This window comes from Lathyrus oleraceus, chromosome 5, assembly GCF_024323335.1.
Source record: "Lathyrus oleraceus cultivar Zhongwan6 chromosome 5, CAAS_Psat_ZW6_1.0, whole genome shotgun sequence".
Classification (NCBI taxonomy): Eukaryota; Viridiplantae; Streptophyta; class Magnoliopsida; order Fabales; family Fabaceae; genus Lathyrus; species Lathyrus oleraceus.
In genome coordinates this window covers 487,153,806-487,225,894 of record NC_066583.1, presented here as the reverse complement: position 1 = coordinate 487,225,894, position 72,089 = coordinate 487,153,806, and the positions used below count along the sequence as shown (strand labels likewise).

The 72,089-nt window shown below is 36.4% G+C and overlaps 3 protein-coding genes across 4 annotated transcripts; all 3 read right to left on the bottom strand.

The window, feature by feature from the left end:
- Positions 1–33,503: 33,503 nt before the first annotated feature.
- On the bottom strand, positions 33,504–38,840 carry LOC127085618 (putative disease resistance RPP13-like protein 1). Its single transcript, XM_051026127.1, has 2 exons — positions 38,036–38,840; positions 33,504–37,906 (listed from the first exon to the last, which is right to left on the bottom strand). Exon 2 carries the CDS (start codon positions 37,481–37,483, stop codon positions 33,665–33,667), a length of 3,819 nt encoding a protein of 1,272 aa, XP_050882084.1. The 5' UTR covers positions 37,484–37,906; positions 38,036–38,840; the 3' UTR covers positions 33,504–33,664.
- Positions 38,841–39,276: 436 nt separating this feature from the next.
- Positions 39,277–41,709, bottom strand: LOC127085621 (uncharacterized). Its single transcript, XM_051026130.1, has 5 exons — positions 41,320–41,709; positions 40,361–40,438; positions 39,942–40,041; positions 39,650–39,792; positions 39,277–39,551 (listed from the first exon to the last, which is right to left on the bottom strand). Exons 1-5 carry the CDS (start codon positions 41,617–41,619, stop codon positions 39,342–39,344), a joined length of 831 nt encoding a protein of 276 aa, XP_050882087.1. The 5' UTR covers positions 41,620–41,709; the 3' UTR covers positions 39,277–39,341.
- A 455-nt stretch (positions 41,710–42,164) lies between these two features.
- LOC127085619 (alpha-N-acetylglucosaminidase) lies at positions 42,165–51,104 on the bottom strand. 2 transcript variants are annotated; one of them, XM_051026129.1, is made up of 20 exons: positions 50,843–51,104; positions 49,997–50,070; positions 49,367–49,578; positions 48,848–48,969; positions 48,441–48,526; positions 47,065–47,159; positions 46,825–46,906; positions 46,466–46,572; positions 46,055–46,085; positions 45,668–45,785; positions 45,322–45,372; positions 44,396–44,505; positions 44,198–44,300; positions 43,896–43,994; positions 43,615–43,725; positions 43,422–43,485; positions 43,241–43,346; positions 42,851–43,088; positions 42,643–42,721; positions 42,165–42,555 (listed from the first exon to the last, which is right to left on the bottom strand). In XM_051026129.1, the coding sequence occupies exons 1-20, from the start codon at positions 51,059–51,061 to the stop codon at positions 42,320–42,322; spliced, it is 2,343 nt and encodes a 780-aa protein (XP_050882086.1). In that variant the 5' UTR covers positions 51,062–51,104; the 3' UTR covers positions 42,165–42,319. The 2 variants fall into 2 exon arrangements, with proteins under 2 accessions (XP_050882086.1, XP_050882085.1); XM_051026128.1 differs by having other exon boundaries at positions 43,241–43,485; positions 50,843–51,103.
- Between the last annotated feature and the right edge of the window lie 20,985 nt (positions 51,105–72,089).

Genomic DNA, 72,089 nt, shown 5'->3' with positions numbered 1-72,089 from the left:
TCGACGAGTCGATGGGTGTTGTACCAACTTTTCTCATTTCCCCAGCTAATTCCCCGAGTGGAGCGGGTTTCAATGAAATATATCTCCAGCAGTGCATCCTACCAGTGGATTGGATGAGTTTCCGTAGCAAACGGGTATCTGCATCCCCAGCTGAGTGTATCCTACGTGTGGATTGGATGGGTCGTCCCCAGCGGAGTAGTATTCGTTTCCCTAGCAGGGTCAGGATGGTTATCCCCAGCAGGTTTTAGGTCGATGCTTCCCCAGTCGTTAGTCCTGGAGGTTGTTGTTCCCCAACGAAGCTATCTGTGAGCATTTCCCTAGTGAAGTCGACAGGTATCTGCGAAGGTTCCCCGAGCAGAGTTGGGATGTATATCCTTAGCAAGTCAGAAATAGTGGTATCCCCACAGAGTATTGGTGGTTCTTATTCCCCAGCATTTCCTCGAGAGGATTGGGTGCAAAGGAGGTTTTCCCCAGCAAAGGTTGCCTTTCCCAGCAGCAGTGATATTCCCCAGCAGGGTGGAGCTGGAGTAATGTCGAGTTCCTCAGCAGAGTGTCTCGTGCTCCCCAGAAGGGTCCCTTGAGGGGGATATTTTTTATACATTCATCATGAAAGAATAGCATGGCATATTGCATAAAAAAAAAATAATCGCGTAGCATTTCCATGTTTATGGAGCATTACGCAGAAAAAACAATCATGCATCATATTGTAGACATAAGCTAGTCTCAAGCCGTGGTTACTGTTTGAGAGTTGGTTTTGCCAGAACATGAAGGTGTTACTCCGAGGGGTTTAGCCTCATGGTTTAATCAAGGGTATTCCCCAGTAGTGCGATGCTGGAGGAGCTTTTTCCGTCGGACAGAGATGGAAACGTTACGCGATCAGCGTGACTCAAGCCGTGGTTACCGCTTGGGATTTGGTTTCACCGGATGGTGAAGATGTTACTCTGAGGAGTCTAGCATCATGACGTCAGATCAGCAATGTTCCCCAGTAGTGCGATACCGGAGGAAATGTTTCCGTCAAACAGAGATGGAAATGAAATCAAAGGACGTTACGCGATCAGCGCAATTGCGGGGTTCAAACGGAGAAAAGGAAATGTGGATACATTTTCTGGAGATCGGGGTTCAATCGGAGAAAAGAAGTGCTGAGGCATTTTCTGGGGTTCAAATGGAGATTGGAGTTGAAGATTATATCCGGGATGGGGTCCTCAGGATTATCTTCTGTTCATGTGTCACCTTAGACTCGGGCTGAGGCCAATGGAGGTCGTTATAGGTGTCTTCTGAGGAAGAGATACACATGCTACCTTCCTTTTGTGAAGGTATACCCTCTGACGTGTCGCCCTCAGAGTGGCATTTTCTGGAGAACGGGGTTCACAATGGCGATCGTGAGTTATCGTCAGGCGACTGGGGTTCATACTGGAGAATGGGGTTCATTGTTTGGCAAACAGGAGAATGGGGTTCAAATGCAGTGATCTGAGGATCATTTGCGCAGAGAAGAAAATTTCGAGGTTCAAGAAAAGCATAAAAAAGGAAGGAATAATAATCCCGAGCGGATGTGGTATTCAGGCCACGGGTTATCCCTGCGTTTCCATTTATTTTGGTATCCAGGTTGACGTTTTTCGGTATTCAGGCCGACTTTCTCCATTTCAGACGGATTTTTGTTTCAAAGTTTGTTTCTTCGCCGATTCTGACAGGCGTTGTTAATTATTTCCCATCAGAGTGCAAATTGTTCGTCTGTTCTTGGTATTCAATCACTCTTCATCCTGGTCATCTGAAAGCCGAGGCTGTTCATATCGACAGGTTCACAGTGGATTGAATAGGGGTAGCTGTAACACCTCAAAATTTGCCCTCCTCTCTTGGGACTAGCTTAACATATTTGCATATCATTTTTAGGTCATTAGGCATTGCATATTGCATATCATGTGGTTACATTGTGCAAGTCATCTTCCTAAGTCTTGATCAGAAGATGAAGAAGTCAAAGTGCAAGCCTAGGGTTTCATTGGACTGGTCATCAATCATTTGAGGATGTGGAAGTTCAAATTAGGGTTTTATGATTCTAAAAGGATATTGGTCTTCATCTTGTTTGAAGTGATACATCATCATCATCATGGTTTGATTTCATCAAGTGTTGGATCAGGATACCTTGAGATTAGGGTTTTGACCACTGGTCAACCCTAATCAGTTGCATTGGGCCAACCAGGGCATAGTCAGGAGATGTGGTCTACAATGGATATGGGGATCATCATGTGATCATATGGAGCTTATTGAGGCTAGGGTTTCATCCTTGAGCCATTTCATCAGGAGATTGGAGCTCAGATTGATCAATGCATTGCCAAATTCATCTATCAGTTGAAAAAGTCAATTGTGGTCAACTGTGCATGACTTAGTGGATTTGGAGGTGGAAATGAGTTGGATACACTTCATTCATGTTGAAACAAGTGTTATTTGACATCTCAAAGCTTAAGAATGAAGAAAATCAAGTCAGGACAAAAATTGCCAAAAATAGAAAGTGACTTGTAATGGAAGTTTCCAAAAATGGAAAGTTTTTGACCTCAAAATTACATGTCCAAGGAAGCTTCAAATGAAAATTTGTTCAACATGAAAGTTGTAGATCTTGTTCTCACCTTTCCAAAATGTCCAAGAACTTGAAAATCCCATGTATGGTTGGCAAGTTATGGTCCATTCAATTTCAAAAATGACCCATAATCAAAGTGGCATAACTTCCACATGGAGTGTCCAAATGGGATGATCTTTTTATGTGCAAACTCCATTTGACATGTACTTTCATGGTGCATAATTGGAATTCATCAAAAATGGTCAATGCAAAAAGTCAATTTTCAAGTGCACAGTTAAAGATCCAGGGGCAAAATGGTCCAACTTGAGAAATAATGAGAATTTTGGAATGGGGATTTTTGCAACACCTCACAAATGCAATTTGAAAATGGTTTGAATGGTCATGACATGTTGAGGTCCATTATTTGGTTAAGTCACTTGTGAATTGCACTTGAAAAGTATACAAATTGCCATGGCATAGTGAAAATGCAAAATACACAACCAATGACCATGGGACAAGTTGCAACACATCACACATGTCATTTTGAGAGTGTGTGAGATGTCAATGAGCTGTCACAGGGCTTGAGTGAAAAGACCATTTTGCCCTTGCTTAAGAAAATTACACTTTGCTAATCACATTACATTTTGCTAATTCATGATTAAGGATGTGATTAAATGGAAATATAAATGCCTAATCATAACAAACTTCTGATCAGAAACACAATTCACAAGAAATTGTAACAACTTTTCCCTCCAAATTGCAAAAATCTCAAGAACTTCATAGAACTTCTCTTGATCCAAACTCTCTCAATTCTTGATCATTTGGCAAAATTCTTTTTGTTTCTTCTTCCATAGATCATCCTCTCCAACTGTTTCATCAAATTGAAGCAAGAAAGTGTTCAAATCGCAACTGTCATGCTTATGCTCATCAATGGAATTTTCATCATTCTTGCATTTGGATCGTGTTTGAGCTAATTTAACTTCTCCAATCACCTTCCTGAGGCTTCATCTTCAACTGTTTTTGGCAATTGGATCAAGAAACTTCAAGAACAACTTCTGCCATCACAACAAGGTTAGGATTCGAAATTCACCATTGCTTTAATTGTGATGTGCGTTTGAAAGAGCGTTGCATGTAGATCGTCATGATATAATTAGTTTTTGATTTGATGAATTGTGGATCGAGTTCTGGCGATTTGAAGCTTTGATGACAAAACCTAAAACGTTCGATCCAGGAGATTTAGGAAGAATTAGACAAAATCATGTATATATTTGTGATCCTCTCACTCAGACCTTTCCAACGGTTATACGCATGATGATTTTGGTTAGAAATTGTTCTTCACGTGCTCTTGAGCTTGCTGGGAATTTTCTGGAAAAAATGATGAACAAGGCTATGTTTGATCCGTTTGGCTCATGTGCAATTTCGAATTTCTGTTTCCCTCCAGCTTTAGCCAATCACAGCGTGACACTCCAATTAGTGAAACGCGGAGTTTTGGACCTTGGGCGTGATATTTACCAGATTGCCACTGATTTAATTTAATTAAATAAAACACTTAATAAATATTTAACAAATCATTCAAATCTTAGAAAATTCATAAAAAAATATTTACAAGTCCAAAAATTATGAGAGTTTTTTTGTTGAATCCTATTTTTTCTCTAGTTTTTTATAGGCATGGTTTTAGAAGTTGTGCATGGTGAAATATTGACTTTGCCTAGGGATCTTTGACTTGTGTGTATTTTTTACATGTTTTGCCATTTTCATTGTGAAATGCTCATACATTAAAAGAAATTCCTGAAATTTTTTGAGCTCATTCTAGACATGTTGATGGTGATTTACATATAAAGTTTGTGATTTTTGGATACCTGAGCAGTGAGATATGATTTTTTGAACTTAGGTGTGACAATTTGTGTCACACCTAGCTAGGTCAACTTCATGAAATTATTTGCCTGGCCTATGATTGTTGGAATGGATTGAAATTTTGCATGGATGATTGTTGATATGTTGAAATGTCATGTGAATATTTCTGGATTTTTCTATGGCATTTTCAATTTGATTGATATTTTTCTTCATTGTGTGTTCATTATGCAACCTTGTATGACACATGTTTGTATTATCTTTGTGAAATTCTCATACGGTATTGGATGGATATGAAATTTGGTATGCTTATTGTAGACACATCATAGGACATGATTCTTTTGGTCCCATTCATTTATTAAATGTTCTCACTAATTTATGAATTTTTGAAGTGAATGCATGTGTTGATGTTATGATTTGGCTTGAATAATGTTGTCTGGACTTCTTGATTTTCATTGACCTAGTTCCTTTTGTCCAATTGAGCTGAAATTTGACATGCTATACCTTGAATATGTCATGTTTAGGTGTGAATTATTTGAGGATTTTTGGAATTGTTTTGATATGGATTTGATTGAAGTCATTCTGTTTGGACTTTTGGTGTTGCATTTGACCTAGTTTGACATGTTTTGGTCATGAAATGATTATGGTGAATGATATGAGCATGGGACCAATTGCATTTGCTTTCTATTTGCATTAATGTGATTTTGGTTGAAGATCGCTTGCTGTTTAGAAATTTTTGTCACCTTTGGACCCTAGGCTTGGCCTAGTGGTCTTGTTTCTCACATTTGCTTGACTTTTCAGGATGAAATGCACAATGCTTAAGGAGATTGAACCAAGTTGATTAAATTGGATGTGTTTGATGTTGAGAACTAACATGATTTTGTTTTGTAGGTTGTGGAGCTTGAGCTTGAGCTTATAGCTTGCACTTGTGTGCACTAACCTATGTTATCTGTATTGTCTGACTGATTGACCGTTTGCTGTTTATTGTTTGTCTGTCTGAGTACTGATGATACTTGATTGATTTCAGGTACATTTAGTTGCTTACAGTTCTTTTAAGAACTTGCTTGCTGCTGCTTGGTTTTTAAACAAATTGAGGTAGGACTTCTATTCTCCATGTAGTCTGGAAGACCTGGCCTGTTACTTGGCCAGGCACCTGTCTGAAGTCCTCCTTAAGAGGCAATGTTTGTGATTGTTTACATTTTGTGCCCAAGCAGGTAAAGACCTTGATTAAGGCAATTGGTGGAAGCCAAGGGATATGCAACCTATCCCCCACTATTCTTGTTGAGTCATCCCTCTGCTCATACTACTGTGTTGATGCATTGGGATACAAACCCAAGATCTTGTGCAGTGCACAGTGTGTCAGAGTCTTTGAGTGTAGAAGGGTTCCCACTTTCTGGACCCACACTCCTTTGTCTGAAGCTCTCCCTGACCAGGGATAAGAGCTGTGAGGTCTCATCCTCACTTCATCCTTTCATCTGCTTCACCTTAGCCCCTCAATGGCAAGGTTAAGAGCAAACACAGCCTTATACAGATGACTTGCTGAGGCAGTCAAACCCATTGTTTGAGCCCACTTGATTGGTTATAGTGTGTGCTATGTGGATATCTGTTTGAGATGCTTGTTATGATTGGTGTATGCTTGTATGCTTGTATGCTTGCTTCTTTCCTGGATAGGATTAACTTGCTGTTGTGCAAGTAGGTAGAAACCTGAACATAGGGCAATGATGCATGATAACACTAGGCTCGAGTACAGCTCCCTGGTAGTGTGTCTCCCTTTGTTTCTGGCTAGAATTTCAGTCCCTTGAGGGGGAACTACATCGCCCTGATCCTTGTTCCAGACGAGGTATGTAGGCAGGTGGTCGTGCGAGACCACTCCGGGCAACCTTTTTCTTTTTTGTGTGTGTTGTTTGACTTTTGCTAGGCTCGAGTTCCCGACTCCTTAGCCAGTCGTTGATTGTTTGTGCTTGTTGTGTGCTTGGAAGCTGATGTAAGTCCATTGAGTGGCGTTCGGGTTCCAGTGTGGGTTTGTTGGGTTCGGATGCTGACTTAAGTCCAGTGATTGGCTGTCGGGCTCCACGTTTGCCCGTTTGTGTGTGTTTTGGTTCGGATGCTGACGTAATTCCATTGAGTGGTAGTCGGGCTCCATGTTTGCCACCTTCTTGCGTGTTTGTTTTGTCTTGTTTGGCGTGCGTGAGCCGAACTACGGTAGCTCTGATTCTCGTTCCCGACGAGATACGTAGGCATAGGATGCGATGTCCTATCGAGCCCTCTTCTTCTAACCCCACATGTGTTGTCCGGTAGTGTGTGTGTAATGTTTATAGCAACCTTTTCTTTTCTAGAGCGTGGATCCCGTCGAGTACGACGGACGTGAGGGGTGCTAATACCTTCCCCTTGCGTAACCGACTCCCGTACCCATTCTCTTTGGTCGCGAGACCATGTTCTTTCCAGGTTTCTCTGAGCGTTTCCTTTCCCTATCTTGGGATAAATAACGTCCAGTGGCGGCTCTGTGTTGTTTTTATTTCAGCGCTCGCCGGTTGATTTTCGCGGATGCGACAGGGAGGTAGATTTGACATATGTAGTAAGGCTCTTCCAGTTTCAACTACATGTCTATGTCTCCTTTCAGCTGGAGCATTGAGTTCAGGTGTATGTGGTGATGTGGTGAAATGAGATATGCCATGTGTGTGGAGAAATGATTTTAGTTTGATGAATTCTCCTCCATTATCAGAGTGCAATGAAATGATTTTTTCTTTGAAGTAGTTTTCAGCAAGATTTTTGAATGTGGGAAATACATTAGAGACATCAGATTTATTTCTTAATGGATAGAGCCATACATATTTGGTGAAGTGATCAACAAGAAGTAAATAATAGGAGAAACCATCTAAAGACATGATGTGGGATGGACCCCATACATCAGTATATATAAGTTCTAATGGTTTTTGTGTTTTGATACTGGAAATGGAAAAAGGTAATTTGTGACTCTTAACACTATTACATGATAGACAAGGTTGTTGGTGGCTCTTTATTTTGTGAGATGGTTGGAGATGTCTCAGTATGCGATCAGATGGATGCCCCAATATGTGATGCCATGGTGGAGGAGTGTGTGTGGTTGTGACAAGTGCCTGTGGTAATGATGATGGATGGGGCATGTGGTAGAGTCCATTGCTATGCTGCCCTTTTAGAAGAGGTTCTCTTGTCTTCAAATCCTTTATCAAGAAATGATCAGAAAAAAATTCAATGGAAATTGGATTTGTAACACCCCGATTTATATAAGAGTATTATTTTAATTAAGTAATAATAATATATTTAATAATTTAATTAAATAAATTGAATTATTGGATAATAATTATTATTATTATTTGGAATAATAATTATTTTGGAAAATATATAAGTTGGAATAAGAAAAGGGTTTCATTTTTTGGAACAGAAGAGTTTTCACGTGAGAAACAGAGAAGCTGCAGAGAAGAGGAAAAGGGCAAAGAGCTGTAGAGCAAAGGTTGAAGAGAGAGCTTGGAGCTTAGAGATTTGCCGGATTATTCAGGTAAGGGGGGTTTATCGTCGCTTAATGGGTATTATAGATTAACATGTCATGGGTAGTGAGGAACCGTTGAATTGACCCGAATTGGGATTTTGAATGCTGGAAACTATGTTGGATAAATTGTGTTTAGACTGTAATTGAATCCGTAATTGAGTGTATTGTGATTTTCAGATAGTGTAGCTTTTTACGGAATTAGAATCGGAGGTCCGGAAGTCCTCCAACGGCGGAAAAATGCGGAAACTCTGCATTCTGCCTTGTGTTAGCGCAGGAACTGCTGTTTCGTCTGCGTTAACCGGTTAACCCAGGGCGTTAACCGGTTAACACTGTTATAAATTGTAAATATGTGCTGTTTTGCCTGCGTTAACCGGTTAACCCAGGGTGTTAACCGGTTAACACTGTTGCGTTTTGCCTAAAAATGTATTTTGTCCTGCGTTAACCGGTTAACCCAGGGTGTTAACCGGTTAACACTGTTGCAGTGTGGAAAAATTGTTGATTTTTATGTTGTAAATGTAATTGGTGATTGACCCATGGTAGTTAATTGTGAGGAATGAATTCGTTGGGTTTATGTGGTGAAATGTTGATGCAAGGATGTTGAAAATTTGATTATAAGTTGTTTTGTTGAGGATATTAAGTTGTAGGCTGATGAGCCAAAATTTGATTATAAGTTGTTTTGTTGAGGATATTAAGTTGTAGGCTGATGAGCCAAAGTTGATTATAAGTTGTTTTGTTGAAAATACTGAGTTGTAGGCCGATGAGCCAAAGTTGGTTATAAGTTGTTTTGTTGAAAAAGTTGTTGTGTTGATGTTGTTATTATGTTGTTGACGTTGCAAGTCGTACATGCCATATACATTCATATGCATAGAGTCGGGGCTTTTGCTCACACCACGTTGGCCTGGATTGGCAAAATTATGGGGCTTTTGCTCACACCACGTTGGCCTGGATTGGCAAAATTATGGGGCTTTTGCTCACACCACGTTGGCCTGGATTGGCAAAATTTTAAGTTGAAAGTTGAAGGCTTATGCCTTGATGCCCACTAAACTGGCAATGATTTTAAGTTGGGAGTTTTACTCCAAATGGTACCACATGCATGAAGAGTCGAGTCTCATTGAGTTGCATTCTATGTTGTTATTGAGTTGCATTGTATGTTGTTATTGAGTTGTATTTACGTTGTGATTGAGTTGATTATGCCGTTACTGAATGCATGATATGATTAGGGTGATTAACGTATGAAATTACTTAACATAACATGATAAACTATAATATTTGTTATATCGATTGAGGAACTCACCCTTACACTATTTTTTCAGGTAACGAGCAGTGAGTGAATAGAAGCTAGTGCTTGAAGTCTAGAGTGGTTTTAGTGGGTCATGCTCTGATAGATGTAACATCGGGACGGGATGTTTTATTTGTCGAATAAATGTTAATTTTAATGTATTACAGATGTTGAATAATTTTATCCGCTGCGTATTTTTAAAGAAGTGTTCATGTTGAATTAAATAAAGAGCATGATTGACTTTTATGATGAAATGATGTGTGACACCCTTTTTGTGCATAATGACTCTGATTTATATATTATTATTTGCTATTAAATAATTTGGGGTATTTAGAAGGGTGTTACATTAGTGGTATCAGAGCAGGTTGGTCTGTCCGGCCAGTTGTCGTGTCGTTACTGTCTAACAATTGTGTAATTGTTACTAGTCTAACTTTAAGTTGTGTTGTGATGATAAGTAGAATGGATGGAAGGAATGACGCTGCAATGGCTGCCGCAATGCAAGCAATGGCACAAGCTGTGCAGAACTTGCCAAATGCTGGTGGAGATGCTGGATCACGTAGTTTGGCGACTTTTCAGAGAGAGAATCCGCCGGTGTTTAAAGGGAAGCATGATCCAGATGCAGCCTTGGGATGGTTGAAAGAGATTGAGAGAATCTTCCGTGTTATGGATTGCACTCCAGCTCAGAAGGTTCGGTATGGTACTCATATGCTAGCAGTCGAAGCTGATGACTGGTGGCTAGAGACTCACGAGAGGTTGACCGTGGCAGGTGAAGTTGTTACTTGGGATGTATTCCGTAGGGAATTCATGAGGAAGTATTATCCGGAAGATGTCCGTGGCAAGAAGGAAATTGAGTTCCTTGAGCTGAAACAAGGAAACATGTCTGTCACTGATTATGCTGCGAAATTTGTGGAGCTGTCCAAATTTTATCCTCATTACACTGGTGCGGGTGCTGAATTTTCAAAGTGCATCAAGTTTGAAAATGGACTGCGCTCTGAAATTAAGAAGGTTGTTGGGTATCAGAAGATACGCATTTTTAATGATTTGGTAGATAGCTGCAGGATATTTGAAGAGGACAATAATGCTCATTACAAGATTGTCAGTGACCGCAGAGGCAAGCAACATCAAAACCGTGGCAAGCCGTATGATGCCCCAGTGGGAAAAGGGAAACAAGGAGCTGCTCCGGCTCAGAGGACTAGTAGGGGAGGTGCTCCTGTTGGTATAGTTTGCTTCAAATGTGGTCAGGCTGGTCATAAGAGTAATGTATGCACTGCTGAAGTAAAGAGGTGTTTTCGCTGTGGTAAGATTGGCCATGCAGTGGCTGATTGCAAGCACAAGGAAGTGATTTGTTTTAATTGTGGCGAAGAAGGGCATATTGGAAGTCAGTGTCAGAAGCCGAAGAAATCTCAGACTGGAAAGGTGTTCGCTTTGACCGGAACTCAAACCTCCAGTGAGGACAGACTTATCCGAGGTACGTGTTATATTAATGGCTTTCCTCTTGTAGCTATTATTGACACAGGTGCGACTCATTCCTTTATATCTTTGGATTGTGCTGTGAAACTTAAGTTAGAGATATCTGAGATGTTTGGTAGTATGGTGATTGATACTCCTGCGAAGGGTTCAGTGACTACTACTTTGGTTTGTTTAAACTGTCCTTTGAGTATTTTTGGTAGAGACTTTGGGATGGACCTAGTGTGTCTTCCACTAGTGCAGATTGATGTTATTCTGGGTATGAACTGGTTGGTGTTTAACCGAGTTTCTATCAATTGTTTTGATAAGACTGTGATCTTTCCTGAGATTGAGGAAGGAAAGAGTTTGTTTCTATCGGCAAGGCAAGTGGATGAGGCAGTAGCTGATGGGGCAGAGTTGTTTATGCTGTTAGCGACCTTGGAGGCTAAAGATAAACTAGTGATTGGCGATCTAACCGTGGTGTGTGATTTTCCTGATGTGTTTCCGGAAGAAGTGAATGAATTACCGCCAGAGCGTGAAGTTGAGTTCTCTATTGATTTGGTACCTGGTACTAGGCCGATATCGATGGCTCCGTACCGTATGTCTGCTGTTGAGTTAACTGAACTGAAGAGTCAGTTGGAAGATCTGTTGGATAAGAAATTTATTCGTCCGAGTGTGTCACCGTGGGGTGCACCAGTGCTGTTGGTTAAGAAGAAAGAAGGTACTATGAGGTTGTGTGTGGACTACAGGCAACTGAATAAAGTGACGATCAAGAATCGGTATCCTTTTCCGAGGATTGATGATTTGATGGATCAGTTGGTTGGTGCAAGTGTGTTCAGCAAAATAGATTTGAGATCTGGGTATCATCAGATCCGTGTGAAAACCGAGGATATTCAGAAGACTGCTTTCAGAACAAGGTATGGACATTATGAGTATTCTGTAATGCCTTTTGGTGTGACTAATGCGCCTGGAGTATTTATGGAGTATATGAATAGGATTTTCCATCCGTACCTAGACAAGTTTGTTGTGGTGTTTATTGATGATATTTTGGTGTATTCGAAATCTGAAGAAGAGCATGCGGAGCATTTGAGAGTGGTTTTAGAAGTCCTACGAGAAAAGAAGTTATTTGCTAAATTGTCCAAGTGTGAATTTTGGTTGGAAGAAGTAAGTTTTCTTGGTCATGTGATTTCAAGAGGTGGTGTTGCTGTTGATCCTTCTAAGATAGAAGCGGTATCTAAATGGGAAGCTCCGAAGTCTGTTGCTGAGATTCGAAGTTTCCTTGGTTTGGCTGGTTATTATAGGAAGTTCATTGAGGGATTTTCTAAGTTGGCGTTACCGTTGACGATGTTGACTAGAAAGGGGCAAGCGTTTGTTTGGGACTCAAAATGTGAAGAAGGTTTCCAAGAGTTAAAGAGAAGGTTGACTACTGCTCCTATTCTGATATTACCGAGTTCGTCGGAATCGTTTGAGGTTTATTGCGATGCTTCATTGTTGGGTTTGGGTGGTGTGTTGATGCAGAATAAGCAGGTTATAGCTTATGCTTCGAGACAGCTGAGGGTTCATGAGAGGAACTATCCGACGCACGATTTAGAGTTGGCAGCTGTGGTAGTTGTTCTGAAATTGTGGAGGCATTACTTGTATGGGTCAAGATTCGAAGTTTTCAGTGACCATAAAAGTTTAAAGTATTTGTTTGATCAGAAAGAGCTGAATATGAGACAGAGGAGATGGTTAGAATTTCTGAAAGATTATGACTTTGGTTTGAATTACCATCCGGGTAAAGCAAACGTAGTGGCTGATGCATTAAGTCGGAAATCATTACATATGTCTATGTTAATGGTTAAGGAATTGGATTTAATTGAGCAGTTTAGAGACTTGAGTTTGGTGTGTGAGAGTACTCACAATAGTGTTAAATTGGGAATGTTGAAGTTAACAAGTGGTATTCTGGATGAGATCAGAGAGGGTCAGAAATCTGATGTGCTTTTGGTTGATAAATTGACTTTAGTGAATCAAAGTCAAGGTGGTGAATTCAGAGTTGATGAGAATGGTGTTTTGAGATTTGGTAATCGGGTGTGTATTCCGGATGTTGCCGAGCTTAAGAAGAGTATTCTTGAAGAAGGACATCGTAGTGGGTTGAGTATTCATCTTGGAGCTACGAAGATGTATCATGATTTGAAAAAGTTATTTTGGTGGCCGGGAATGAAAAGAGAAATTGCAAGTTTTGTTTATTCCTGTTTGACTTGTCAGAAGTCAAAGATTGAGCATCAGAAGCCGTCTGGGCTAATGCAACCGTTGGCTATTCCAGAGTGGAAGTGGGACAGTATCAGTATGGATTTTGTTTCTGGTTTACCGAGAACAATTAAGAATTTTGAAGCTATTTGGGTGATTGTGGACAGATTGACAAAGTCGGCTCATTCCATTCCGATCAGAATGGACTATCCGTTAGAGAAATTAGCTGAGTTGTATATTGAGAAGATTGTAAGTTTGCATGGTATTCCGTCGAGTATTGTTTCGGACAGAGATCCTAGATTTACATCGAAATTCTGGGAAGGTTTGCAGAAGGCTTTGGGAACTAAGCTGAGATTGAGTTCTGCATATCATCCGCAGACTGATGGTCAGACTGAGAGGACGATTCAGTCATTAGAGGATCTTTTGAGAGCTTGTGTTTTGGAAAAGGGAGGTGCTTGGGATTGTTATTTACCGTTGATCGAGTTTACCTACAACAATAGTTTTCATTCGAGCATTGGTATGGCGCCGTTTGAAGCTTTGTATGGTAGGAGATGTCGGACACCTTTATGTTGGTATGAGTCCGGTGAGAGTGTTGTGGTTGGACCGGAGATTGTTCAACAGACTACAGAAAAGATTAAGATGATTCAGGAGAAGATGAGAATTGCTCAGAGTCGTCAGAAGAGTTATCATGATAAGAGAAGGAAGTCACTTGAGTTTCAAGAGGGAGACCATGTGTTCCTTCGTGTTACTCCGATAACAGGGGTTGGTCGAGCTTTGAAGTCAAAGAAGTTGACTCCTCGATTTATTGGTCCTTATCAGATTTTGGAGAGGATAGGAGAAGTAGCCTATCGTATCGCTTTACCGCCGTCACTTACGAATTTGCATGAGGTTTTTCATGTGTCTCAGTTGAGGAGGTACATTCATGATCCGTCGCATGTTGTCCAAGTAGATGATGTACAGGTGAGAGATAACCTGACTGTTGAAACATCACCTATGAGGATTGAGGATCGAGAGTTGAAGCAGTTACGGGGTAAAGAGATTGCCTTGGTGAAGGTAGCTTGGGGAGGACCAGCAGGTGGCAATGTGACTTGGGAACTGGAGAGTCAGATGAAGGAGTCTTATCCAGAGTTGTTTGCTTGAGGTATGTTTTCGAGGACGAAAACTCTTTTAGTAGGGGAGAGTTGTAACACCCCGATTTATATAAGAGTATTATTTTAATTAAGTAATAATAATATATTTAATAATTTAATTAAATAAATTGAATTATTGGATAATAATTATTATTATTATTTGGAATAATAATTATTTTGGAAAATATATAAGTTGGAATAAGAAAAGGGTTTCATTTTTTGGAACAGAAGAGTTTTCACGTGAGAAACAGAGAAGCTGCAGAGAAGAGGAAAAGGGCAAAGAGCTGTAGAGCAAAGGTTGAAGAGAGAGCTTGGAGCTTAGAGATTTGCCGGATTATTCAGGTAAGGGGGGTTTATCGTCGCTTAATGGGTATTATAGATTAACATGTCATGGGTAGTGAGGAACCGTTGAATTGACCCGAATTGGGATTTTGAATGCTGGAAACTATGTTGGATAAATTGTGTTTAGACTGTAATTGAATCCGTAATTGAGTGTATTGTGATTTTCTGATAGTGTAGCTTTTTACGGAATTAGAATCGGAGGTTCGGAAGTCCTCCAACGGCGGAAAAATGCGGAAACTCTGCATTCTGCCTTGTGTTAGCGCAGGAACTGCTGTTTCGTCTGCGTTAACCGGTTAACCCAGGGCGTTAACCGGTTAACACTGTTATAAATTGTAAATATGTGCTGTTTTGCCTGCGTTAACCGGTTAACCCAGGGTGTTAACCGGTTAACACTGTTGCGTTTTGCCTAAAAATGTATTTTGTCCTGCGTTAACCGGTTAACCCAGGGTGTTAACCGGTTAACACTGTTGCAGTGTGGAAAAATTGTTGATTTTTATGTTGTAAATGTAATTGGTGATTGACCCATGGTAGTTAATTGTGAGGAATGAATTCGTTGGGTTTATGTGGTGAAATGTTGATGCAAGGATGTTGAAAATTTGATTATAAGTTGTTTTGTTGAGGATATTAAGTTGTAGGCTGATGAGCCAAAATTTGATTATAAGTTGTTTTGTTGAGGATATTAAGTTGTAGGCTGATGAGCCAAAGTTGATTATAAGTTGTTTTGTTGAAAATACTGAGTTGTAGGCCGATGAGCCAAAGTTGGTTATAAGTTGTTTTGTTGAAAAAGTTGTTGTGTTGATGTTGTTATTATGTTGTTGACGTTGCAAGTCGTACATGCCATATACATTCATATGCATAGAGTCGGGGCTTTTGCTCACACCACGTTGGCCTGGATTGGCAAAATTATGGGGCTTTTGCTCACACCACGTTGGCCTGGATTGGCAAAATTATGGGGCTTTTGCTCACACCACGTTGGCCTGGATTGGCAAAATTTTAAGTTGAAAGTTGAAGGCTTATGCCTTGATGCCCACTAAACTGGCAATGATTTTAAGTTGGGAGTTTTACTCCAAATGGTACCACATGCATGAAGAGTCGAGTCTCATTGAGTTGCATTCTATGTTGTTATTGAGTTGCATTGTATGTTGTTATTGAGTTGTATTTACGTTGTGATTGAGTTGATTATGCCGTTACTGAATGCATGATATGATTAGGGTGATTAACGTATGAAATTACTTAACATAACATGATAAACTATAATATTTGTTATATCGATTGAGGAACTCACCCTTACACTATTTTTTCAGGTAACGAGCAGTGAGTGAATAGAAGCTAGTGCTTGAAGTCTAGAGTGGTTTTAGTGGGTCATGCTCTGATAGATGTAACATCGGGACGGGATGTTTTATTTGTCGAATAAATGTTAATTTTAATGTATTACAGATGTTGAATAATTCTATCCGCTGCGTATTTTTAAAGAAGTGTTCATGTTGAATTAAATAAAGAGCATGATTGACTTTTATGATGAAATGATGTGTGACACCCTTTTTGTGCATAATGACTCTGATTTATATATTATTATTTGCTATTAAATAATTTGGGGTATTTAGAAGGGTGTTACATTAGTGGTATCAGAGCAGGTTGGTCTGTCCGGCCAGTTGTCGTGTCGTTACTGTCTAACAATTGTGTAATTGTTACTAGTCTAACTTTAAGTTGTGTTGTGATGATAAGTAGAATGGATGGAAGGAATGACGCTGCAATGGCTGCCGCAATGCAAGCAATGGCACAAGCTGTGCAGAACTTGCCAAATGCTGGTGGAGATGCTGGATCACGTAGTTTGGCGACTTTTCAGAGAGAGAATCCGCCGGTGTTTAAAGGGAAGCATGATCCAGATGCAGCATTGGGATGGTTGAAAGAGATTGAGAGAATCTTCCGTGTTATGGATTGCACTCCAGCTCAGAAGGTTCGGTATGGTACTCATATGCTAGCAGTCGAAGCTGATGACTGGTGGCTAGAGACTCACGAGAGGTTGACCGTGGCAGGTGAAGTTGTTACTTGGGATGTATTCCGTAGGGAATTCATGAGGAAGTATTATCCGGAAGATGTCCGTGGCAAGAAGGAAATTGAGTTCCTTGAGCTGAAACAAGGAAACATGTCTGTCACTGATTATGCTGCGAAATTTGTGGAGCTGTCCAAATTTTATCCTCATTACACTGGTGCGGGTGCTGAATTTTCAAAGTGCATCAAGTTTGAAAATGGACTGCGCTCTGAAATTAAGAAGGTTGTTGGGTATCAGAAGATACGCATTTTTAATGATTTGGTAGATAGCTGCAGGATATTTGAAGAGGACAATAATGCTCATTACAAGATTGTCAGTGACCGCAGAGGCAAGCAACATCAAAACCGTGGCAAGCCGTATGATGCCCCAGTGGGAAAAGGGAAACAAGGAGCTGCTCCGGCTCAGAGGACTAGTAGGGGAGGTGCTCCTGTTGGTATAGTTTGCTTCAAATGTGGTCAGGCTGGTCATAAGAGTAATGTATGCACTGCTGAAGTAAAGAGGTGTTTTCGCTGTGGTAAGATTGGCCATGCAGTGGCTGATTGCAAGCACAAGGAAGTGATTTGTTTTAATTGTGGCGAAGAAGGGCATATTGGAAGTCAGTGTCAGAAGCCGAAGAAATCTCAGACTGGAAAGGTGTTCGCTTTGACCGGAACTCAAACCTCCAGTGAGGACAAACTTATCCGAGGTACGTGTTATATTAATGGCTTTCCTCTTGTAGCTATTATTGACACAGGTGCGACTCATTCCTTTATATCTTTGGATTGTGCTGTGAAACTTAAGTTAGAGATATCTGAGATGTTTGGTAGTATGGTGATTGATACTCCTGCGAAGGGTTCAGTGACTACTACTTTGGTTTGTTTAAACTGTCCTTTGAGTATTTTTGGTAGAGACTTTGGGATGGACCTAGTGTGTCTTCCACTAGTGCAGATTGATGTTATTCTGGGTATGAACTGGTTGGTGTTTAACCGAGTTTCTATCAATTGTTTTGATAAGACTGTGATCTTTCCTGAGATTGAGGAAGGAAAGAGTTTGTTTCTATCGGCAAGGCAAGTGGATGAGGCAGTAGCTGATGGGGCAGAGTTGTTTATGCTGTTAGCGACCTTGGAGGCTAAAGATAAACTAGTGATTGGCGATCTAACCGTGGTGTGTGATTTTCCTGATGTGTTTCCGGAAGAAGTGAATGAATTACCGCCAGAGCGTGAAGTTGAGTTCTCTATTGATTTGGTACCTGGTACTAGGCCGATATCGATGGCTCCGTACCGTATGTCTGCTGTTGAGTTAACTGAACTGAAGAGTCAGTTGGAAGATCTGTTGGATAAGAAATTTATTCGTCCGAGTGTGTCACCGTGGGGTGCACCAGTGCTGTTGGTTAAGAAGAAAGAAGGTACTATGAGGTTGTGTGTGGACTACAGGCAACTGAATAAAGTGACGATCAAGAATCGGTATCCTTTGCCGAGGATTGATGATTTGATGGATCAGTTGGTTGGTGCAAGTGTGTTCAGCAAAATAGATTTGAGATCTGGGTATCATCAGATCCGTGTGAAAACCGAGGATATTCAGAAGACTGCTTTCAGAACAAGGTATGGACATTATGAGTATTCTGTAATGCCTTTTGGTGTGACTAATGCGCCTGGAGTATTTATGGAGTATATGAATAGGATTTTCCATCCGTACCTAGACAAGTTTGTTGTGGTGTTTATTGATGATATTTTGGTGTATTCGAAATCTGAAGAAGAGCATGCGGAGCATTTGAGAGTGGTTTTAGAAGTCCTACGAGAAAAGAAGTTATTTGCTAAATTGTCCAAGTGTGAATTTTGGTTGGAAGAAGTAAGTTTTCTTGGTCATGTGATTTCAAGAGGTGGTGTTGCTGTTGATCCTTCTAAGATAGAAGCGGTATCTAAATGGGAAGCTCCGAAGTCTGTTGCTGAGATTCGAAGTTTCCTTGGTTTGGCTGGTTATTATAGGAAGTTCATTGAGGGATTTTCTAAGTTGGCGTTACCGTTGACGATGTTGACTAGAAAGGGGCAAGCGTTTGTTTGGGACTCAAAATGTGAAGAAGGTTTCCAAGAGTTAAAGAGAAGGTTGACTACTGCTCCTATTCTGATATTACCGAGTTCGTCGGAATCGTTTGAGGTTTATTGCGATGCTTCATTGTTGGGTTTGGGTGGTGTGTTGATGCAGAATAAGCAGGTTATAGCTTATGCTTCGAGACAGCTGAGGGTTCATGAGAGGAACTATCCGACGCACGATTTAGAGTTGGCAGCTGTGGTAGTTGTTCTGAAATTGTGGAGGCATTACTTGTATGGGTCAAGATTCGAAGTTTTCAGTGACCATAAAAGTTTAAAGTATTTGTTTGATCAGAAAGAGCTGAATATGAGACAGAGGAGATGGTTAGAATTTCTGAAAGATTATGACTTTGGTTTGAATTACCATCCGGGTAAAGCAAACGTAGTGGCTGATGCATTAAGTCGGAAATCATTACATATGTCTATGTTAATGGTTAAGGAATTGGATTTAATTGAGCAGTTTAGAGACTTGAGTTTGGTGTGTGAGAGTACTCACAATAGTGTTAAATTGGGAATGTTGAAGTTAACAAGTGGTATTCTGGATGAGATCAGAGAGGGTCAGAAATCTGATGTGCTTTTGGTTGATAAATTGACTTTAGTGAATCAAAGTCAAGGTGGTGAATTCAGAGTTGATGAGAATGGTGTTTTGAGATTTGGTAATCGGGTGTGTATTCCGGATGTTGCCGAGCTTAAGAAGAGTATTCTTGAAGAAGGACATCGTAGTGGGTTGAGTATTCATCTTGGAGCTACAAAGATGTATCATGATTTGAAAAAGTTATTTTGGTGGCCGGGAATGAAAAGAGAAATTGCAAGTTTTGTTTATTCCTGTTTGACTTGTCAGAAGTCAAAGATTGAGCATCAGAAGCCGTCTGGGCTAATGCAACCGTTGGCTATTCCAGAGTGGAAGTGGGACAGTATCAGTATGGATTTTGTTTCTGGTTTACCGAGAACAATTAAGAATTTTGAAGCTATTTGGGTGATTGTGGACAGATTGACAAAGTCGGCTCATTCCATTCCGATCAGAATGGACTATCCGTTAGAGAAATTAGCTGAGTTGTATATTGAGAAGATTGTAAGTTTGCATGGTATTCCGTCGAGTATTGTTTCGGACAGAGATCCTAGATTTACATCGAAATTCTGGGAAGGTTTGCAGAAGGCTTTGGGAACTAAGCTGAGATTGAGTTTTGCATATCATCCGCAGACTGATGGTCAGACTGAGAGGACGATTCAGTCATTAGAGGATCTTTTGAGAGCTTGTGTTTTGGAAAAGGGAGGTGCTTGGGATTGTTATTTACCGTTGATCGAGTTTACCTACAACAATAGTTTTCATTCGAGCATTGGTATGGCGCCGTTTGAAGCTTTGTATGGTAGGAGATGTCGGACACCTTTATGTTGGTATGAGTCCGGTGAGAGTGCTGTGGTTGGACCGGAGATTGTTCAACAGACTACAGAAAAGATTAAGATGATTCAGGAGAAGATGAGAATTGCTCAGAGTCGTCAGAAGAGTTATCATGATAAGAGAAGGAAGTCACTTGAGTTTCAAGAGGGAGACCATGTGTTCCTTCGTGTTACTCCGATAACAGGGGTTGGTCGAGCTTTGAAGTCAAAGAAGTTGACTCCTCGATTTATTGGTCCTTATCAGATTTTGGAGAGGATAGGAGAAGTAGCCTATCGTATCGCTTTACCGCCGTCACTTACGAATTTGCATGAGGTTTTTCATGTGTCTCAGTTGAGGAGGTACATTCATGATCCGTCGCATGTTGTCCAAGTAGATGATGTACAGGTGAGAGATAACCTGACTGTTGAAACATCACCTATGAGGATTGAGGATCGAGAGTTGAAGCAGTTACGGGGTAAAGAGATTGCCTTGGTGAAGGTAGCTTGGGGAGGACCAGCAGGTGGCAATGTGACTTGGGAACTAGAGAGTCAGATGAAGGAGTCTTATCCAGAGTTGTTTGCTTGAGGTATGTTTTCGAGGACGAAAACTCTTTTAGTAGGGGAGAGTTGTAACACCCCGATTTATATAAGAGTATTATTTTAATTAAGTAATAATAATATATTTAATAATTTAATTAAATAAATTGAATTATTGGATAATAATTATTATTATTATTTGGAATAATAATTATTTTGGAAAATATATAAGTTGGAATAAGAAAAGGGTTTCATTTTTTGGAACAGAAGAGTTTTCACGTGAGAAACAGAGAAGCTGCAGAGAAGAGGAAAAGGGCAAAGAGCTGTAGAGCAAAGGTTGAAGAGAGAGCTTGGATCTTAGAGATTTGCCGGATTATTCAGGTAAGGGGGGTTTATCGTCGCTTAATGGGTATTATAGATTAACATGTCATGGGTAGTGAGGAACCGTTGAATTGACCCGAATTGGGATTTTGAATGCTGGAAACTATGTTGGATAAATTGTGTTTAGACTGTAATTGAATCCGTAATTGAGTGTATTGTGATTTTCTGATAGTGTAGCTTTTTACGGAATTAGAATCGGAGGTTCGGAAGTCCTCCAACGGCGGAAAAATGCGGAAACTCTGCATTCTGCCTTGTGTTAGCGCAGGAACTGCTGTTTCGTCTGCGTTAACCGGTTAACCCAGGGCGTTAACCGGTTAACACTGTTATAAATTGTAAATATGTGCTGTTTTGCCTGCGTTAACCGGTTAACCCAGGGTGTTAACCGGTTAACACTGTTGCGTTTTGCCTAAAAATGTATTTTGTCCTGCGTTAACCGGTTAACCCAGGGTGTTAACCGGTTAACACTGTTGCAGTGTGGAAAAATTGTTGATTTTTATGTTGTAAATTTAATTGGTGATTGACCCATGGTAGTTAATTGTGAGGAATGAATTCGTTGGGTTTATGTGGTGAAATGTTGATGCAAGGATGTTGAAAATTTGATTATAAGTTGTTTTGTTGAGGATATTAAGTTGTAGGCTGATGAGCCAAAATTTGATTATAAGTTGTTTTGTTGAGGATATTAAGTTGTAGGCTGATGAGCCAAAGTTGATTATAAGTTGTTTTGTTGAAAATACTGAGTTGTAGGCCGATGAGCCAAAGTTGGTTATAAGTTGTTTTGTTGAAAAAGCTGTTGTGTTGATGTTGTTATTATGTTGTTGACGTTGCAAGTCGTACATGCCATATACATTCATATGCATAGAGTCGGGGCTTTTGCTCACACCACGTTGGCTTGGATTGGCAAAATTATGGGGCTTTTGCTCACACCACGTTGGCCTGGATTGGCAAAATTATGGGGCTTTTGCTCACACCACGTTGGCCTGGATTGGCAAAATTTTAAGTTGAAAGTTGAAGGCTTATGCCTTGATGCCCACTAAACTGGCAATGATTTTAAGTTGGGAGTTTTACTCCAAATGGTACCACATGCATGAAGAGTCGAGTCTCATTGAGTTGCATTCTATGTTGTTATTGAGTTGCATTGTATGTTGTTATTGAGTTGTATTTACGTTGTGATTGAGTTGATTATGCCGTTACTGAATGCATGATATGATTAGGGTGATTAACGTATGAAATTACTTAACATAACATGATAAACTATAATATTTGTTATATCGATTGAGGAACTCACCCTTACACTATTTTTTCAGGTAACGAGCAGTGAGTGAATAGAAGCTAGTGCTTGAAGTCTAGAGTGGTTTTAGTGGGTCATGCTCTGATAGATGTAACATCGGGACGGGATGTTTTATTTGTCGAATAAATGTTAATTTTAATGTATTACAGATGTTGAATAATTCTATCCGCTGCGTATTTTTAAAGAAGTGTTCATGTTGAATTAAATAAAGAGCATGATTGACTTTTATGATGAAATGATGTGTGACACCCTTTTTGTGCATAATGACTCTGATTTATATATTATTATTTGCTATTAAATAATTTGGGGTATTTAGAAGGGTGTTACAGGATTAGTGTGACATAGAGATGAAACAGACAATAGTTTTTGAGTAATTTTAGGCACATGTAAAACATTGGAAAGATGAAATGATTTAGAAGGAGTTTGTAAAATAATTTTACCAATGTTAGAGATGGTGTGTCCAGATCCATCACCAACCAGAAGCTAATATGAACCTGTGTAAGGTTGAGACAAGTGCAGGTTATCCAACTCATTTGTTATATGATGAGAAGCCCCTGAGTCTAGGATCCAATCTGCTGCACCAGAAGGCATGGCCCTAGTATGAAGAGCAGTAGGTGGTTGATGCTTTGGAGGGTAGCCATGCAATTTGTAGCAGACCTTGGAAGTATGGCCTGGTTTGTCACAAAATTGACACACTACACGCCTTGAGAAGCCCGGTGATGTTGATCTGGACATTGTGTTATTGTGGTACTGTTTTGGTGTTTTGTTGTAGAATTGTTTTCCTTTGTGTGCAGTGTTTGCAGTGGCAATGAGAGGAGTTTCTTGCACAGGTGTATCCCTCTTTAAATAACTTTCAAAATCAGAAAGGAGATCGTGAAGATCATCAAATCCGATAGGATTTTCTCTAGTTCTTAGAGAAGCTATTACTTCACGATATTCAGCTCCAAGACCATTCAAAGTGTGGATGACAAGGTCGACATCGTCCACCGGAGAGTTGATGATGGCTAATTCATCAGATAAGGCCTTGATGCCATGAAGGTATTCAGAAATAGATTGTGATCCTTTTGAGAATCGAGAGAGTCTCTCTTTTAAGTGCATAATTCTTGCACGAGTTTTGCTTGCAAACATCTTGGTGAGAATGTCCCAAGCTTGTTTGGAGGTTTTGACATTCCCCAACATGGTAATAATGCTTGGATCAACAGATGATATGATGGCATGCAGGATCAGTTGATCCTGTCTTTTCCAGCGTTTGTATGCTGGATCAGTTTGGGTTGGACTGGCAGTGGTGCCATCAACATAGCCAATGAGATCATACCCTACAAGGAGTGCATTGAATTGCACTTGCCAAGCAGGAAAATTGCTGCTGCTCAGTTTCACTGACGAGTGAGTGTTTAGGGCAATAACAGAATTGGTATTTGGTGTAATAGAAATTTCAGATGTTGTCGAGGAAGACATGGTGAGATTGTGGATCGGTTTTGCTGTAAAGCTAGTAAACTACTGATACCATATAAGAGTATATTTTTTCACTTATATGAGAATTATATTTTACAGAGATTTGCATCAGTATATAAAGCTATAATACATGATGATAATTAAATAGAATTAGCTAGAGTGATCCCTAAACTATCGCTACTGTTTGTTAACTACTTGACAGGATCAAATGCTAATAATAACCAATAACTCTCATTTAATTAATTGATGACCAATTCAAATTATTTCTTTCATTGGTCCATTAACGACTTGGTCATCAATATATATAAACTGTAATCCAACCAACTAATTCCACTTTCGAATGAATTAAAGAAAATTGAATGAAAGTGAAGATATATACATCATGCACATAAATTAATCTCAATCTAACAAGATATTATTCAATTTAGGATAGATTTCACATAATTTCTATCAGATGTTAAGAGAAACATATCTACTCTTTTATGATTCAAGCACCTTTAGATGAACAATCTTTCCCATTATCTTGTAATTTCGTAAAATTTAGCAATATAAGATTCAATTGATCTCTTCTCTCAAACCCTAGAACTCTTTTTCCAAACCCTTGTTTCTTTATTCTCCTATTTTTCACGTACTTATATAATGAGTCTATTTTCCTAATTTTTAGAATATATATTATTCTTGTTGAATATAAGATACTCAGAGACATTTGAATAAACCGTGTATTTTAAAAAACACTACAGTGATTTTATTATATATAGAGAGATTATAACTAATTACATTATATAGTCGATGTGAGACTATTCTATATACAAATATTCTTAACACTATATATTTACAAATATCAACAATTCTAATTACTTTTTCCTAACTATTATTATTACCCAACTAATTTTCAATCTCTCTCCTCTTATCTTGTATTTCTCTCGATTCACACAACTGACCCAATTATCATATTTTTATTTTATTTAAATAACTCAAGTATAATACTATTTATTTTAATAATTAATTATTTCTAAATTAATTATATTCACTTCTAAGTTCTCTTTACACTCCTACCTCAAGGGAATATAACCCACAATCATATAATAAGAAATTAAATCACACAAAATTCATAAATAGATTAAATAAAATAATATAATAAACTGAGGTGTTACAACTCTCCCTCACTTAAGAAATTTTCGCCCTCGAAAATTACATGAAGAAAACAGAGTCGGATACGACTCTCTCATCTACTACTCAAGCTCCCAAGTCATGCTCCCACCAACTAGTCCTCCCTAAACTACTTTTACCAAGGTAATCTCTTTACCCCACAACTGTTTCACCTCTCGATCATCTACCCATATGGATGATTCCTCCACAGTCAGATTATCTCTTACGACAATCGTCTATCCCGAACTTCGATCCTGCAGGGTAACATTATTGTTAGTGAAGGTGACACTACAATCAAGAGAACAAGTTAAATGACTGACTGAAATTAAATTAAATGGGCAATTAGATACATAGAGAGCAAAAGTAACAGAGAGGGAAGGTAGAATTTGAACAGTATCAATGCCTTCAGACCGGGTTTGAGAATCATTGGCAGAAGTTATAGTAGGTAAGAAACCAGATGTAGAGAGGGAAGAGAAAATATTTTTATTACTGGTAACATGATCATACGCACCAGAATCAAGGACCTAACGACCAATAAGAGATAAGTGAGAGAAGCAAACAGATAGAATACCAGTGTATGCAACCGAAGTCGTGGAACCAGAGTTCTGATTAGTCTGACACCACCTGAGAAAATCTTCGTAGTTTGGCATAGAGTTTTAAAGAGAAGGTGAAGTCTAAAGTGTGCCTGGGGGGTCGATTTGAGCTGCATTTACCTGGCGTGAAGGTTTGTCATGCAACTTCCAGCAACGGTCAATAGTATGCCCAAGCCGGTTACAATGGTCACACTTGGGACGAGGTTTGGAATTGGATGATCCGGATAGCTTTTCATATGGCATAAGTTGAACTTTGGTAAACGAATCACTGAAACCAGAATTAGTGTCTCTCATAGCTTGGAAAACAAAATAACAAAGTGAAATTGGGACTGTTTGCACTAGAGCACCATTTTCCGTGAGTCGGAAAGTAAAACGGAGGCCGAATCTGGAATGGGTGGGGAGAGGTGGGTAGACCGGCGAAAAAACAGTCAAAATCATCCGCCAGACACGCTGACACGTGCGGGGCAGTGGTGGAAAAAGGACAACGGCCAGATCAAAGGGCGGCTAGTCGGATGGTTACCGGAGAATTCTGAAAAGTGAGAGGCAAACTGGAGTGATCATACGGTTTGCAAAAAAAAATCACCGGAAGACAATGGGTCAACCGGGTAAAGCACGAAAAAGAAAGAATTGTCTCTTAGCAGGCTTTAGAGTCCATGTTGAAATACAAGAGACTAAGAGACATTTGAATAAATCGTGTGTTTTCAAAAGCACTACATAGATTTCATTATATATAGATAGATTACAACTAACTATATGATATAATCGATGTGAGACTATTATATATACAAATATTCTTAACGCTATATATTTACAAATATCAACAATTCTAATTACTTTTTCCTAATTATTATTATTACTCAACTAATGTTCAATCTCTCTCTTCTTACCATGTATTTCTCTCAATTCACACAACTGGCCAAATTATCATATTTTTATTTTATTTAAATAGCTCAAGTATAATACTATTTATTTTAATAATTAATTATTTCTAAATTAATTATATTCACTTCTAAATTCTCTTTACACTCCCACCTCAAGGGCATATAACCCACAATCATATAATAAGAAATTAAATCACATAAAATGCATAAATAGATTAAATAAAATAATCTAACAAAATTAGGTGCTACAACTCTCCTTCACTTAAGAAATTTTCTCCCTCGAAAATTACCTGAGGAAAACAGAGTCAGATACAACTCTCTCATCTGTTCCTCACACTCCCAAGTCATGCTCCCACCAACTGGTCCTCCCTAAACTACCTTTACCAAGGCAATCTCTTTACTTCGCAATTGTTTCACATCTCGATCCTCTACTCGTATGGGTGATGCCTCCATAGTCAGATTATCTCTCACATTCACATCATCCACTTGAATCACATGAGACGGACCTATAATGTATCTCCTCAACTAAGACACATGAAACACATCATGAAGATTAGCAAGCAGCGGCGACAAAGAAATCTGATAGGTCACATCTCTTATCCTCTGTTAAATATGGTATGGACCAACAAAATGTGGCGTGAGCTTCCGAGACTTCAAAGCTCGACCAACACCAGTTATCGGAGTAACTCTCAAAAACACGCCATTTAGATATACTGATCAAAAGCTATGTCCAAAATCGTGGAATAATGCAAAACAAACATTCTAGAAGTTATCTGTCGACACATGACTCGTATGAGTTGACACAGAACATGTACATGTCGACTCATGTACCTCATTTTTAAAGTTTGTAGCTTCTGTTTGATGTGTCGACTGCATGTGTCGGCTCATTACCTATACAGGTCGACACATGCATTGAACATGCCGACACTTGACTTACATAGGTTAACACATACTTTAATTTTTTTTGTCTAAAAATCATTTTTTTAATCATCCAAACACTACCTTATATAACAACAATTTATTTTACAAAAACCTACCATATTAATCCTAATTCCTACTGCTATCACACCCTAAACTCATCTATGACTTCATGGATTCGTGGATCAACAACACATTACAACAATATCATCATATTCATCATCTCTAAATTATCAAATTTCCATCAAATTCAACATGATTCATGTGATTCAAGCACATCACAACATCAACATATCAATACACATAATTATAATTCATATTATTTCATATAAAAACAATATTATCGTCATCAATCAAAAGAATAATAAAATCTATGTAAGGTTATGAGTCTCTCCACTCTACTCTTCCATCACACCCTTTATTATTGAAATGATTTCTCACTCTTACCTTAATCCTTAGCAGAAAATTTTGTTTTTGATGTGTTCTTCCTTCCTAAATCTTCAATTCTCAACCTCTTGCCCTTACCTCTTTTCTCTCTTTTCCCCAAGTGTGTACGATCTCACAAAAATTCTAACCTAGATTATTTTTAATTTAAATAGTTAGGTTCATATCTTTATAAAATTACAACTTAACTCCACCACTAATTTTTCTCTTACTCCTTGCTCCCTCCTATTCCTTTAAAATTTCACTTTTGACCTGAAGTCCCTATTTTTTTCATTTAATTAAATAATCAAGTAAATCATTATTATTTTAATTATCTAAAATAACTCTAAATTATTCTCTTATCTCAATGACACATACTCTATAATCCTATTTCTATTATTCAACCAAATAATTAACGGTTGCACCAACACACAAATAATTATAATAGTTTAATTAATTCAGACAAAAAATAAAAACTGAGGTGTTACAAGCACATTAATTGAAAACTTATTTTTTTTAATTAAAATCAGTCGCTAGTCATCTTTAGATAATAACACTCATTCATGCAAAGAATAATCAAAATGGTTCTCGTTGATGCTAATATTTTCTCATTTCTTAACCGACTTCCTTACCTCTTTTCTCTTTCCTTTGAGTTTTATTGATATTTTCCATTTCTCATAAAATAAATAAAATTCAACACGACTCAATTACATTTAAGGGTGCAATGCGTTGGATTATCTTTTGCAACACGATACAATGATGCAAAGGGAAATCCCAAAGTCAATGGAAGATGTCTTTGTTGAATTGTAATTCCTTGTGTCGAAGCAGGTTTCTCGACAGGAGCAAAGAAGTGTCGAATCACCTAGTGTGTTGAGTTGGGTTAGTGTGTCGAAGTGTCGAAACATGTTGCTTCACACAGAATTTTGACTTAGGCCCATTTTAGTAGTGATAGTTATTTTGGACTTTTATATATTGGGGCTTTTATAATTTTGGGTTTTGGCTTGAGGTCCAAGTTAACCTAAATCTATAAATAGAGGGAGTAACCCTTATTCTTGTAATGAAGTGAATAAAGCATTCATAACATTGTATTCATAGTATTTTGCAGTTGCAAAGTGAATAAGAAATTTTTCACTATTTGTGGGCAGAGACAAACTCTGCAGAATTTAATTTTTCTTCTCTTTCATCGTTCTTTACTTTCTTTCTTTCTCCATTGTTCTTCTTTTTTATTGTTGTTGTGTGGGTGATAACAATCTTTTTCATCAAGATTGATTGAAATTTTCCATAGGTTATGGGGGATTTCCAACATCTGGTATCAAGATCTCCGGTTGAAACGATTTGTAGGAAGAAAACCACCATGGCAACGGATCATCCAAACGAGCATTTTCCAGCAAATCTTCTAATTCTCAATAACAACAATTATGAGAATTGGTGCAAGCAGATAAAGGTTTTGTTCTGTTATCAAGATCTTTAGGTTCTTGTGCAGGAAGGAGTAGTAACGCTTGTAGAAGACGCGACAGATCAAGAAAAGGTTGCACATAAAGAAATGAAGAAGAAAGATTATAAAGCTCTCTTTATAATCCATAAATGTGTTGATGCGGATAACTTTGAAAAGCTTAGTGATGCAGAGTCAGCGAAAGAAGCATGGGAAATTCTAGAGAAATCATTTGGAGGCGCGGAGAAGGTGAAAGAGGTGAGGTTACATTCTCACAAAAGGACGTATGAATTGCTTCAAATGGAAGACAATGAAAGCATAATTGATTTCTTCACCAAGGTTACGAAACTGGTGAATCAAATGAAGGTATGTGGAGAAGTGTTGATATTAAGATATGTTGTTGGAAAGATCTTGAGGTCATTGGCTCCAAAGTTCGACCACGTGGTAGTAGCCATAGAAGAGTCGAAAGATTTGTCAAAACTGACAAAGGAAGAGCTTCAAGTGACGCTTGAATCTCATGAATAAAGAATGGTTGAAAGATTTGTAGGAAAGTCGAAGAGTGATATGGCTTTGCAGGCGTAATCAACAAAAGAAAGAAAAGGCAAAGGAAGTTGGAATGGTAATAAAGGAATAGGAGGTTACAACAATTCGACTGGTCGAAATCAGCAAGAAGGAAACTGGTTGAATCAGAGAAAACCCTGGAACCAAGGCAACCAAAGACGTGGTGTTGCAGGTAGAGGAAGAGGTGGTGGTTAAAAGCTAGAAAAGAGTCACATTTAATGTTACAATTGTCAAAGGTATGGTCATTATTCTAGTGATTGTCCAGAAAAGCAGAAGAATCAAGAAACTTATGCGAAGTTGGCGAAACATGAAGAAGAAGAGACGTTGATGATGGTTACAACAAAAGATGAAGAGAGATTCAAGGATCAGTGGTACTTGGACTCAGGATGCTCATCACACATGTCTGGAAGAAAAGATTGATTTTTCAACATAAATCCCTCAATGAAGAACATGGTGAAATTTGCAAATGACAACACTCTAGCAGTTGAAGGTGTTGGTGATGTTCTGATTATGAGGAAAGATGGCAAGAGGTCATTAATTTCAAATGTGTTGTACATACCAGGCATGAAGAGTAATTTTCTCAGCATAGGGCAGTTAGTCGAAAAGAACTACAAGGTGTCGATCAAAGACAAGATGATGAGAGTTCTCGACTCAAATGGAAGGTTGATCTTGAAGGCTCCAATGTCTCAGAATATAATCTTCAAGATTGAGCTAAATGTGATGGAGCATAAGTGCCTTGCAACAGTAGCCAGCAAAGATGAATAGATATAGAATTATAGACTTGGACATCTCAATTTTAAAGAAATCAGAGATTTGAAGAGAAGAAATAGGGTTTCATGGTTACCAGAAATCGACATTCCAAACGAAGCGTGTGAAGAATGCGTGTAGGAGAAGCAGCATAAGAACAACTTCAGTAAGGATGCAGGAAGCAGGTCGAAGACAATTCTTGAAGTCATATACTCTGATGTATGTGGTCCTCTCCAGGTGGATTCGATTGGAGGTAACAAATATTTTGTTACATTCATAGATGATTTCAGTCGAAAACTGTGGTCTTACCTGATCAAGAAGAAAAGTGAAGTGATCGAGGTATTTGCCAAGTTTAAATCTATGGTTGAAAGATCAAGATTTTGAGGACTGATGGTGGTGGAGAATATGTATCGAAAGACTTCGACGCATTATGTGTGAAAGAATGGATTATGCATGAGGTGGTCCCATCCTACACTTCACAGCAGAATGGAGTCGCAGAAAGGAAGAATATAACCATCATGAATATGGTTAAAAGTATGTTGAAAGGCAAGCATCTACCCAAAGAACTATGGGGAGAAGTTGTGGCGACTGCGACATATATCCTGAACAGATGTCCGACGAAGAAGCTAGAAGGAATCACACTAGAAGAATGTTGGTCTGGTGTCAAGCCTAGCTTGATTCATCTAAGGGTGTTTGGATCTATAACACATAGGCATGTGCTAGATCAGTTGAGAAGAAAACTTTATGATAAGTCGAGTCAGATGATCCTGATAGGATATCATTCGAATGGAGGTACAAGTTGTTCGACCTAGTGAATAAGCAAGTGGTGATCAGTAGGGAGGTGATCATAGATGAGCTTAAGGTGTGGGATTGGACTGAGAATGTCAAGAAAGATTCAGTGAGAATCTTTTATGATGAACCAGCTAGTGAAGTCGAAAGAGAAGTTCGACAGGAAGAATTCAGAGGTGAAGCAGGACCAAGCATACCTTCAAGAACAAGACACATGCTTGCAAGGTTGAAAGAATGTGAGATTACATCAAATGATGTGGTCAATGAAGAAGGTGAGCTGGTACATTATGCTTTCTACGCAGATGTGGAACCTGTCAATACAGTTGAGGCATTGAAAGATTCGAAGTGGATGAAAGCAATGAACAAAGAACTGAAGTCAATCGAAGTCAACAACACTTGGTCACTTGTCGAATTGCCCCAAGACAAGAAGGCAATCAATGTGAAGTGGGCATACAAGGTGAAGTTGAATCCCAAAGGAGAAGTGACTCAACACAAGGCGAGACTTATGGCGAAAGGATTTCTTCAGAAAGAAGGAATCGACTTCGATGAAGTTTTTGTACCTGGTTCTAGGATCGAAACAATCAGGTTGGTTATTGGTCTATCAAATATAAACAACTGGAATATGTGTTAGATGGATGTGAAATGTGAATTCTGGAATGACCCCTTAGAAGAAGAAGTTTATGTTGTACAACCAGTTGGGTTTGTAAAACAAGGCGAAGAAAGAAACGTGTACAGGTTGCGTAAAACCCCGTACGGATTTAAACAAGCTCCAAGAGCTTAGAATAAGAAGATAGATGGTTTTCTAAGGGATAAGGAATTTGTGAAGTGCAAATCTGAACATGGAGTATATGTAAGAAGAAGCAAGAGTGAATTTCTTATACTATGTATTTATGTCGATGACTTGTTGATAACAGGTAGCTGCAAGAAGGAGATCGAAGACTTCAAAGGTGATCTCAACAAGGAATTCGAAATGTCAGATCTGGGTGACATTTCATACTTCATTGGCATCTAATTCTACAAGAGTGGTAGAGGTTTGATGATGCACCAAAGAAGGTATGCAGGCGAAATACTCAAGAGATTTGAGATGCAAGATTGCAACCCAACTTCGACTCCAATTGAGCCTAGATTACAATTGTCAAAAGATTCAGATGAAGATGATGTCGACCCAACCCAATATATAAGACTTATTGGATCACTTCGATACCTTTGTCACACAAGGTCTAACTTAGCATATAGTGTAGGCATGGTGAGTAGTTTCATGTAGAAGCCAAAGGTATCACATCTAGCAGCGACAAAGAGGATATTAAGGTATCTGAAAGGAACTCTCAACTATGGCATTTTGTTTCCTTCAGCGGATGAAGGAAAAGAATGCAATGAAGATCGAAAATCCATAGCTGGCTATGTGTTTATGCTAGGTGGTACACCAGTTGCTTGGAGTTCGAGAAAAGAGTCAGTAGTGGCATTATCGTTGTGCGAAGCAGAATACATAGTTGTTTCTCTTTGTGCATGTCAAGCAATGTGGATGGTGAATCTGATCGAAGAGATAACAGCGAAGAGTCATGGAGCAATTACCATGAAGATCGACAGCATGTTGCTATCAATCTGGCGAAGAATCCGATAACACATGGTCGAATCAAGCACATCGAGATGAGATTCCATTATCTTCGAGAGCAGGTAGCAGATGGGAAGATGAATGTGGAACACTACAGAACTGAGAATCAGATTGCAGACATCGTGACGAAAGGAGTGCAGGTCGAAGTGTTCAGAAGACTAAGAGCTATGATGAATGTAAATAGCTTAGACACAATGAATTAGGTGGTGTGTTGAATTGTAATTCCTTGTGTCGAAGCAGGTTGCTCGACAGAAGCAAGGAAGTGTCGAATCACCTAGTGTATTGAGTTGTGTTAGTGTGTCGAAGTATCGAAGCATGTTGCTTCACACATAATTTTGACTTAGACCTAGTTTAGTAGTGTTAGCTATTTTAGGCTTTTATAGTTTTGGACTTTGGTTTGAGGTCCAAATTAACTTAAATCTATAAATAGAGGGAGTAACTTTTATTCTTGTAATGAAGTGAATAGAGCATTCATAACATTGTATACACAGTATTTTGCAGTTGTAAAGTGAATAAGAAATTATTTGAGGGCAAAGAGAAACTCGACATAATTTAATCAATTCTTGTCTCCTTTATCGTTCTTTACTTTATTTTTTTCTCCATTCTTTTTTTTTATTGTTGTTGCATGGGTGATACCTTTTCATAGCCTGATCCGTTAGGTGGCCCTATGGATAAATGACTTATGATGAAGCAACACGACCTTCAAAGAGCAACACGACCTTCCTTTGAATGATATGGATAAGATGCAAACGTTGCTAACGACTAAAGTAGTATTTAAAATGATGTACTCTATCACAATACAAAATCAACATATTGCTCTTCAACGAACGAAAATTATAAACGATAGAATGGTATTTGTGAAGGAGGAAATTTTCACAATTGACAGGGAGATGAACTAGTTAGAACTTCATGCTTCGATACTAGCTGAAAAATTAAAGGCGGACAAGAAACAAAAGGTTAGTAGTATAAAAAGATACATAAGAAGATTTTATAAGAAGGCTATTGATTATGAATGTTTGGTTAGTTGTTTATTTATCGGCTATGAAACATACAACCTTCATATTGTCACATGTCCATCTATTTCTATGACAGGGATGTGAGCAATTTTCGACCAATGTTCCTTCCTATTATACCTTTCTTCTAATGCAGGGCATCTCGAAATGACCAGCAGCTTGAGAGAATCGGGGAGGCTTTCTTCTGGTAACGACTCAAGTCTTGGACAAAACCAAAATTGAAGCGATTTCAGCGAGGAAGGGAGGTAGTTTTCCGGAAATGACTCGAGCTGTTGACAGTTACGAAAGTGGAGATTTTCGAGAGAGGAGAGGTGCTGAAGCCCGTTTCCTTGAAAGGATGTCATTTTATAGAGATATCTGATAGTCAGAGACACAACGGAGATGGGTAGCAACGGCTCCTTTAACAAGGTGTTAACAATATCATCGCAGCCTCCAATACTCAAACTTGAAAGAGCAGCGAGGCTTTCAAGACTCCATTCCGTTACAGACGGAGTTGTTTTTAAGAACTGAATATCAATTGATTGCAGACTGGGAGGTAGACGAACTCCTTCATGAAAGGACAACTCTCCACATTCCAAAACCAAATGTTCAAGAGCAGTGAGAATGTCCATCTTAAGCTTGACTTGAAACAATCCAATTGAATCGTGCGATCTGATTTCAAGTGATTGGAGTCTTGTTGGATGACATGAAGGATTTTCTGAAATAGAAATTGAATCCAGACTCCTACAATAACCAACGTGAAGCATTTGGAGCGCAGGGAAACCATCAAGTTGAAAGGATGTAAGTGCGTCGCAGCTACTCAATATTGTCAAACTCATAAGTGACGTGTAATTGCTCCATGTTTCAGTAGGCATGAATGCTAAATTCGGGCAATAGTGAATACTAATTGACTGCAGTGACGTAGGTAGACCATCTGTCGGAAATGAAATGAGAGACGGAATTTGATAGAGATGCAAGTATTGAAGACAGCTGCTGCTCATAATCATCTTTGGCAGAGACGATAGCGTCAAACAACTGTCAATCGCAACACTCTGCAGCAAGCACGGAGAATCACTTTCAAGCAACGGCCATTGGATTCTTTCACTAAACCCCTCAAAATCTAAATCTCCCCTAATTTTTATTTCTTTAATTGACAGAAGCCAATGCATAGTAGGTAGTGTTTCCAATAGATGACCGCAACCTTCTATTTCAATTTCTTCTATGGAATAAAGGTGACTAGGAAAATGTCGCCTAAGCTCGGGACATTTATGTAACTCGAGAGTTTTAAGACGTGGAAAAGCAAAATTGCTTCCTTCAAAAGAAAGCCATTCCTTCCAATTTGGCATGTCGTGAAATTTCATAAGCTCGAGGGATGGAAATGGTTGGAAGGAAGAAATGGAACCTTCTCCTGCCTGGACATAGTAGAACTCTTGGCCAATTGTCTCCAACATCTTCATACCATATATCTCTAGGTCCTTGAGAGAAGCTAGCTGCCCCAACGGTGGAAGCGTCACACAATATTCACAGTTACTTATGCAAAGGGACACCATGTTAGAAAAAGAAGAATCTCCCAACCAACTTGGAAAGCTTGTCCCACCATACAAATCAATTTTAAGGCTCTTCAGGTTCGTTGATGGTTGCAACATATCAAGCATCATTTTCACTTTTAGCGAGTCTTCACTATGTTTTCCCCAGAGAAGTTCTAAGTCTTCAATTTTCTCTTTGTTTTTCAAGTTGGCATCATGTGCCTCCTTGGCATCGATGACATTATGCAGGTTCTTAATTGTAAGTTTTCCTTGTAGATGAGGGAAGTTCTTAAGCTCTTTGATAGATAACCCTATACGTCGCTTCCCCACTATAAAAACAGTTAAAGTTTGAAGGTTTTCTAGTCCACAAATTTCTATTGGCAATTCCTTTATATCGGTACCACTTATATCGAGATGACGTAAACTGATTAAATTTCCCACATGAATTGGCAATTCAGTGAGACACATGCAACCTAATAAAATCAAGCTTTGTAAATTGTAAAGTTTACATACTGTATCTGGCAAGCTTTGTATCTTAGTGTAGGAGAGGTCTAGATACCGCAATTGCTTCAAATTGCCAACAGAATCGGGTAGTTTGGTGATGTTTGTATACTCTGATAGAGATAACACACGCAACCACTTGAGTGTTGGTAGCAAATCATCAACCACCTTCATGGATAAGTAAATGTGTAACCTCCAATAGTAGATGGGTAAGAAGCTTCTCAAGCATTTGAAATGGATAGGGAACTTTGTGAGAGTATCATACCCTTCTTGATTATATGACAAATAACGAACCTTTTCAGAGATGTCACCACTTTCAAACCTTGAACAACTTTTTCCAGATACGACTGTAGCTAAATCGTTGAGAAGTTCATGCATGAAAAACATTTTTCCACGAGCATCATCATTTGATTGTTGAATTAGCGATCTGGATAACAATTCATCAAAGCAATCATCACCTAATTCCTCCGCCGATTTCCCCCCTTGAGAACAATCAAGGAAGCCTTCTGCCATCCACAACAAAACCAATTTCTTCCTATCAAGTGGATAGTCCTTTGGAAAAATTGAACAATATGCAAAACATCTTTTCAAATGAGACGGAAGATAATGATAACTCAAATGCAAAGCAGGCATAATATTATCATTTGGTAAATTCCATACATTGCTGTTCAAAATTGCAGTCCACTCCCTTTTGTCTACCCTCGAACGTAGAAGACCTCCTAGTGTTTTAGCAGCTATTGGCAATCCGCCACACTTTCGTGCAATCTTCCTGCCAAGTTCTTCAAGGGCTGTGTTTTTACTATCGTGAAATTCATCACTTCCCAATGCATGCTTTGATAGTAAAGACCAACATTCTTCTTGTGACAGAGGGTCTAATTTATGAATTGGAAATGTGTGTGCCATCGCTGCAACTTTTTGTTGGCGTGTAGTTATAATCACCGAACTTCCAGGTTTTCCATCAATGAGGGGACTTACCAGCTCATCCCAATCATTGTAATTTTCATTCCATAGATCGTCGAACACAAACAAAAATCTTTTCTCCCTCAAGTTTTTCTTTAATTCAACTCGAAGGATATCAAGATTATCACTTTCCCAGACCTTTGAAGCAGCAGATGTTGTATTTCTAACAACAGATTCAAGGAGGGTCTTGGTTACTCTCACAGCATCGAAGTTCTCGGATACACAAACCCATGCTTTGAAATCAAAATGCTGTTGAACTTTTTCGTCATTGTAAACAAGTTGCGCAAGAGTAGTTTTGCCGACACCTCCCATACCCAAAACTGCAACAACACCTAAGTTATTATTTCTGCTGGTGCCACAGTCTGATACCAGCATATTGATGAGTGTATTTTTATCATCATTCCTACCCACCACGACGGATTCATTTACCACTGAACATGAAGGAGTTCTGTAAGAATCTCTACCACTTACACTTCTCTGCAAGCCAAGGATGTTTTTCAGCTGGACAAAAGTTTGCAACCTTTTACACATCTTCTCCATCTTGGAATTGATATTTATAGATTTGGAAGGCAAGTACTTCGGCTGATCAACGGGTGTGTTCTCCACCTTGCATCGTATGGCATCGTAGCTGATTAAGTTGAGCAAATCTTCAGCATCAAATATTGCATCTTTCAAGTCTTCAAGCCATTGTTTAACATGAAGATCCTTGAACTGCTTCTGTTCTGCATCAACCAGCACAGCTTGAAGAGCTGATAGTGTTGTTTTCAACTCTTCCAGTAGCGAGTAATTGAACTTTGCGTTTCTGATGAAAACACGAAACTCCGATGAGGTAAGCCTTTCTGCTATGATTTGAATCGTAGCCGAGAGAAATGCGCCTCCTACCACAGTTGCAGCCATATTGCTATGAAGATTGAAGGATAATAGTAACTGCAATATGAATGAATGGACAATACTTCTGTTTTTGGATGGTTGGCAGTGCAAATTGAAATATTCAATAACTTCCAAAGTCAAAAGTCAATTGTCATTTTAATACTTCTATACTAAGTCTTTGTTTGAGTCCTAAAACAAAAAACCCAAGTCTGTATTAAACTTTTTTTGTTTGACTAACTAAATTAAACTGTTCTTTTTTACATTCTTATGTTGCTTGATGAATAAGTAAATTAAATAATAATATAATCATCAAGACTTGTATTGATAATACGAAATTGCAATGAATTTGATACAAGTTTACAAGAAGAACCACAACAATAGCATGCACGGCACCCCTTTTATCTTCAATTCATCAAACTGTCTGTTTTTCATCCACTTATCAGGCCTCTCCTGAAAAGAATACGAAAAATGACTTTCCTTTTCAATATTGTTGGTGACAATTCAATTAATAAAATTAAGTACCACAGTTGAATTTCCCAGTTATACATAAATAAACAAGTATGAAAGAGAAAATCATACCTGAAACAACAGGAAGGCAGCTTGTCATCATATTGTGACTTGGTCATTTATTTTGATGAAAGGAATGTAAGCAATTTTGGACCAATTTTCCTTCCTTTTATACCTTTCTTCTAACAATGGGCAATCTCTGATAGTCAGTTGCTTAAGAGAGGTAGGGAGGCTGCTTTCTGGTAATGACTCAAGTCTTTCACAATGACGAAGTTTGGAGGTTTTCTAGTCTGTCAATTTCCATAGGCAACTCTTTTATGTCAGTCCCACTTATATCAAGGTGACGTAAACTGATTAAGGTTTCCATGTGGAGTGGCAATTCAGTGAGACACACACAATCTAATAAAATCAAGGTCAGCAAATTGTAAAGGTTACATCCTGTATCAGGCAAACTTTTGATTTTAGTGAAGGATAAATCTAGATAACGCAATTGCACCAAATTGCTGATTGAATCCGGTAGCTTGGTGATGTTTACATACTTTGATAGAGACAACACACGCAACCTTTTGAATAATGGTAGCAGATCATCAACCGCCTTGATGGATAAGTAATTATCTGACCTCCATGAAGTAATGGGTAGGAAGCTTCGCAAGCATTTAAAATTGTAGAAAGGCCTAAACTTCGAGAAAATATCATACTTGTCTTGAATATATGATAAATGACAAACATTTTCAGAGATATCACCACATTCAGACCGACAACAAATTTTTCCAGATACCGTTGTGGCTAAGTCGTTGATAAGGTCATGCATGAAAAACAATTTTCCACGAGCACCATCGTTTGATTGTTGAATTAAGGATCTAGACAAAAATTCAGTAAAGCAGTCATCACCTAGTTTCTCCGCCAATTTACCCCCTTGAGAACAATCAAGGAAGCCCTCGGCCATCCACAACAAAGTGAATCATAACTTATTTGATTGACCAAATCCTCAGCATCTAAGACAACATCTTTCAAGTCATCTAGCCATTTTTTGACAGCAAGATTGTTGATCTGCCTCTCTTCTGCATCATCCAACACAGCCTGGAGAGTGAGCAGGGTTGTTTGTAACTTTCTCAAGAGGGAGACATCCAGTTTGGTGTTTCGGATGTAATCAAAAAACTCTATTGAGGCAAGTTTCTCAAGTAAGGTTTGAACCGTTGCAGAGAGAAAAGCACCTCCTATCATAGTTGCAGCTGCAGCCATCTTGTTTTGATTTTGTTAAAGCGATTCAGCAAGTAAGGAAGTTGTATTTTATAGCTGAACTTTAAAAGAGATTAAGAGCATATGATTCTCCATTAACATATATATGAATTCAGAATATTACAATACCTACTACATTCTAATCTTGCTTATGTAGATTATGAAGAATATACAAAGATGCTGATGACAAGAAAATACATACTGAGTAACTAAGCAAGTCTAAACCTGTTGCAATTACAACCATTTTGCTCCTCTCAAACATTTTTACAAGAAGAATCATTACAATAACATGCCCTACTTTCGTTTTCAATTCGTCAAGTGAGCTTATTTTCATCCATTTAGGTCTCTCCTGAAAAGACGACAATATATACATGTTGGTTACGATGATTCAACAGTTAAGATAATCGCAACCATCCTCGGCTACAAAATTGTAGGATTTATGATTACCTTCAAAGCAAACATTCCAAAGAGAGAAGATCCTTTGAGGGCACGGTCGACAGAAGGTGGCACATCAGGAGGCGTGTTGCTGATGAACAGCCCATATAAGCCCATACCGAAAATCAACATAACAGTACCAGCAAGATAAACATCTGCAGCAACAAGATTCATCCATTTTATTAGCAGGAAAAAAAAGACGAATGAAAGTAGTAAACCAAGTCGTATAAGAAATTTCGACAAAAACTTAAGTAAAGGCTAACATTGAAAAAAACTAGAGTATGTATGAAGTATCATAAATTACCAATTGCTTCGACCAGAAGCAGAACCATCTTTCCGGTGTGAACTCCTTTGACACAGCTTGTCCAATACACTTTGTATGCACCAACAATATAAACACAACCCTAATACACAGTCAAATATATGAAACTTAATTCGTGTTAAATTTTACCCGACATTATCACGAAAACTAAAACAAAACCAAACAATTTTCATATAAGCTATAAGTTGTTGTTATAAGCTATCTTGAAGAGGTTATCGAAATAAGATGAAAACAGCGCATAGATGTGTCATAGGCTGTTTCCATAACCTGTTTCAAACAGTTTCGCAAGTACTTATGCAGGTAGACAATGACCTAATCCAAACAAACCCTTGATTTTTCTACGGACAAATATTTTTTTAGCATCTTGTTGATCTTTTACTAAAGGTGTTAAGAAAATATACATTTAGAAAGCAGAGGAGTGAGCCAGCCAAGGAGCCTGCAACAGCAAAGAGTGCCAGAAAACGGAAGTCGAAAATCACCTGATCAACACAAAACCAAGAAGATTTTAATCAGAAAAGGTAATACATACTAGTAATATATCACTTTGTTCAGAATAAAAGCATGAGAATTTTGATTTCATATCATAAAATAAAAGCATGAGAATTTCTCATATTGCGAAATACTTTGATCACTGTCATCTCAATTGGCATCAGCAATAAGTCTATTTTAAATTTGAATATCATGACAATCACAGGCATGCTTTTAAATTGTGCGGCCGCAATATTGCTGATACGGTAGTCTCTCCAACCGCATTAGACCGCAATTACAATGTGATTTAAAATCACACGTTTGACTGCATTAGGAACTCTATCTGACAATTTCGCTCGTGTTTCTTGAAGTTTTTTCATCAAAACTTAAAATTTCAAAATCTCAACTTAATTTACTTCTCATATGATAAAAAATCTTAACATTAAGTGTTTTTCAACCGTGTCTTTAAAACACCTGTCAATCAAATTTCACGCCGCGACGGCTACCATGTACATCACAGCAACCGCAATGACCAGAATTTAAAGGTATGCAAGAGCTATTCTTCACCATGAATAAACTAAAGTAAACATTAACTTACATTCAAGTATAAATGTGTTTTAAATATCTTTTTTCTTTATGTAAATACCCAAGTCTTTGCCTTTAGTCCCTGCAAAAAGTTTTATTTGATTTTAGTCCCTAAAACCTAGGAATGTTTACTATTGGTCATCATTGTTTTCAAATAGTCCCTAAAATATGTTGATTCTTGTTCCTATAATATGTAGACCATATGAATATAGTCCATGATATTATAACTAATTTCAAAAGTAACAAATATTAATGTAACTAGATCAAAATAACAAGAACAATAACAAACGAAAAATGATCAAAATACCCTTTCAATGGAAGATTCTGTATTTTGAAGCATCCTAAAAAGTGGGTTGCCATTAGTGTTAGCAAAGGCATAGTTAAAGGCAGGCTCATGTGGCCTAGACTCAACATAAGGGGTTGAAGATGGCACACTTTGTGGTGAAGAAGAAGAAGATGATGATGATGATGATGGTGCCTTTGAATCAGAAGAGTTTAAGGAAGCATTTATATAAGAAACTCTAAGGGGAAGCTTTGATGAATGATGATTGTGTAGAGAAAGAGAGGGTATAGAAGGAGTGATGAAGGTGTAACAAGAAAGAGCCATTGAATTTGTGTTACTATGTTTTTTTTCCTTGGGAAAAGATCATTGAAATATGGTAATATGATTTCTAATATGATACTATCCACACAAATTGTGACTAATGGAGACAAATCATTTTTGTCTTTGTGAGGTAGTGGCATGAAAATGTCTATGTTATTTACTTGCTTTTGGTTTCTTAGATATTTTTATTTTTCAAACATGTGCAAATACATTACTTTTTCTACATATTCAATGTATCTTTTGATTAGTAAGCATATTTGTACTTTTTATGGGAATTTTATTTGTATTTTAGTGCACTTCAAACTTTTAATGAAAAAAAAAACTGGTCTTCAAAAAAAATTATTTGGTTTATTAAAAATTTAGTCCGAAACCGTATTTCTATACAGTTTCGTGTGCAGTATTGTATTTTTATTATTTTATTTTCGATTTTTGGTCACATCAATAATTATAAGTAATGTATTTTTATACCGCCTCATCGTCACAACCATCTATTATTTTTCAATTTCAAGAAATGCAGGTGCATAATTTAGTCGAAATTGAAAAAAATATGACAGAAATTCCAATCACTGAGATAATGTCATTGTCACAACCAAGTATTAGCAGCATAATTGTGAATATTACATGAACACAACAACAACCAGTGCTTAACACTGCTATTTGAAATGATGGACTTGTTATTACTTTTGCATCTTCGTTGTGATTTTTATGAAAAATACTTTTCATAGAGAGATTGCGAAATTGCTAGAGCATCTCCTTTGGCCTTAACTGGATATAGCTCATTACCTTCTTGCCATTTGTTCGACATTGGAATCCATTGTTTTCGCCAATCGATCAACTTGAACTTCTCGTTGTGTCTTAAGCTTTCTGATAAATGACTAAAATAGGTTGAAGCTCGTGGGAGATAGTAGTTTTCCAGAATCCCGCTCCAAAATTTGTTAGCTAATCAGAAACCACGCGGAAACAAAATCATCAAAACCAAAATTAAGAATGAAATTAAGCATCACAAAGTTTCATGATGTGTTTTACCGTAATCGTGGAGCTTGCTCTGAGTAGTTTCATTTGTGTCAAACCACATAGTCACTTGTGTCCTAGCATTCCATTCATACTGAAGAGAAACGGTAAACCGTACAATTTATTTACTCGAAAGTTGTCTAAACAATAACAAAATGAGAACTACTTTATTGGACGAAAAATGCATCAGTTTCAAGTATTTGCGAAAACAATATGTCCTCACCTGCTTCAACTCACTTGGATTTACTGCGAGTTTCTTGGCACTCTCGAGCCATGTTCCAAGAAGGAAGTTATCATCAGAAGCAAGCAATAAATCAATATCTTTTATCAGTTGAAGAAACTTATGGCTGTTCAACTGCAAAGCATCAATATTCTTTATCTGAAACGATGTAACTGCCTTGATGTATATTTGGTTTGCAAATTTCGATAATACTTGTCGTGTCAAATCAACAAGGTCATACCTGTTAAAAAGATAACAGTGTTATTATTATCACACGTTCACGTTATGTGTGCACCATTTCTGCAGCTTCATGCAAAAGTGATACTCATTTTCGCAAATAGGTCAGTTGTTGTGAGACGGAGCGAGTAGCATATGCTAAGCCGAATAGATTACCTATATGTGAGACTTCCTGTGAGATTCTTTCCACCGGCTAGGAATAGTTGTAATGCTTTGATCACGTCTTCGGGAGGATACCACAAATGAGCCTGTGGCATACCAGCTGGTGTTTGCTGGAATAAGTATCGTCTATTTCCAGGGGGCATGAAGTAAATTTTCTTTTGATGGTTTAACATACCAGATTTATTGTTTGTGGATGGATCCCAGTCAGGAAGCATTGCAATATAATCATGGTTATGATCCTGCCATAAATTTATGTGTTGGTCGGAATCAGTAACAAAGTCAGATGATGGTGTGGACATAAAATATACTAAACCACCAGAAAGATGATGAAGTAATCTTAAACAGAAATAAGCGCATAAAATACATACAGCAATTCCGTCAGTACAGTTGTATATTGTATGATAAAGGATCTCCCATGCAGCATCGACTTGATGAATTGCTTTACCATATCGTCTATGGGAATAACTCTTGAGCCATTCCTGCAAGAAAAATAAATTTATGATTCTTCACATAAGAAAAGACCTTATAAGCTTATGTGATTCATTGCCGGCCAAATAGTTTCCACGGATTAGAATGCGAAAAAAAACTAGTAAATACAAATTTCAAAGTATGTACTTGAAGAGAGCATAATAGCATATAACAACATTACATTAATTTTAACTTTCTCATCACGAAATGCCATTTCAGACATTAGCTCGAAAACAATAGGATTGTGCTCTATCCCTTCCATGCACATACCAACACCTACCTGCATAGAACATTAGTAAGACAAGTTTAAAAATCAGAATTTAGCTGCAATATATCAGGAAACGCAACAGCTAAAAAATTTGCAATCATAATTCTGAAAAAGTATTATGCCAACAAAATGAAGAATCGATATGCATTGCTCAAGTCTTTCAAGTTTCTAACATATAAGAACTTGAAAATTGTCGATGTAAACAATAGTTGTACCATTGTCGAGTTTGAACTGACACGAGCATCAACAGGCCCTGAACCAATTGCATCCAAAACACCGTACATTTCAAGATTACCACCAAAATTATGTAGCATGCACCTGGAGCAAAGTAAGATCGAGAAAGCATGATTGTTGTTTAGAACATCATATATCTTCATTCTTCAAATAACATGAGCTATCAAAGAGAAAATTACCATATATAAGGAGTACCATAAAACTGAGAGGAAGTTTTCCATATTGGTTTTACTTCAGCAAATAGATCAAGAACGATCATTTTCCCAACTGGAACAGATTGTAAAAGTGCCTGCAAATAGTATCAGACATAGTAAAAAAAAATCATTCTGTAATTCTTGGTGCTAGCTAATGAACCAGAGACGAGGAGGAGGAGAGAGATATTTGAGAATTATAGAGTCCTTGATGGAGGAAAAACATATATTTCAATGTAGGATCGTGACACCGTAGCACAAAAAGCAAGATCTTACAAAAAAATATAAATACAATAGTAAAAAAAATAGAAAAACAACATTCATTAAATTACAACTAAAATTGAAAATAATAATGATGTAATATATTTAAAAAGTACATTTTTAACAAAAAAATCATCAGTAAATTTAATTTCATTTTTCTGCATCCTCCTCGCGTAACGTAAAATTCACAGCCATTCATTCACAAATCCTAAACAACATCCGACACTCTCTACCCAACCTACAGTCCACGCCTCAATGGCTAACTGCATCCCATTCCCTTAGCCCTTGTCACACGAGAACGAGAAGCAAAAATAGAGAAGTAGAACTCGGTGTCTGAAACAAAGACAACAAATAGAGAAGATGGAAAATAAAGGCATGTAAACTCGTAAGATCGACTCCAACAGTGCGAATTAACTTGCAATTTAGAACCTTGGATCAAACCATCAAAAAAGATGTACAATTAAATGGCTTATCTATAGGCATAGTTCATAACATAATATCATGGTGTCATTTGATCCAAATAGTGACCCAATCTAGTGGGAAAATGTTTTGTTGTATTGGCATGTGTGCTAAACCAAAACCAAGACAAAAACACATACGCGCACACAAATATTGAAGAAGATAGAAGATATCTAGTAAGGTGAATTTCATACTTTCATTTGAGGTGGCTTCCAGAATGATGAATCAGAGTAGAATAGCCAGCCCTGCAAAGTCATAAATATTCGTCAGCTAAACATCATTATACAAATGAAACCAAAATATTCATGAATAGAAATGGGAAAGAGGATAATTGTAACTCTTCGATAACACAAACCGATAAGAAAAACACACACAGCAGAAGTAAAAAGATTAAGAGTAAAAGAAACATCTGACTTTATTGGACAATAGAATTGCTTCCAAAATTGAAATGTTTATAAAAAAGAGTTATGTATTTAGGATAAGTGATATGTAAGGAATTAAAACAGGAAATAGAAAGATCAAGAATCAATTGAAGCATACTTGCATTAACCACACGGCATCTTTGTCACCCTTGGTAATGCCTTGATATACTGCAGCTCCAAGAGTTGATATATAGTCCGGATCACTGGTAGGCGGGGAGTTTTCGTTAAAGGTGTCACTGCAGTAAACAATATAATATGTATCTTAGCAACCAAGAGTAATCAAGAATAAAAACTCACTTCAGTCCAGTTAAAAAAACTGTGTGGTTGAGGCCTATAAAGTTGATAAACAAGAGAACATGCCAAGTTTGATTTATGAACTTGTACATTATATAAGATGAAATGCCAATCAAAAGAAATACGACAAATAGATATGGTAGAAAATCAACTTGCGACCAAATTGTCTAAGAAAATAATAATATTAAGTATTGAGGACAAGTGAATCTACCAGTTGTATATGTCTGTTACATCCCCATATTCTGTAAAATTTAAGGAAATATGTCAAAATTAAGATGGATAATACAAGGAAGAAAACAAAATATTTGGGCCAATATCCTCGAATACTAGAAGTTTTGTCCTATTAGGAATGCATAATGGTTGAGTTTCATAGATTTGAGAAAAAAAATGAAGGTGTATATACTGCATTACATAAAAGGAACTTAAAGCAAGAATTCACTTTTTTACATGTTTGGTTTCCCCTTTGAAAATTGGAGCCTTACTAATCAAAGAAAAAAGTGACTTGGCCCCAACAGACTAGTCAAGTTCTTTCACATTCAAAGGTAACACAAATTGGAGCCTTATTAATCAAAGAAAAAGATGTCCACAAGAAAGAAAGGAAAAAGAGTGAAACTAGGCACACCTTTAATTTGTTTGCGGATAAACGCCTCCCCAATTTCAACAAATCGAGGATCGGAGGGATCAAGAAGGTACGTGCAGCACCAGCGAGGATCAGCATCAACGGTGTTCCTGGCAGCAATATTAAGGAAACAGTTTCATAGATAAATTCATGGAATGATAAACCTCTATAATTGGAAGGAAAAAATGTATAAGCTGGAACATGAGCGATAAATTCAAAACATGCCAATTACTGAAAATAGCATTATAGACATGTTTCGGTGCTAGGAATACAAACTCATGCAACTGGATACTAAAGAAACTAACACCGAAACATGAGTTACATGAGAAATGAACAATCTTACAAAAAGAGAAGTGAAATACCAGTCACCAAGTCTGGTTATTTTTGCAGAAGGAAATATCTTCCTCAATGCAGCCGGAACATTTCCAGAGAAGGATGGTAACACTAGAACATAAAAAAAAATAATTGATAAATCAGAGCATTAAATTCAGAAAAATGTATCATAGAATTTGAGACTATAAACCATTTTGCCCTCTGTAAATATGGATGCCAAACAAGGAAATTCATAAAACAAATTTGCATGTCTTATGGCATGAGTATACCTGGAGTCATCCCTAGCTCCAGCATTCGAGAGATTATCTGTTTCTGTAAGACCAATTGTTGATCTAACCAGTTTTGAGATAAAGGCCCTCCCCATCTGTGAAAAGATAGATCACATTAGAAACCAAAGCACCTGAAAAGATAACAGCTACATTTTATTCAAAACAACCATCGAATGCAAGATTAAAAGAATTGCATATTATCCAGACACATGCTATATTATACAAAGATGGATAATGGAAACTGTTTTTACTCGTTGGATTCTGATCCCAATCTCTGAAGTTTAGGCATCAAATTGTTTAGTAATTTTTTGTGGTTTTCTTACTCATTTTTAGCCTTTTAATAGAGAGATTAGAAATGACATTTAGCAAAAAATTACCAGCTGAACTTTTTCTTTACATTAGCAGTTTCAAACCTGAATTTAGGAGAAACAGTGTCAGGCTTGTTACGATGTGTACATTTTCTATCACATATATTCATGTGAATCCACCACATATAACTTGTAGTTTGCAGTCGATTAGTAAATTTGCCAAAGCATCACTAATTTTTTTTCACAATATTTTAGTGTCTGGAATCGGGGAGGAAAATTGGCAATGCCAAGGAGTGCAGGACTCTATATCCTTTACAGTTCACAATCCTTGATGCCAAACTCGGATTTCATGAAGTCTAGGTAGAAAAAAGGTGTCAGCACGTACAGACTCATTTCTGCATAGACTCGGGTAGACTCAAATTAACTCAGTTAGACTCACGCAAACTCGTGAGCTCACTCACAAGTTAGCAAGTGTGATGGCAATGAAAGGAAAAAGGTCTAAACACAGCCTAGGAGTGTGTTTCTTATGCTCCCTACAGCCATTTAGATCAAAGCTTCACTCTGGCTCTTAGAGTTAGATCTTTAAATGAAACCCTCTGCTCCTCTTCAAAACTTGACCTAGAGTTCAGAGCTTCAACCTGTTTACAATTAAAGCTTCATCTAAGCTCAGACTTCCCGGTGAAACCTCAGACCCTCTCTGAAACATAACCTAGAGCTCCTTTTGAACATAATTCTCTCTCCATATGACAAAGACCTTTGAACCAAATGTTGTGAAGTCTCTGATTTCAACCGTCACTTAGAATCGTCTTCTTACATCATACCATTTGTAACTAAAATTCAATGCTGGAATGGAACTAAAGGTCGGCACAATTAAAGTCACCTCAAACAATTTCAATTCTTTATTCTTCTTCTTTTATCTCTAAGCACTATAGTTCTCATAATCTTTTTTTGTCATTATATAAAATGTAGTTGAATATGAAAAATTAACGAATAATGAACACAAAACACAAGATGTCTTAATTCAGAATGGATATCAACGACAGGGTTTAAATTACTACTTTTACCTACCCGTGTAAATTTCCCATGCGCGCCCAAGCAAGGAAAGCAGGTCCACCAAAGAAACTGTTCAAATCTTCTGAACTAATGTTAAAATCCTATAGTTAAAAGATACTAGTCAAATAACTATAGCAAGAGAAAAATTTATTATATAGATTTTTAAGAGAATAAATTACAACATTGTGTCCCTAGAACTCCTGGCATTCCATCAAAATATTGTTGACCTGACTAATTTTTTTCAGTACTCTCAAAGACTAACACTATAGTTTTCTTTTTTGTTCTGAGAGGAAGTGAAGACTGAAGACAAAAATTTCTACTATTTTCTGTACAAATATATCTCAAATTACTGATTCAGGAAAGAAGCTTCGATGAAAATGTGAAACTATTCATCCATTTGCAAACATCTAACTAGCACTTACCTTAAAAACCTTTTGCCAGATAGCTTCCTGCCCAGTGAATGCCAAGGGCAGGTTCACCCCTTGAAGTGCCATCCAGTCTACCTCTTTTTCCCACCTTTCCCAATCCCACCAAACAAATGAATCTGCAAAGAACCGAGAAGAATGTGATATTACATAACACCTCTCACAGATGGAATAATACGCTTCATCTTAAATATGTGTTTTGCCTCGTATTTAGCACACGACCATTGCCATTACTCCCACCCCCGTGGGTGAAAAGCACGTCAATTGTAAATCCCATATTTCTTTGACCTGACCTGACTTATTTGAACTTATCTACTTGCACATGCACTTGTGAGACTTTTTGGGAAAGCTTATAGAAACAGCTTATAACATGTCTATAAGTTGTTTTCAGCTTATTTCCATAAGCTCTCCAGGATAGCTTATGAAAACAGGTTATAGTTTGTATGAAAACAGTTGTGCACTACAGAAAAATGTGAGAGATGTTTTATTCCGTAGAAAGCTGATTTTGGTACTCACAACTTGAAGTCACAACATTTTGGTAATAGTTCCATGGAACAGGACGTTTAATCTTCACGCCATCATCTTTCAAAAGGGGTAGTGACCCTGGCTTGGGGATCGAAGTTGTCTGAATGCCACCTGTTTTATCCCATGAAATATGAGCGCCGCACCAATACTTAAGATACCAATGGAGGCCGGACACAATCTCAACACCAGTGGTTCCTCTAATACTGAGAAATGTATAAACAATACAATGTCAATTCATATTAAAAAAGAAAGAAAAACTGATCAAATGACTGTATCTATGAACGATAACTTAGGATAAAGACAGTGAAAACAAGCCAATCGATCAAGAACCTTGTATAATTATATTTTCAAGCAATTTGATGATAGAATATTCTTATACATGATATTATACAGAACATGAAAGTACTTGTTCAATTTAATATTTTCAAACAGTATTGTCATCATGAAGCTGCTTAGCATTTTCTACATTAAAATCAAGTGAAATATACGTAAAGAAAGAGAAAAATCATCAAAATAAGCTGTAAACAAAAGAAACCCAAGATTCTCGCAATTTAAAGAAAAAGAACCCAAAGGGAATAACAAATATGAACCAGTATACAGTATAAATTTCACTTGACATACATAATCTCAGGCCCATTATGCCTTGTCTCTTCGTGATTGTTTATCATAAAACAACTTTCTCCATCACAGACATCCTGAAAATATAGAAATCATACTTTTACATTCAATCGAGGAAAAAAGGAACAGATAAAAATCAGCAATCCCTGAATAGATAAAAATGAGTGTTATACACTTTTTAACCCAATAAAAATGGCAAAATTTGATTTTGGTCATGTAAGACTTTATTCATTTCTAGCCCTACATTTAGTAAACATAGTATGTTTTTATTCCTCATCAAACTCGTATCAAGATAACAGGACTGAAACCACGCAATTTTTGTAAGTTTTAAGGACTTAAAACAGATGAATTTCTTGCAGCTACAAAATCAAAATTTTCCAATTTTGCAGTACTAAAAATGTATTTAACTCTAAAAATAATAATAACAAAACACATAAACACTAATTACATTGCCAAGACAACATGACAGCATAGTCATTACTGCTTCTACCAAAACTAGTATGCATAGTGACTATCGCAAGATCATCATTGTGATTTTTTTAGTAAGTACACTCTCCATAATAGCTTATTTAAGAAAAAAACTTATTTATAGCTTATACATAAGTACTAATATAATAAACACTTATTTTATAAGAGCTTAATCAACCTGTTAATCACAATTGGCCAAGTCAACAACTAACACAGAAGTGACAAATGGGGGAAAAACGATTGTCTCTTCATAGTTTGTATCAGAGCATTATAAAAGTATAATTCAGCAAAATTTTAAAAAAAACTGAAACTAAGTAAGAATCAATTCAAAAAACAAAGTCAAACACAAAATTGAATTCATAATCCAAAAGAATCAACCACCTTTGAAACTATTTTGAACTGAAAACTGGACAAATGGGTGGGAAGAAGTCTTTTGAGAACACCTCTAGCAGCGGCTTCTTGCACGGATGGAAGTGCCCTTTTGGAATCCAAGCGGTGAAGCAATGATTCTATGGCTTCATGCTTAGAGAGTGCAATTGGAAGTGAAAAAGTTAGAATGAAAAAGAGAAGTTGAAAAAGTGGATAGTTGAAGTTCAACATAGTTTGCAGAAAGAAAAGAGTGATCTCAACAATGTTGTACTATATCTAGTTCCAACTATTTTTTTAATGGATTATAATCTTCAATAAATAAATTATATAATAATATAATAAAAGAATAGATTTTAGAAAATTGTTTTATAAATCAATTTTAAAGTTACTAATAATCAAATCATTTTCTTTTAAAACAATAATTTATTGACATCTAAATTCTAAAGAGTTACATATTGCATAAAGTTCAATATTGTTATTATCTTATAATATAGTAATAGAAGAGTGAATAGTGAGAAATTGAAGTTTAAATTTTTTAATCAAAATTTGGATTGATAGATAATTATTCTCCATAATGGAGTATAAATTTTTCTTAATATATATTAATTATAGAGTCAGAATTTGAATTTGTAGATATAATTATATTAATATGAAATTAGAATTTGGATTTTGATATATTAGTTTTTTTTAATAAGCAAAATGTATTAACGAGGAGTACAAGGGTATTCAATTCTTAATATAAAAAGATGTCAAAAGAGAGAACAATACTAGAGAACCTCTAACAACAGAGAGTGGAAAAATTAAATTATACCGTTTAGACCAGTACCCGAGTTTATCCTCCAAGTTATTCGAGAAGGGAAGGAAATCACATTGTACTTAGCTTGCAACCGGTCCCAAAAAAGTATTTTTACTCTTTTTAGCAAGTTCCAATTTTTCAAAACACACCTTCAAAATGAATGTTATTCTTGCAGTTTCAAATGATCCAATAAACAAGTGTCCAAAAAAGACCACCTAGTTTGACTTTATGCTTCAAACCAAATGAATGAGTGAAAGAAGAAAAATGAGTAGTGATTTACATGTTTTCAGTAATAGAAATAATGTCAAGCCACGAGGTAACCTCGTACCAAAGATGGGGATTGATCGGGCATTCTATGAACAAATGAGCTTCATCATTTTCTTCTATAAACCATAAAGGGCACACAATATTATGTCTTCCTTCAATAATTCCGAATTTTGCCAAGTGAACTTTAGTAGGATGACAAGTTTGAATTAACTTCCAGCAAAAAGCTTGCGCCGAACTTGAATTTTTCGATTTCCAAATGTGAGCCAAAACTTCAAGGGAGACTTCATCTAACTTTGTATCATCGTCAGTTAGAGATGCTAGTATATCATGGCTACTCTTCACACTAAAACTAAGGATGCGCTTCCACCAGATAAACTGGTCTTTAGCCACGGGATTGACTTGAATGTGTTGAATAATTTATGAAAGATCATTAAGTTGGTTGTCAAAGTCTGGATCAATCATAGTGAGATTTAGATCACAACCCCAACACCAATGGTTCTCATGCGATGTTCTCATATTAACTATTTTAGCTTTGGGGGAAATTTTGAAGATTGCAGGGAAAGTTTTATAAAGAGGATTCGGCCCTAACCATTTGCATTACAAAAGTAGATATCTTGCCCATCACCTAGCTTTGAACTAATTGAGTTTGCAAGCAAACTATCATCCTTATTTGGTATCTGACAATTAGAAAGCAAATCCTTCCACCTTAAAGAATCTTTTTTACTAAAGGAATTGCTTCCATGGTTGAAAATCTTGCTTTTGATGTTGTCATACCTGAACTGCAACAATTCAAACCAAAAAGGTTTGTGATCATCAAGCATCCTCCAAAGCCACTTACTAAGTAAAACTGAATTGAAATTCCCACAATGTTTCATGCCCAGACCTTCATCCTCTTTACTTCTACAAATCTTTGTCCAACTTAGCCAATAGATTTTCTTTTGCCCAGACACTCCTCCCCACATAAAATCTCTTTGGAATTTGGTTATTTCTTGTACAAAAAATTTAGGCATCTTATAAAAGGAAAAGGAATATATTGGAATACTTGTCATATAAGAATTTAGCATCACAATCCTACCTCTCATAGACAAAGAGTCTCATTTCCAAGAAGCATGTATTCTCTTTATGTTATCCACAATTGAGGTCCAAGTTTCCTTTCTTCTTGGATTCATGCAAAAACTAACGCCTAAGAACATGAAAAACAGAGTTCCTCTATCACAAGATAAGAAAGAGGCACCAGCTGACAAGAAATCTTCTTTAAGGTTAACACCATAGATATTTGGTTTGGACAGATTCCCACATAATCCTGAAACAAGTTCAAACTCTTTCAAGATGCCATTAATGTTCCATAGTTATCCCAAGAACCATTACAAATCAAAATGGTATCATCGGAAAATTGGAGTATGTCAAAGTGAATATCCTCATTAACCTTAAAACCTTGATATATTAGGTTGTTATAATATGGATGTAATTGGATATCTATGGATAAGATAAAATGATATTTGTGTCGGCTTTGTTAGATGAATATTATATTCATATATGTCTCAAATACGTGTGTATATCCGTTAAGCGGGTAATCCATGAGTTTTAGAGTATCCGCGTATAGTTAAAGATATTCATGAATAACATTTTTTAAAAGAAATTTAAAAAAAAATCATTTTCTTTTAAAGACACATAAAATTCTTATCACATAACATTCATATAATTTGGCCTCAATCTACAACAAATTTTCATTAATTAATTTCATTCTTTTTCACCAAAAGATAATGAAAGATGTTGTGATTGTGAGTTATGGTGGAACACCAAATGACATAGGAGTAGGAAGGGAGGCACTTCTTGGACGTAAGAAAGACGGTATTGATTAATTGAACGGTGGATTTGGGGAAATTATGTATGAAGTATATAAGAAGATTAAATATGATATGGTCAAATAGAATTTGTATGGAATATGAAAGATTTTCTTCAAAGAAAACATTGAAAATATATGAGAAGACTAATTCTTTTTAAAAGATGAAAACACTGAGTTTAATAAATTAAAAACATTTAAATAATTTGGTAAAATACTTTTTTTGCTCTCTTAACTATACCCTTGGGTTCAGATTGATCCCTTAATTATTTTTCATATTAGATTGGTTATTTAACTCTTTAAACATGTCATATTGGTCATATTTGTCTAATTAGCGATGAATTTAGCAACTGATTTTTGAATTTTTCTGTCGCTAATTAGATAAAAAGGACCAATATGACACATTTAAAAAGTTAAGGGACCAATCTGACACAAAATATAATTAAGGGACCAATCTGAACCCAAAGGTATAGTTAAGGGACCAAAAAAAGTATTTTGTCAAATAATTTTTATAATTTATTAACGAATACGGATACTCGCAGACATATGCATTATTAAACCCGCATTCGTATCCATTAAAAAATAGCATTTAAATATCAATTCCTTTTACCTGTGGATATCATTAAACTTTCCGCCTCATATCCATGATGGATTCACCTCCATATACAGGTTTTTTGTCATCGCTAGTTATACATGAATTCTAAAAATTATATATATATATATATATATATATATATATATATATATATATATATATATATATATATATATATATATATATATATATATATATTATTGGTCCTTTTGGAGTGTTCGTTAAGTTATTTTATTAGACTAGTTGTTAGATATGAGTTTATAAACACATATTTGAATTTTAAGAGTAATGCTAATTATTTTTTTTGGGAAAATGGAGGGCTAAAGCCCATATTCAATTAAAGACAAATGGCTCTCGATATCGGGTTACCCCTCATATCGACTACGTAGAAGGAATAGACCTTCATAGGACAAACATCTAACATATACAGGACTAAGTTATGCCTTGCACCTAGCTTAGCTAACACATCAGTGCAATTGTTCTCTTCACGATACACTTGGTAAACAAGATACTCCTCCAGGTGTCTCAACTCTAAAATTATTTGATTGGTTAAGTTGCTTAAAATCCCCATGGTATACAGATACTTGGTGATCGCTTTATTGACTTCACTTGAATCTATTTGAATGTTTAACTTCTAAATTCATTTGCTTCTTGCTAACTTCACTCCTTCAAGGATCCCTTACAACTCAGTTATGATTGGTCTATAACTTCATATTCCATGAGTGAAACCTGCAATTCACTTGCCTTTGTGATCTCTAATCAATCCCTTGCTTCCAACTTTGTGATTACCCAAGACGACACCATCTGTGTTAAGGGTCTTCCAAGGAGTTTCAAGTGGTTTTTGTCTGAGATAGATAGTTCAGTTATCTTTTATCCTAGCTTTCCTGGACATCAACACGCTTTGCTTATACTGCATGACTCTGTATTTGATGGACCTATCAAGTTTTTGTGGCATGATGAATTCATCTTCAAAGATCCTTTTCTTTCTCCAATGCCATTATACATGGTAGGTAGTGGCCCAAGCTTCCATCCAAATGTTATCAATATGGTTGTGGATGTTGAGCTCCATATTCCACTGCATCCATTCCTACGTGCTTAAATTGAAAAAGGTCTCCCACTTATTAGGATGCACACGTTCCTGCCAAATAATCTTCACATTTTGACAATCTCTAAGTGCATGTAACAGAGTTTCTTGCACTCCATCACAATCCTAAAAATGAGGGTTACTGAAATTCTGTTCCTTAGGGGACAGATGTCGAACACGATGCTCTGACAGCAAGCACGCTAAGATACACCAGAACCAATACACTAACTAGTAATAGATGATGGAGCAGAAAAGCAATAAAGAACATAATCAAATGTTTACCTAGTGCGGAGAAACTACACCTACGTCTGGGGGGCTGAGTCCACAACCCAAGAAAGGAAATTAATTATTGGTAGTTTAGTACAATTAGATTTAAAGAAAACAACAAACCCTATGTTGTTCAATGACTCTTCATAACCCTATCCAATGATTTTCTATTTAGAGTCTCCTCCTAAATATGAGAAACTACTCACTTTCTTCACTGCCATAAAACCAGTGACATGGGCAAACAACCAATTAACCTTAGTGATCAACTTTAATCTTCACAAGATGAAATAATGTTGAATATTACAACTCAACTAGACAAAACTTTTATGCCAAGTTACTGAAACATAAAGGCGTACATAAAAAATGTTGATTACAACTCAACTAGAGAAACCATATATGCCAAGCTACTAAAACATAGAGGTGTACATAAAGATTTTATACTAATTCTATTAGGGCATTAACGTGAATACACGGTACAAAACCTAACACTCTAAGATCTTCAATGCGAGTGCTTGCTTTCTAATGTAAGTTTTGATATCCTTATATAGAAAATAACTTTGGTCTTTTTCTCGATAGGTATGCAGTTATTTTGTCTAGAATCTTTGCATAATTTATTGGATATTTTATTTTCTCCTTGAATATATCCAACAAATAAATATGATTTGGTTTATTACAAATTCAAATTTAAATCTTTTAAATCTGATTTGATCTTCCAGTTGTCCATAAATCATATAATCATATTTCTAAAATAAATAGCAATAAAACATAATTGAATCATCTTACAAGATTATGTTAAAACACAACAATTTGGCACCTATTTCACAAGGCCCAGATGTCGAATCCACATACTGGAGCATCGCGCTTAGCATGTGTTCTTCATACAACTTTAGCAAGATAGACTAATGTTGAACACTTGGATACTTTTCCTAGTTTTTGTTTTTCTAAAATGCATCCAATCCAATAGGAACTACAATCTCCCACTTTGGCAAATTGTAGTAAAACAACTCTTCAAGATAAATAGCATTTCTTCCATCATAACAAGTGACAACCAATATATGTGTTGGATCTTCAGAACATTTCTGCAGCAGCATCAACTTCTATGTATCGGAGTTAGCCATCAACAACATAAGTCATAACATCAACATTTAAATGCTTACACATAGTCTATTCAATTGTTCCATACCAAACAAACAATCTAGAAATCAATCACAGACTTAGTCATGCATGAATCTAGTATCACATAGTTAGTAGCATACAATCCTACTAACTAACATATACCAGTGTGTAATCATTCATAGAACTATTTATGTGCACAAAATCATTTAGTAGATGATATCCAAATATGCAATGAATACTACTAACACAGATACAAGGACCAGGACCAGATGTCCTGCCCGATGCTCCAACATGGAGCACATAATTAGCACTTACCCATAAGGGTTAGTACTAAACAAATACATGTTTTTTAAGCAACACCATCACTCCCCATTTTTCCATAATTTAGAAAAGGGTTAGTCCTTCAACGAAGTCAGTATGCATAGCATATACAAGGTCAGTCATGTAAATGTTAGTATGTTAGCACATACACAACCAGATCATGAAAGAACAACTAAAATCAACATCAAATGATGCACAAGTATTACATCTGTTTTAATTGAACATCATCTAAAATGGGCTAAAGAGCCTTTACAAACCCAAAAGAAAATAACTTGCCTAAAAAAACTATGACCACCAATCTGACATGACATGATTAGAAGCAGTCTTCAAGCTTTAAATCCATTTAGTTCTCAAGGTCTTCATTTGAATCAGAATCACTTGCATCCATATTCACTAACTCCTTCACAATATCATTTACCTTCCTTATATGCTCAACATTCAAATTCTTGACCAAAATATTCTTGGTGCCAGTTCCACCAGACATTTCATGAATTGAAATGTACTTCTTAACTTATTTATCCTCCTCAACTTTCTACAACCATAACTCCAAGATATCGATAACCTCCTCTTAAGCTTCAATCTCATGGACAAGCTTGCTTCCACTAGCTTGATCTTGATTCATGTTGGAAGAATGATATGCCATTTGAGAGTAAGATAAGGCAAGATATCTGATTCTCTTGCTTGTAATGCCAACCCGATTATACCACGCCTGATATAACCAAGGAAATAAGTGTTTATTATATTAGTACTTATGTATATATAATAAACACTTATTTTATAAGAGCTTAATCAATCTGTTAATCACAATTCGCCAAGTCAACAACTAACACAGAAGTGATAAAGGTGGGAAAAACGATTTTCTCTTTTGAGTTTGTATCAGAGCATTATAAAAGTATAATTTAGCAAAATTAAAAAAACTGAAACTAAGTAAGAATCAATTCAAAAAAACAAAGTCAAACACAAAATTGAATTCTTAATCCAAAATAATCAACCATCCTTGAAACTATTTTGAACTGAAAATTGGACAAATGGGTGGGAAGAAGTCTTTTGAGAACACCTCTAGCTGCGGCTTCTTGCACGGATGGAAGTTCCCTTTTGGAATGCAAGCGGTGAAGCAATGATTCTATGGCTTCATGCTTAGAGAGTGCAATTGGAAGTTAAAAAAGTTAGAATGAAAAAGAGAAGTTGAAGAAGTGGATAGTTGAAGTTCAACATTTTTTACAGAAAGAAAAGAGTGATCTCAACAATGTACTATATCTAGTTCCAATTATTTTTTTAATGGATTGTATAATCTTCAATAAATAAATTCTATAATAATATAATAAAAGAATAGATTTTACATAATTCTTTTATAAATCAATTTAAAAGTCACTAATATTCAAATCATTTTCTTTTAAAACAATAATTTATTGACATCTAAATTCTAAAGAGTTACATATTGCATAAAGTTCAATATTGTAATTATATTAAAATATAGTAATAGAAGAGTGAATATTGAGAAATTGAATTTTAAATTTTCTAATCAAAATTTGGATTGATAGATAATTATTGTCAATAAGTAATAAATGGAGTATATTTTTTTAATATATATTAATTGTAGAGTTAGAATTGGAATTTGTAGATATAATTATATTAATATGAAATTAGAATTTGGATTTTGATATATTAGTTTTTTTTTAATAAGCAAAATGTATTAACGAAGAGTGTAAGGGGTACTCAATCCTTAATATAAAGAGATGTCAAAAGAGAAAACAATACTAGAGAACCTCTAACAAGAGAGAGTGGGAAAATTAAACTATACAATTTAGACCAGCACCTGGGTTTATCCTCCAAATTGCTAAAGAAGGGAAGGAAATCACATTGTACTTAGCTTGCAACCAGTCCCAAGAAAGTATCTTTACTATTTTTAGCAAGTTCCAATTTTTCAAAATAACACCTTCAAAAAGAATGTTATTCCTGCCCTTCCAAATGATCCAATAAACAAGTGCCCAAAAAAGACCACATATTTTTACTTGATGCTTCAAACCAAATGACAATAACAGAAATAATGCCAAGCCACGAGGTAACCTCGTGCCAAAGATGGGGAGTGATCGTGCATTCTATAAACAAATGAGTTTCATCCTTTTCTTTTATGAACCATAAAGGGCACACAATATTATGTCTTCCTTCAATAATTCTGAATTTTGCCAAGTGAACTCTGGTAGGTAGACAAGTTTGAATTAACTTCCAGCAAAAAGCTTGCGCCAAATTTGAACTTTTAGATTTCCAAATGTGAGTCAAAACTTCAAGGGAGGCTTCATCTAACTTTGTATCATCGCCAGTTAGAGATGCTAGCATATCATGGCTACTCTTCACACTAAAACCAAGGATGCGCTTCCACCAGATAAACTAGTCTTTAGCCCCAGGGTCGAGTTGAATATGCTGAATAATTTATGAAAGATCATTAAGCTGGTTGTCAAAGTCTGGATCAGTCACAGTGAGATTTAGATCACAACTCCAGCACCAATTATTCTCATGCGATGTTCCGATATTAACTATTTTAGTTTTGGGGGGAAATTTGTAGACTGCAGGGAAAGTTTTATAAAGAGGATTCGACCCTAACCATTTGCAATCCAAAAGTCGATATCTTGCCCATCACCTAGCTTTGAACTAATTGAGTTTGCAAGCTAATTATCATCCTTATTTGGTATGTGACAATTAGAAAGCAAATCCTTCCACCTTAAAGAATCTTTTTTACTAAAGGAATTGCTTCCATGGTTGAAAATCTTGCTTTTGATGTTGTCATACCTGAACTGCAACAATTCAAACCAAACAGGTTTGTGATCATCCAGCATCCTCCAAAGCCACTTACTAAGTAAAACCAAATTGAAATTCCCACACAGTTTCATGCCCTGACCTCCATCCTCTTTACTTCTACAAATCTTTGTCTAACTTAGCCAATAGATTTTCTTCTGCCCAGACACTCCTCCCCACATAAAATCTCTTTGCAATTTGATTATTTCTTGTACAAAAACTTTAGGCATCTTATAAAAGGAAAAGGAATATATTGGAATACTTGTCATATAAGAATTTAGCATCACAATCCTACCTCTCATAGACAGAGAGTCGCATTTCCAAGAAGCATGTATTCTCTTCATGTTATCCATAATTGAGGCCCAAGCTTCCTTTCTTCTTGGATTCATGCCAAAACTAACGCCTAAGAACAAGAAAGGGAGAGTTCCTCTATCACAAGATAAGAAAGAGGCACCAACTGACAAGAAATCTTCTTTAAGGTTAACACCATAGATATTTGGTTTGGACAGATTCGCACATAATTCTAAAACAAGTTCAAACTCTTTCAAGATGCCCTTAATGTTCCATAGGTTATCCCAAGAACTATTACAAAGCAAAATGTTATCATCGGCAAATTGGAGTATGTCGAAGTGAATATCCTCATTAACCTTAAAACCTTGATATATTAGGTTGTTATAATATGGTTTTAATTGGATATTTATGGATCAGATAAAATGATATTTGGGTCGGCTTTGTTAGATGAATATTATATTCATATATGTCTCATATACGTGTGTATATCCGTTAAGTAGGTAATCCATGAGTTTTAGAGTATCCAACTATATTTAAAGATATTCATGAATAACATTTTTTAAAAGAAATTTAAAAAAATCATTTTTTTTAAAGACACAAAAAATTCTTATCTCATAACATTCATATAATTTGGCCTCAATCTACAAAAAAAAATTCATTCATTAATTTCATTCGTTTTCACCAAAAGATAATGAAAGATGTTGTGATTGTAAGTTATGGTGGAACACCAAAAGACATAGGAGTAGAAATGGAGGCACTTGTTGGACGTAAGAAAGACGATACTGATTAATTGAGCAGTGGATTTGGGGAAATGAGGTATGAAGTATATAAGAAGATTAAATATGAGATGGTCAAATAGAATTTGTATGGAATATGAAAGATTTTCTTCAAAGAAAACATTGAAAAAATATGAGAAGACTAATTCTTTTTAAAAGATGAAAAGACAGAGTTTAAAAAATTAAAAACATTTAAATAATTTGGTAAAATACCCTTTTTTATCCCTTAGCTATACCCTTGAGTTCAGATTGGTCCCTTAATTATTTTTCGTGTTAGATTAACTCTTTAAACGTGTCATGCTGGTCATTTTTGTCTAATTAGCGATGAATTTAGCGATGAATTTTTGAATTTTCCCGTCGCTAATTAGACAAAAAGGACCAACATGTCACATTTAAAGAGTTAAGAGACCAATCTGACATGAAAAATAATTAAGGGACCAATCTGAACCCAAATGTATAGTTAAGGAACCAAAAAAAATATTTTGACAAATAATTTTTATAATTTATTAACGAATATGGATACTCGCAGACATAGACATTATTAAACCCGCATTCGTATCCATTAAAAAATAGCATTTAAATATCAATTCTTTTTATCTGTGGATATCATAATACTTTCCGCCTAATATCCATGACGGATTCACCCGCATATACAGGTTTTTATCGTCGCTAGATATTCATGAATTCTAAAAATTAACATATATATATATATATATATATATATATATATATATATATATATATATATATATATATATATATATATAATATATATATATATATATATATATATATATATATATATATATATATATATATATATATATATATATATATATATATATATATATATATATATATATATATATATATATTATTGATTTTTTTTAGAGTGTTCATTAAGTTATTTTATTAGAGTAGTTGTTCGATATGAGTTTATAAACACATATTTGAATTTTAAGATTAACGCTAATTATTTTTTTTGGGGAAAATGGAGGGCTAAAGCCCATATTCAATTAAACACAAATGGCTATCGATATCAGGTTACCCCTCATATTGACTACATAGAAGGAATAGACCTTCATAGGACAAACATCTAACATATGCAGGCTTAAGTTATGCCTTGCACCTAGCTTTGCTAATACATCAGTGCAATTGTTCTCTTCACGATACACTTGGTAAACACGATACTCCTCCAGGTGTCTCAACTCTAAAATTATTTGATTGGTTAAGTTGCTTAAAATCCCCATGGTATACAAATACTTGGTGATCACTTCATTGGCTTCACTTGAATTAGTTTGAATGTTTAAGTTCTAAATTCATTTGCTTCTTGCTAACTTCACTCATTAAAGGATCCCTTACAACTCAGTTATGATTGGTCTACAACTTCATATTCCATGAGTGAAACCTGCAATTCACTAGTCTTTGTGATCTCTAATCAATCCATTGCTTCCAGCTTTGTGATTACCTAAGACAACCCCATCTGTGTTAAGGGTCTTCCAAGGAGTTTCAAGTGGTTTCCGTCTGAGATGGATAGTTGAGTTATCTTTTATCATAGCTTTCCTGAACATCAACACGCTTTGCTTATACTGCATGAATCTGTATTTGATATACCTATCCAGCTTTTGTGGCATGATGGATTCATCTTCAAAGATCCTTTGGTTTCTCCAATGCCATAATACATGGTAGGCAGTGACCCAAGTTTCCATCCAAATGTTATCAATATGGTTGTGGATGTTGAGCTTCATATTCAACTACATCCATTTCTACGTGCTTAAATTGAAAAAGGTCTCCCACTTGTTAGGATGCACACGTTCCTGCCAAATAATCTTCATATTTTGACCATCTCTAAGTGCATGTAACAGAGTTTCTTGCACTCCATCACAGTCCTATAAATTAGGGTTACTGAAATTTTGTTCCTTAGGGGATAGATGTCGAACACAATGTTCTGACAGCAAGCACGCTAAGATACACCAGAACATATACACTAACTAGTAACAGACGATGGAGCATAAAATCAATAAAGAACATAATCAAATGTTTACCTAGTGCGGAGAAACTACACCTACGTCTGGAGGGATGATTCCACAACCCAAGAAATGAAATTCATTATTAGTAGTTTAGTACAATTAGACTTACAGGAAACAACAAACCCTATGTTGTTCAATGACTCTTCCTAACCCTGCCCAATGACTTTCTATTTAGAGCCTCCTCCTAAATATGAGAACCTACTCACTTTCTTCACTTCCATAAAACCAGTGACATAGGCAAACAACCAACTAACCTTAATGATCAACTTTAATCTTCATAAGATGAAATAATGTTGAATATTACAACTCAACTAGACAAAACTTTTATGCCAAGTTACTGAAACATAAAGGTGTACATAAACAATGTTCATTACAACTCAACTAGAGAAACCATATATGCCAAGCTACTAAAACATAGAGGTGTACATAAAGATTTTATACTAATCCTATTAGGGCATTAACGTGAATACACCGTACAAAACCTAACACTCTAAGATCTTCAATGCGACTGCTTGGTTTCCAATGTAAGCTTTGATCTCCTTATATAGAAAATAACTTTGGGCTTTTTCCTGGTAGATATGCAATTATTTTGGTCAGAATCTTTGCATAATTTATTGGATATTTTTTTTGCTCGTTGAATATCTCCAACAAAAAGATATGATTTGGTTTGTTACAAATTCAAATTTAAATCTCTTTTAAGTCTGATTTGATCTTCCAGTTGTCCATAAATCATACAATCATATTGCTAAAATAAATAGCAATAAAACATAATTGAACCATCTTAAAAGATTGTGTTAAAACACAACAATCTGGCACCTATTTCACAAGGCCCAAATGTCGAACCCACATAGTGGAGCATCACACTTAGCATGTGTTCTTCAGACAACTTTAGCAAGATAGACTAATGTTGAACACTCGGATACCTTTCCTAGTTTTTGTTTTTCTAAAATGCAGCCAATCCAATATGAACTACAATCTCCCCCTTTGGCAAATTGTAGGAAAACAACTCTTCAAGATAAATAACATTTCTTCCATCATAACAAGTGACATCCAATATACGTGATGGATCTTCAGAACATTTCAACAACAGCATCAACTTCTATGTGTCAGAGTTAGCCATCAATAACATAAGTCATAAGGATCAACATTTAACTGCTTACACATAGTCTATTCAATTGTTCCAGACCAAACATACAATCAAGAAATCATTCACAAACTTAGTCATGCATGAATCTAGTATCACATAGTTAGTAGCATACAATCCTACTAACTAACATATATCAGTATGCAATCATTCATAGACTTATTCATGTGCACAAAATCATTTAGTAGATGATATCCAAATATGTAACGAATACTACTAACACAGATACAAGGACCAGGACCATATGTCCTGCCCGATGCTCCAACATGGAGCACATCATTAGCACTTGCCCATAAGGACTAGTACTAAACAAATACATGTTTCGTAAGCAACACCATTATTACCCCTTTTTCCATAATTTTGAGAAGGGTTAGTCCTTCAACGAAGTCAGTATGCATAGCATGCACAAGGTCAGTCATGCAAAGGTTAGTATGTTAGCACGTACACAACTAGATCATGAAAGAACAACTAGAATCAACATTAAACGATGCACAAGTATTACATCTGTTTTAATTGAACATCAGCTAAAATAGGCTAAAGAGCCTTTACAAACCCAAACAAAATAACTTGCCCAAAAAAACTATGGCCACCAATCTGACTTGACGTGATTAGAAGCAGTCTTCAAGCTTTAAATCCATTTAGTTCTCAAGGTCTTCATTTGAATCAGAATCACTTGCATCCATATTCATTAACTCCTTCACAATATCATCTACCTTCCTTATATGCTCAACATTCAAATTCTTGAACAAAATGTTCTTGGTGCCAGTTCCACCAGACATTTCATGAACTGAAATGTACTTCTTAACTTATTTATCCTGCTTAACTTTGTACAACCATAACTCCAAGATATCAATAACCTCCTCTTAAGCTTCAATCTCATGGACAAGCTTGCTTCCACTAGCTTGATCTTGATTCATGTTGGGAGAATGATCTATCATTTGAGAGTAGGATAAGGCAAGATATTTGGTTCTCTTGCTTGTAATGCCAACCCGATTATACCACGCCTGATATAACCAAGGAAAACTCCTTACTTTATGTGCCAAAGTGGTCTTAGGAGAGAGAAACTGTTTTTCTCTTTTGGCGGAACTCCTTAACATTGATTGCTATAGAATATATTATATGGTTTGAGTATTTTTCCAATCCCTTACAAAATATATAACTTTTTAAACTACATTAGAAAATTATATTATGATAAATAAAGTTATATTAGAAAAGAAGTACACGTTCAATTCTTGACTAGAATTCGTCACACTTTTATCTGCATGTTTTTTTTTTTTGACAGTTAGGACTTGGTTTTGTGATTGTAGTTCTTCAACCATCCATCTCTCCACCACTAATTTTGTTTGCAAAATATTATTTACTTTTAAAAAAATTTAGAGGTGGAGATAGGGGTGATTGAAGAACTACAATCATTAAACCAAGTTCTAACTATTAAAAAGCAAAATATGGATAAGGAGTTGAAGAACTCTTGTCAAGCATTGAACGTGAACTTGTTCTTCTAATATAACTTAATTTGTCATATTATAATGTTCTAGTGCAGATTAAAAGGTTATATATTTAGTGAACATTGGTGAAATAAGCATTCCACATAATTTATAATAAACTTAGGTATATATATCACAACGGTTATTTAGTACAACTGTTGTTGAATATGATGAATTAAACAATATAACAATGATTGCTTAAACTAACCGTTGTGCTAGATAGTGCGCTACATAAATACAATCACGTTCGCACGACCGTGGTGAAAACCATCATACATACAATCACACATTACCTCACAACGGTTGGTCCAACATGGGGGTATCCCTTTTCCAACCCTTGTGATATGTGTTTTTCGTAGTAGTGAGTGCACCCGCTTCCAATTCATCAAGCATCATGATATGTTGTTGATTAGTCATACTATGAGAAAAACTATTACATTGTTCACCCTTACTACATTAGGTTGTTCAAAGTTGGGAGGACCTCCAGTCGGACCATCAATATTACCTTCAATGACACAATCCTAATGAGTTACCTCGGACTCTTGAGACAGGTGTTGGACCATCTATTTTGACATCTTGGTAGACCTTTCTTCAAGCATAACATCTTTATTAATCCTGAGGTCTTGCAAAAGCTTGATGTCTTCCTTCTTCTACATAAGAATTTATTTACATTTGACATAATGTTTAGAATTTTTGAAGTTCATATTCTACATTTGATCTACTGGACTTGGAATAACCAATCTCCATGAGTCTTTTATTCTTCCCTTTGCACGATTCTCATGAGTTGTCTTATCTCTAGCCATGTTTTTACTTAAGGAACCTTTGTGTTCTATGGATTCAGTTGAAGTAGTATTAGGATTCCACTTCTTCTTAGCATGAACTTCCTTGCGTCCTTTGATGTTTAGCTTCATCCATTCGAAGCAATACAACCTTGTATGTCCATATTTACCACAATTATGACATATTAGAGGATGCTTCTTGATACCTCTGTGACGAGTTGACACATGTTGATCCCAGTGTTGGGACATGTGGTCCAACCTTAAAACCTTCGTCTTCTTTTCAAGAGCAACAATGTTTGATGATAGAACCTTTTTTTTGTTCATTCAAGCTCGTTCCACAATCTATTCCCTTAATGTCTCGGGATATCTTTCCAATCTCCTAATTCCTTTTAGATTTAGTTATGTGATATACTTTGGAGTTCAGAGATGATACCTTATTTTCTAGACATGTGATGGTTGATGTAAGTTTCTTTGTTTCCTTCCGAAGGATTCTCACATTCTTCTTCTGTTCTTTTATTATTATGCAAGCTTCCTCTTGATATTGATGAAGGTCACTTATGGTTTTCTTTAGACTCTCTATTTCCAGGCAGATTTCTTCCATATTGCGATGCAAGATCATGAAGGATGTATCAACCTCTTCTTTAGTCTGGTCTTCAATACTAGATACACTTGAATATTCATATCTTCCTGAATACACAATCACATTATTGACAGATTCTCCCTTACCTTCACTATCAGAACCAGACTAAGTGATGGAAGTTCATCAAGCACCAACCCACACATCATGAACAAGATGAACATAAACCATCCAATTGATCAAGAGGAAAAGAAAGAGATGAAGAAGAAGATGATAAGAGATATCACACCCAAATTGGATCAAAGGCTTGATTAAGTCATCATCAAAATCAATAATCCATTTTGGTGGATTAGGGTTTTCACCCCATCAACACCCAAGATCCATTGAGTTTGATGAGACCAATGATCAAATCAACTAAGATCCACGGCTAACAAAAGTCAACAATGGTCAAACAAATATAAAATACAATAAAATAAAATAAAATAAATGCATTAAAAACACTTTTAAAATTAATTTTAAAAGGGAAATAAAAGAGAAATCCATAAATCCCTTCAAAACACCCAATAAATTACCAAGAAAATTAAGGAAGGTTGGAAATAAAATAACAAACATAAAATAATTTTTTCAGAAATTTTAAATGCTTAAAAGTATTTTTAAACCAATTAAAGCAAGGGAGAAAAGATAAAATCCATAAAAAATAGAAAATCAAGAAAATAAAATGTTGAAAAATAAAAATCAGATGAAGAAAAATAAAAGAAAATTTTAGAAATTATTTTGGTATTTTTTGGATGCAAACTGAATTTTCTATGAATTTTAAAAGAAAAAGAAATTTAAAATTAAAAAGAAAAAGAAATAAAATCAGAAGAAAAAAAAAACCAGGAGCGTTGGATATGGCCTCATTAATTGACGTGGCATATCCAACAATCATCAGCCTAGGACACACGATGAAAATTAGCAAAAGTGAAACACATAATTACATTTAAATTGAACCAATCAGAACATTTTAAATTGTCAATGTGTACACAAACTCATATGACCTGAGATAAACTCTGATCATCTTCCCCGATGATGCCTCACTAGAGTTTCATCGTTTGGTAAATTCAGAACACGAGACCACTACCAATGTGATCGCCCCATCATCAGGAATTCAACCTCATGCTCCAAATTCATTTATCTAAATCGAGCATGAGGAATTTCAGAGAAGCTTCAGAAACAAGCAAGCCACAAAAAATAAAATTAAATGATGAACACGATCAATCAACATCAGATAAGTTAGGGGAAAGCATCAGAGAGTGAATGACTACATTGTGGTAACTTGTTTGAGTTCAAATGATGCTCAGAACTACCTTATCCAGATGGTGATCATAAGTTGATAAAGCTCAATCTAGTTATAGCACTTCAGAAGGTCTTGGATCTTGGTAATTGTTGCAAAAGCTTCATAGAAGACCGAAGATGCTAATGGAATCAAGAAATTGGACTGAAACAAGCTGGAAATCAAAACACGATAGTTCAACTTTCTGGAAAAATTTCAGAGTGAAGCAGGGATTTCTTAGCTCTCAAAAGCTTGGAAATTAATGTAATACATTGCTCTATTTATAGGGAATGTGTTGATATCCAAATATGTGTGGAATGAAGCTCAATTCGTGCAAAACGAATTTGAATAGAATATGTGTAAAGTGTGACTTCCAATCCATCAAAACTTAGCCAAATGATGCATTTTAAGAGTCAATTAACTTATGGAGACTTGTTTAAACATGTTTAGATCCAAAATGCATGGTAATTTGGCTTTCAATTGAGATTAGTGAAGTTCAAATTTCGGATCATGGTGATTTCTTCAGTTCTAAGTCACCATGTTCAACTCAATGGGGCATCTTGCTCAATATGCTTTTTGATCTGATTCCTCTTTCAATGTGTTGACATCATATCAAAGATTACAATGTTCCAAGAAAGGTTGCATTTGAATGCTCGAGCACAAAGTTGTGGCATGTTGAAGTTGGCACAAAAACCTAGTCATGTAACTTAGAAAGTTCTAAGTCCCAAGTGGCTGAAAATGATCTATAATGTTTCAAAGAATTCTATGGGCTTCCAAGTAAAATTTTGCTTTGATCCTTGAAAAAAACTTATAGAGGGGATCACAAATGATATTATGCAAAAATAATAGCCTCTAATTTTGAAAGTTGAAGAAGTTATAATCCTTGAAAGTTGAGAAAAACTCACTTGAAAATAGGTTAAATTTCACTAAGTCCACAAACAACCTATAATGTCTCCAAACTTTTGATGATCCTCCAAGCGTAATTGGATCTTATCATGTAAATATAATTTGTAAATAATAATGAGAAGAGTCATATGCAAAAATAAACATTAAAAATGTTGAGAATTGAAGGAGTTGTGATCCTTTGATCTTTGACTTCAAATGTTGACTTTTTGGTCAAACCTCTTGGAATAAACTTGTGTACTTGGACTTTTATTGCATTTCAAGGCACATGGATGATCATAAGAACTCAAAATAATATGTCCTTTAACGTCTCTTGATTGAATTGCTTAAAGCTTAAGGTAACTTGCTGAAGAAGGCATGGAAATAAACACATGAACCTTTGACTTTTCTTGAGAAATAAGCCACAAGACTTTGAAATGCTCTTGACCAAAATGAGATTGAAATGTGATTGAGAAACTTAAAGATCATGTTTTTAGTGATAGCCCCCTGAGAATCAATGGTTGAACACACTCTGCTGAGGAATCAAAGAAAACCCTAACTGAGGAACCATGCTTGATACTCTTGATGAAAAGCCTCACCTTACACAATAAACTTAAAGAAAACAAAATATAATTTTGCTATTTTGATTAGTGGTTAGATAAGGAATTAATCATATAAACATAAATGTATAATACCAACAAATAGGTGCTTAATGATCACTGCAAAAGGCAAACCCAAAGGTGAGAGGGAAAGGACAAAGATGTGGCCTTGTTTCTATGCAAGAATGCAAATGATATGTGGGATCTTAGGGTTAAAAACAGGGTATGACATTAGTGATAAATCTTCATGTAGGGCCTCTTGGTATTTCTTTAACTGGTCCATGATAGTTTGTTGATTGTGGCGCGTGTAGTAGTGGTGCTAGGAAGTCAGCTTGTTGGTTTCTGTTGAAGAAAGATGGACGATGAGTTTTTGGTTTTGGTTTTGAAAATGTGAACGATGCATGAATGTTTTTTGTTTTTTTATTAAAGCTCTTAATTACTCATGTTGTTTATTTCAAGAAACACTTAAAAATTTAAACATTGCATTCAAGAATAAAGGAGTACACACATAGTGAAATAAATGAAGATTCATTCATCCTTCGAAGGGAATAATACAAGTACAAGTACATTGGAATTTGTAAAATACAATTTGTTGAAATGAACAAAACATGCAAACTAAATGTCAACCCTAAAGGTAACCTCTTAAGACTTGCGGAGAGCCTTAATGTCGGTTATAATTTCCGCCACTATCTTCTTGCAGAATTTGACAAAATGGAAGACCTCTTCAGGGGTGTTCTCGGGACACATGATCAAATCAGTCTCTTTAAACTTTTCAGGAAAGTCTTGGAGGGCGTATTTAGTTAGGATAACCATGTTTTTATACTTGTCTCTCCATTCATTATAGATGTTTTGGAGGTTTTGGATGATGTCATCCCTTTGAGCCATTGAAGCTTCGGCCCTATGACACCTCTCCTCCCAATATCTGCAATCGTTTTACAACTCAAAATAGGCTTGGTCGTAGATTCCCATTTTCAGATTCTTAATTTTCCCGCAAGCTCTTCCAAGGTTGAACTGCTCACGTAAGAAGCTTCAATAGACTTTCTCCCTTTCTAGCTGCTCTTTAGCCAAAAGACCCTTGCACTCTTTGAGAGTGGTTCTTAGCTCTAATATTTGGGCTTCATAATCCTCCATAGCCTCCTTCTTCATTGCGTTATACCTCTCGACAGTTTTCTCAAGGTCCTTGATAGTTCGATGCGCTTGATCCAACTTGTCTTTGCGAAAGTATAACTATGAATTTTCTCCTTGTAGAGCACCACCTACCCATACTCTTTTGCCTTCTACCTCCCTTAATCTCTTCTTGCTAACCTCGAATTCCTCGCTGACTAGCTCACCCTTATCTTCCAAGTCGAAGTTTCGTTTCTTAGTACGACTGAGTTGGACTCGTAGTTGAGTGTTCTCCAACTCTAGCTCTCATATTTGGTTGGTAAGCTTGTCCATATCTTCTTGTAAGATAGGCCCAGGTTCGAGCATCAAGGGAAATGATGAAGCATCGAAAAGGAAAGGCGTCTTATCAAACATAACTTTTTCTCTTACCCACACAAAGTAGGTTTCTTTGACTAAGATATTCTGTTTTCCCCACACTTGGTCTATTATGATCATGCTTGTCCAAGCCTTCTTCACTCTCTTCACGGATGAATTGAGTAGGTTCACTGAGTTGACAATGAAAGGTACGAGGTCTTGGTCTTCATGAGGACTCAACATAACATATGAGTCCTTGTTGAGGCATGTGAGTCCTCATCCATAAATGCAAGAGGGAAGCGCAATAAAGAAAGGTTCCTCCTCTTTTCTCATGCCTTGTATGAAAGGTATGATAGAAACCTACGAGCAAGAATCGCATAGACTATTGGTTAGGAAGATCTCCACTGCCAAATGATCCACAAAATTGTCTATGTTAGGGAATAGAATAATTTCATGTATCAACAATGCTAAAGTTGCACTACAGAATTCCGACTTTTCCTCTTTGATCATTTTTGAGGCATGGTCTTCTAGGAATTTCTTTGTCAGAACTTTAACGGTACCTTTGGGTCCCCAATTGGCCACTAATTCATTGGCGTTGATGCCCAAGATTAAAGCTACCTCGGGCAAGGTACATAATTCTTCCAACTTGGGAAAAGCGTTGTAAATTTTGATTGGCCGATTGAGAAGCCTCTAAAATTCTTCTAAAGTTAGAGATAGTTGAAAGTCGGGGAATGTGAAACATCTTAGCTGGATGTCATAGTACTGAGCTAGGATGGTGAATGCTCCATAGTCAACTTTTTCAGTTATGAGGTCTATGATGTTGCCATAGGTAGCTCTAAATCTGT

Bases quoted from the DNA above. Each gene is read 5' to 3' on its own strand.
- LOC127085618 (XM_051026127.1), bottom strand. From the start codon at position 37,483: ATGGCTGCAACTGTGGTAGGAGGCGCATTTCTCTCGGCTACGATTCAA.
- LOC127085621 (XM_051026130.1), bottom strand. From the start codon at position 41,619: ATGGCTCTTTCTTGTTACACCTTCATCACTCCTTCTATACCCTCTCTT. The intron at 39,793-39,941 runs GTAATTTATGAT...TTGTTGCTGCAG, and splicing joins GCTTCTGGTCGAAGCAATTG to ATGTTTATCTTGCTGGTACT. The intron at 39,552-39,649 runs GTAATCATAAAT...TCGTCTTTTCAG, and splicing joins TTGGAATGTTTGCTTTGAAG to GAGAGACCTAAATGGATGAA.
- LOC127085619 (XM_051026128.1), bottom strand. From the start codon at position 51,061: ATGTTGAACTTCAACTATCCACTTTTTCAACTTCTCTTTTTCATTCTA. The intron at 44,506-45,321 runs GTATGAAATTCA...TACTATTTGCAG, and splicing joins GGAAGCCACCTCAAATGAAA to GCACTTTTACAATCTGTTCC. The intron at 43,726-43,895 runs GTAATGTTGTTA...TTTTTCTTGCAG, and splicing joins ATGAGAAAGTTAAAATTAAT to GAATGGCTCAAGAGTTATTC.